General features: G+C 34.1%; 3 protein-coding genes across 3 annotated transcripts; 1 reads left to right on the forward strand and 2 right to left on the reverse strand.

The window, feature by feature from the left end:
* Window positions 1-19,348: 19,348 nt before the first annotated feature.
* Window positions 19,349-21,641, forward strand: LOC8272406 (protein RKD4). The gene is made up of 2 exons (XM_048380144.1): window positions 19,349-20,423; window positions 21,174-21,641. The coding sequence occupies exons 1-2, from the start codon at window positions 19,806-19,808 to the stop codon at window positions 21,330-21,332; spliced, it is 777 nt and encodes a 258-aa protein (XP_048236101.1). The 5' UTR covers window positions 19,349-19,805; the 3' UTR covers window positions 21,333-21,641.
* Window positions 21,642-22,544: 903 nt separating this feature from the next.
* Window positions 22,545-24,697, reverse strand: LOC8272407 (uncharacterized protein At4g00950). The gene is made up of 2 exons (XM_015717723.3): window positions 23,726-24,697; window positions 22,545-22,804 (listed from the first exon to the last, which is right to left on the reverse strand). The coding sequence occupies exons 1-2, from the start codon at window positions 24,359-24,361 to the stop codon at window positions 22,745-22,747; spliced, it is 696 nt and encodes a 231-aa protein (XP_015573209.1). The 5' UTR covers window positions 24,362-24,697; the 3' UTR covers window positions 22,545-22,744.
* A 31,979-nt stretch (window positions 24,698-56,676) lies between these two features.
* Window positions 56,677-63,375, reverse strand: LOC8272408 (GTP-binding protein ERG). The gene is made up of 8 exons (XM_002516607.4): window positions 62,589-63,375; window positions 61,625-61,714; window positions 60,589-60,734; window positions 58,883-59,041; window positions 58,735-58,801; window positions 58,115-58,222; window positions 57,859-57,998; window positions 56,677-57,103 (listed from the first exon to the last, which is right to left on the reverse strand). Exons 1-8 carry the CDS (start codon window positions 63,075-63,077, stop codon window positions 57,019-57,021), a joined length of 1,284 nt encoding a protein of 427 aa, XP_002516653.1. The 5' UTR covers window positions 63,078-63,375; the 3' UTR covers window positions 56,677-57,018.
* Between the last annotated feature and the right edge of the window lie 8,714 nt (window positions 63,376-72,089).

A 72,089-nucleotide genomic window follows, 5' to 3' on the forward strand; every position in this document is an offset into this window, starting at 1 on the left:
TTTTCTTTTGTCTTCTTTCTTTTTTCTTTTTAAAAGACTTTTTTTTATTTTATTTTTTTGGGCTTTTGGCCCATTACAAAAATATTTTGGGCTGCCATTTCTGGTTTTCAACCCAAGGGCTTTACATAGGTGTCATTTAATGGGCTTGAAAATTCCAAAACAGTCATCTTCGTTTGAGTCACCATCTAGGTCTATTGCTGCCGAGCTGGTGCTGGAAGAGGAAGATGAGGCTTTTGATTTTCCTTTGGAAGAGGCAGTTTCCGACAATTGTTTGATCAACTGTAAGAAATCCTCTTCTGTCTGAGCCGCTGCTAGCTTTGGAATTATGAAGGACTTCTGTGCCAAGAAAGTGGTTTGTTCTTTCGGAGGTGGCAAGAAGCTATTTTTTGAAAGGAAATTTTGTACCAACTTTAGTGATAATTTTTCTTGGTGGTTAAATTTATTCCACCATTTGACTTTGAACCTTCGGGTAAGGATGATTTCTCCATCTGTTGCTTGATTGAAATGGAAATACCAAGCACATACCCAGGGGAGAAAAAAGTTTGAACAAAATAGAAGTAACGAGGGAAAACGTCTTTCTATTTTGTTTGGTTTGTAGTGGGCTTTGAAAAGGTTAAACAGAGGTAGAACTTCTGGAATTATGGTCTCAGGAACATTGCCATAAAAATTCCACCATTGTTTAAACCAATAGGGGATCTTTGAAGTTTGGATTGAGCTTGTATCGAAGTAGAAAAGCCAAGAATGGCTTTGTCCTTCGTTTTGAAGAAGAAAGGTATTAAACCAAGCTTGTTGGTAATCCCAATAGTTGAAGGAAGTGTTTAGGCTTGATGGGTAGGTTCTTTGGAGGGAAGTTGGGAAGGATCTTGAAGAGTGTAAATCCATTCCCCAATCTGTAGGGTGGAGGATTCTTTGTATGGTGCATGTGGAATATGCAGGGTCTTTATGGTCTTTGTGTTTTTTGAAGTGTTTAAACTTTGCAGAACCAGTTACCTCAAGGATAGACTGGTAGTAGGATTGAGGCTTTGAAATATTCTAGGGCTTGAAATACCATCCCGGAGGGAAAATCTTTGAAATGAGTTTTAAGGGGCTTTCTGTACAGAATCCTTCCTCAATAGTCAAAATGTTTTGATAATTTTGCTTTTCTATATATTCGTTGGATTTAAAAAGTTTTGTTTGTGACAAAATTATTTCTTGAGAGTTGGGCTTTGAAATACTTTTAGAGCTCTGAGATAGGTTTTAAGGGAAAATTTCTATCTCAGATTTTGAAAAAGGGATAGAAAGTATACCTTTACCCTTGTTGGAAGAGGAGGATGACTTTGGAGATGCTTCGGGTTGAAGTTGTATCAATTGCTTTGAATATTCTTCGACCCTTTTCAGGAATTCAGGATCTTGCTGTGCAAACCATTCCTGAATTTGCAACTGTTGTTGGGCCGGATCGGCCTTGCTTTGGTCAATTTCTTCCTGGATGATTTCGGTCCAGGTTCTGATGGGCTTTGAAGAAGAAGGCAAAATTTCCTTCTTTGGACTTTGGACAGGCTTTGAACTTGCTGTCGACTTTTCTTCTTTTGCTTTTGATTTTCTTGGCATTTTCACTCCTATTTTTGAAGAAACTCTCTGGTTAGAAAGTCTGGAATTGAATTCGAATCTCCTCTTATGTATTTGATTTTAAAATCAAAAACAGAAAGAATGGCTTGCCATCTGGCAAAAATCTGTTTTGAAGCTATGTTTTGAACATCGTTTTGTAAAACTTCTTTAGCAGATTTACAATCAAACCTTAAAAGAAATTTTTGGTTTAAAAGATCGCTTTGAAATTTTGAAATGCACAAAACTATCGAAAGAATTTCTTTTTTGATAGTTGAATAGTTTTTTTGTGTATCATTCCAGTGTGCAGAAGTAAACTGGACAATACATTCTTTGTTGTTTTGAACTTGCTTAAGAATCCCACCATATCCTAGATTTGATGCATCAGTTTCAACAATTTTGAATGCAGATGGATCAGCTAGGTGTAAACATGGTATTTCAGAAACTTGCTTTTTTATGCTTTAGACAATCTTTGTATGCTCATCGGTCCATGCAGGGGGGTTTTTCTTTAACCTATCATGAAGGGGCTTTGCAAGACAGTTCAAATTTGGATAAAAATCCATAACATAATTTAAACTACCAAGGAATCTTTGTAATTGTGTTTTTTTCCAAAATTTTATTTGGAAACTTTGAAGTAAAGGTTAGACACCTTTCAATTAGGGTGATAGTTCCCCGGGAGATATAGTGTCCAAGAAATCTAATTTTTGTTTGAAATAAAGATATCTTGGATTTTGAAACCACTAAACCATTTTTCTTAACAACATAGAAAAATGTCTCCAAGTGTTTGAAATGTTGCTCTAGAGAATTTGAAAATATTAATACATTATCTATGTAGACAATGCAAAACTTTGAATAAGGATTGAAAATGTCATTCATGATTTTTTGAAATTCAGAAGGAGCATTTTTTAATCCGAAGGGCATTACATTCCATTCGTACTGGCCAAATGGAACTGTAAAAGCAGTTTTGTACCTGTCTTTTGGATGAATCTGGATTTGCCAAAATCCTGATTTCATATCAAAATTTGAAAAAATAAAAGCAGAATGAAGCTTTTGAAGAAGATCTTTTTTGTTTGGAATTGGGTATCTGATCCACTTTAGGGCTTTATTCAAAGGTTTGTAATTGATCACCGACCTAGATGTTCCTCTTTCTATCTCACTATTCTTGTTGACATAGAAAGCTGCACATGAAGAGGGGGATCTAGATTTGGTAATCAAACCTTTTTGCTCTAAATCTTTTATTTCTATTCTACAATGGCTTTCTAGGGTTTCATTCATTTGGATGGGTCTTGCTTTGGTAGGAATTTGTTTATGAGAAAAATCTTTTTCATATGGTAAGTCTACCATATGTTGTTTTCATCTCTAAAAAGCATTAGGAAGATCATAACAAACTTCATTTTCAATCTTCTTTTGCAAATCAGAGATTTTTCTTTGGACAAAATCATTTTGCATTTGATTTTGGATCCTTTTCAAACCCATATCTTGTTTTAAATGGAAAAGCTAGGTTTGTTTTCCTTTGATCAAAGCATTTATTTCAAAATTATAAATTGAGTGGGCTTTAATAAGATTGAGATTTCTCTTTTTGGGTTTTTCTATAAAAGGGAAAACAATCTTTGAATCTTTAGCTTTAAAAATAATACCAGCAGTAGTTACTTTGAAAGGAGTAATTAAATTGATAAAAGGAGTTCTCAAAATAACTGTTTGCTGAAGATCTTTTGTAAGAATAAAAACATTTCTTAAAGCAATATTATTATTTAGAATTGCAACTTCAGTTTTTCCCGCAATCCTAATCTTTGAACTATTAGCTGAAGTAAGCCTCTCTTTAGTTTCTTGATGATACCTTTTAGGAACCAGCTCATAATTGATACAATTGAGGTCTGCTCCTGTATCAAATAAAGCGATGGTTTCTATTTGGAAATCACCAGGGAAAATGAGTTTTATTTGAATCAAATATTTTCTTGAGGTAATTTCCTTTAAAACATTAATGAAGTTTTCTCGAACACTTTCAGAAACCTCAAGATTTTGAAAATCATTTTCTTCTTCAGAATCGGAATCACTATTCTGTTTGAGAATCAGGCTTTGGAGTAAAACAAAATCATTTTGTTGTTTTTCTTTCAAATCTTTAAGCTCAGTTTTGATAGCTTTGGTTTCTTTCTGAAGTTCTTGAATGGTAGGAAGATGGTTTTTTAGTTTTTTCCCTTTATCCAAGATCATAGTAAGATCATAAGTGTTCTTACTAGAAGAGGGGATAAGGGTTTCAGTTTTTAGGATTTCTTTCAAAACTTGTTTTTGGATTTGGGGATCATTAATATGCTTGGCGGCTTCAAGAAGAGCTTCTTGTTGCCTAGTGAGCATATTAATATTCTTTGAAATATCTTCAGAATCTGATTCAGAATAATTAGATGAGGTTTTGATTTCATCAATTTGAAACTCTTCCTCACTATTTGAAAATTCTGATTTAGAGGAATCAACAAGAAGAGCTGAAATTTTGCTTAAAACTTCATCTTCTAATTATAGCTCATGGAGTTTTTTGGAAAACTTGCAATATTTTGAAGTATGGCCCTTTTTGCCACACTTATAGCAAGTAATTTTGCTAAAATCTTTTTTGGAATTTTGTTTTGGAAATTTTGAAGAGGATGGCTTTTTGTAGAAATTCTCTTTATTTTTGGGAGTCCTTCTACTTTTGAAAAAACGTTTTTTCTTAAAAGATTTGGGAAAATCTTCTTTGCATTTTCCTTTGCAGGTAAGGGGAGGCTCTATGGGATTATACTCAAACTGGTTACAAAAACTACCTAGTTCTTGCCTAGTCTTCTTCATTTCCCATTTGAGTTGCCTTTGAAGTTTAAGGTCATGGCATATCTTCAATCCTTCTTTCTAGGTAAGGCTCACTAATTCACCATAAGTGTAGAAATCATAAGGGATCTGTCCGTTATGGGCTTCTCTTATGGTATTCCTAACTCTTTCACCTAGTATCTTAGGTAAACCGGCTAAGAATTTCTCTTTCCAGAAAGGTTGGCTTGAATCTTCCCTAAGCATGACTCTGGTAAGGAAGGTGTCTTTATAGGCTTGGAAATTGCTAAGCTTTTTACAGGTTAGATTGCTAAGGAGCTCAGCATTCTTATCTTTCAGAAGAGAAGGGTCTCCTATGAAGTGGAGGGAAATCGTTAGGATTAAGGTTGACACAGCATCCTCAATTAGATTTCCTAGTTCATCTAAGATGGGGGTCCCTTCTATTGTGGTTTGGATGACACCTAGGATTTGAAGCTGTTGTGCTTGTGTGAGATGGTAATCCCACCATCCTTTAAGCTGGCCAGAAAATCCAGCTATAAGGAGTTCAGCAATGGCTCTATCAGAGGTACCACTTTGGGTTTTGTAAGCATTGGCTGCCATGGTCATCTGTTGCAGGAGACCAAGGATATTGTATTCTGACATTCCATCTATATTCCATTCATAGACGGAGGAGGCATTGAATCTAGATTGGGTTAGGATATTGTTCCTATTTTCTATTCCTAGGTCTGGGGCAGTATTCCTAGGAGTATGCCAGGTCAATCTAGGGGCTTGCCATCCCAATGTGTTGATGTTGGAGGGTTTGTCAATGACACTTTCAAGCTCTGAATCATTTGATTCATCGCAATGGGCTTGATCTATAGCACTGATATTCCTACTGCTTTGAGGAGTATCTGGCACTAGATTTTTGGAAGACTCAGAAGTTGCTAATTTGCTAAGCTGTTCTCTGACTGCTCTAGCAAACTCAGTTTGCTTTTGAAATTGATCTTGGCTAGGCTTTGAGATTTGGTAGGGTTTGAAGACTGGATTTTTGAGCTTTTCCGATTGGCTTGTCTCTTTTGGATGTTCAGTGTTGTGGATTGGAGAGGTGAAGACTATAGGAGGTTTTTGGATCTGGCTTTCTATCCTAACAAGCTGCTTCCCTATTGTGTTAAGATAGGTATTCGAGAAATTGTTCTGCTGAACAATATTCTTGACATTCTTCTCTAGATCTTCTCCTACCAATTTGTAAGGTGTAGCCTCTATTTCATTCTCTCCATAAGGAATAGTTATCTTCCTAAGGGGAGGATGTTCAGACTGGATGGTTTGGTTTTCTCCGACCTTCCACTCTGGAGCCTTGTTTCTAACAGTGACAAGACTAATAAGCTTTTCTTTGAAAGGATAAAGAATACTATTTTCTTTGCAATAAATTTGAAACCAATCAAAAAATTTGATTTGGACTTTGTTTTGAATGCAAAATTGATAGTATCTTTCTTGAATACTGTCTTTTTCTTGTAAAAAATTCTTAAAAAACTAAAGTTTTTTAGAATGGTTTTTCCTTGAATAGAAATCTTCATGTAAAAGCTTTTTATCAATTTGAAAATCTTTTGAAATCATGTTGATCTCTGCTTCTAGATTTTGTGTTATTGCAGATGGTGATGGTGAAGAGGGGGTAGAGACGATCTCTATATCCTAATCTTCTTTCTTTGGTTCATTGTAGACTGGTTTGGGGATATTGCTTTGGTAATCAACATTCTGTAGTATATTGTTTGAGCTTGGTATATCAGATGTTGAAAATCTGGGTTGTGTTTGAGATGGAGTTGGTTCTTTGTAAGGAGCATAGATAATAGATGGAATTTTTGATACCCTTCCAATATCTATGGTCGATGTTGAAGAATCATCATCAGAAAATCTAGAAGAGGTTGATTTCCTGTTGAACGTGAGTTTTACTTTTCCATCTGGAAACTGGGTTATATTTTTGAGATTTGTATTTGGTTCTGTTTGCTTTGGTGATTCAGGTTGGGTTGCACCTTCAAGGATCCATTCTTCTGGAAGAGTGATGTCTTTCCATTGAATGGTTTTTGAAATTGTTGCGTTGGATTTGGAGAGATATGTTTGTAGGAATAAGGTTTCTCCTTTTGGTGAATGGAGCTTGTGTTTTGAACCAAAAGCAGAAATCATGGCTTTGTAATGTATTTTGAAAATCAATGCTATCGGAATAGATCCTTCAAGCATTTTGTAATTATGTGTCTTTATTTGAAGAACAATGCTCTTTAAATATTTTTATCATTTAATGAAATTGTGATGTTTGGAAAATAATTGAAAGAAATTGGTCCTTTATTGAGGCTCGACTCGACAGTACCTAATAAAGAATCATAAAAATTTATAAACCTAGCATCTCTAAGGACTGCTAAGATGGAAGTATCCAAACCTTCTCTGGTAAGGGGCTTTATTCCTACCTAGACAAGGCCTATATGGATATACTTATAATCTTTTTCTTTATGCTTCTGGAGGGTCTTTGGATTTAAAAGATAAATTTCTTCAAAAGGCTTTGAAATCTGAATATCTCTTTCTTCAGTTTTGATAGTAAAATCAGTTTTGAAGAGAGGAAACTTTGAATACTCATAAATTTGTTTCTTTTGAACTTTGGGTATTTCCCAATCATCAATATGCTTTGTAAAATCTTCAATAGTGATTTCTTCACTATTTACTAAACCTTTGTACCTTGAAGATTCAGAGGTAGAAGAGTTTAAGAAAGAAGAAGATCTACAGAAAAATGGTTCTAAATTCATTTTAAAATAAACCAAAATAACTTTCTAAATAAACATGAACCAAGCCACCAGTTTTACTGCCCTTACACCTGGCGGGACTTACTACTGTGCATAAATGAACAGTGCTTGTTTATCAGTGATATGATGCAGATTAAAATGAGTTTAAAATCTTCTTTATGCAGATGGTGTTACTTTCCCGGAACCCAATAGGCTCTGATACCAAGATAGAAATAAAAGATTTAGAGCAAAAAGGTTTGATTACCAAATCTAGATCCCCCTCTTTATGTGCAGCTTTCTATGTCAACAAGAATAGTGAGATAGAAAGAGGAACACCTAGGTCGGTGATCAATTACAAACCTTTGAATAAAGCCCTAAAGTGGATCAGATACCCAATTCCAAACAAAAAAGATCTTCTTCAAAAGCTTCATTCTGCTTTTATTTTTTCAAAGTTTGATATGAAATCAGGATTTTGGCAAATCCAGATTCATCCAAAAGACAGGTACAAAACTGCTTTTACAGTTCCATTTGGCCAGTACGAATGGAATGTAATGCCCTTCGGATTAAAAAATGCTCCTTCTGAATTTCAAAAAATCATGAATGACATTTTCAATCCTTATTCAAATTTTTGCATTGTCTACATTGATGATGTATTAATATTTTCAAATTCTCTAGAGCAACATTTCAAACACTTGGAGACATTTTTCTATGTTGTTAAGAAAAATGGTTTAGAGGTTTCAAAATCCAAGATATCTTTATTTCAAACAAAAATTAGATTTCTTGGACACTATATCTCCCGGGGAATTATCACCCCAATTGAAAGGTCTCTAGCCTTTACTTCAAAGTTTTCAGATAAAATTTTGGAAAAAACACAATTACAAAGATTCCTTGGTAGTTTAAATTATGTTATGGATTTTTATCCAAATTTGAATTGTCTTGCAAAGCCCCTTCATGATAGGTTAAAGAAAAACCCCCCTGCATGGACCGATGAGCATATAAAGATTGTCCAAAGCATAAAAAAGCAAGTTTCTGAAATACCATGTTTACACCTAGCTGATCCATCTGCATTCAAAATTGTTGAAACTGATGCATTAAATCTAGGATATGGTGGGATTCTTAAGCAAGTTCAAAACAACAAAGAATGTATTGTCCAGTTTACTTCTGCACACTGGAATGATACACAAAAAAACTATTCAACTATCAAAAAAGAAATTCTTTCGATAGTTTTGTGCATTTCAAAATTTCAAAGCGATCTTTTAAACCAAAATTTTTTTTTAAGGATTGATTGTAAATCTGCTAAAGAAGTTTTACAAAAAGATGTTAAAAGAAAATATATATATATATATATATATATATATATATATATATATATATATATATATATATACATGTATTGGAGAGGGCAAAAAATGTCATTTAGGTCCCCGACTTATCAAAGTCACGTTTTAATCCAAAAAGTTGATGTAAGTCCTCAAAAGACACATAGAAGTCCAGTTGGTGTCTCGAAGTGAGTTTCTTAAAAATTACAAGTTTAGTCCCTGATCCATCAAAATTACGCTTCAATCCCTGAGCTAGCCAAGTACTAGTATAGCTTCCAAAAGGCATCAAAATGAATCAAATCATACCCCAAGTCCGGGAAATTCTAACTAAAGGTACCGGAAAGTGGAAAATTACTGAATTAACCCGAAGTGGTAAACCGATTCTTGAAATGGAAAATAGCCAAAGTGAGTTTCTATAATCATAAAATCAAACGGGTGTGGTTCTCAAATCAACAGACGTAGTTCTAAAACTAATGGACGTGGTTCCTAAATAGCAGGCGAAGCCCTTAACCTAAGCAGGTGAAGCCCTCAACTTAAGCAGGCCAAGTCCTCGAAAATTTAAGCGCGCGTGGTCCCCACATCAAATCAGCAATCAAAGTTCGAGGTTACGGGCATGGCTTCTACAACTTATAAAGATATCCTTTTACCGTATCCTTGATATTATGATTTGTATCAATTTATTTAAATGCATTGCATGCTTATAAATTTTGACAAACCAGAGGTAGTTGTCAACACTCATTTTCTGGATCTAGATATCAAGGGAATTATGGAAAAACCTATGTGAAAGTTACTGCCTTTTCAGGTCTTGGGAGATGAAGGATGGGCGGATCCAAGGTTAGGGTTGAGGTTAATCCAACCAAATTTACGTTTTTGAAATCAATTTGAAGTTTATTGTCAAGAAAAATTTTGCAAGTTCAGGAACTTACTAGCAAAATTTTGTCAAACTTCTCATGTATAGAGCCAATCAGCTCTAAACAGAGCCAATCAGCTCATCGTAGAGCCAATTGGCTCTATGCAGAGCCGACTGGCTTTACATAGTGTGGATTGGGGCTTTCTCATTTCAATGTCATTTTTCTTGTTACTTTTATGTCTAGATACAAATTCTAGAAGGTATTTGACAATAATCATGGATTTTTTAATGAGATTATTCAAATTCTAAAGAATTAATATTGGATATTTGTCGATTTATTTTTGAAAACTGAAGATTATCTGTTCCTACCTCTATAAATAGAAAGAGATGTATAGGGTTGAAAAAAATAATAATCGACAACAAGAGAGAATAATAACAGAAGCCAATATTGATTTGGAAAAAGTAAAGAAAAAACTTACGTTCATTATTAAGGGTTTGGGTCATTAAGAAAGAGGGTCACTAAAGAAAGAATTGATTTTTGGAAACTCTTTGAAGACGATAGAAGTTTTCCCAATACCACATCCGGAATTAGATTTCCAACAATCTTCAACTCAACCGCTTCTTCATCTCTTGGCATTTGTAGAACCATCAATTACAGTGACAACTTGAGGGTTTCCTAATATGCAACCATCATCATCAACATCACTCTAATCTAGTTTCCTTGTTCTTTATACTTTTTCCATAGAAACATGATTAGGGTTACTTTTCTATTTTTATTTTTATGATTGATTAGATTAAATTAGGGTTTCTTATAAATCTCCATATTACTGATTTATTGAATTTTAGAATATGATAATAGAACATTAGAATTTTGAATATAATAATATGTCAGCATTAGGGTTTTGAATCTGATTAATCACATGCATAGGATTATATGATTACAATTCCCTTTTCTTTATGATTTGGTAATTAAATTAGTTTAGTAGGATTATATGGTTAATATGCCATTCTTGTTCACTGTGTTTTCAGTTTTTAGAGTTTGTATAACTTTTAGAGTTTTTAGCTCAATCGATTGTATATTTGTTATTTTTATTTTATTTCTTTCATATTTTTAATCATTTTTCACCTTCTGTGTATGTTAAAATTGCCTCTAGGACATGAGAATTACATAAAAAATCAAAGAAACTAGCCTGGATGCCCTAGAGACGATCAGCTCTATACCTATAGCCAGTCGGCTCTGCACTTCCTTGCGCTAATCTTTTGGTGTTTTGCGAGTTTTTGATGTACTTCTATCGATTTTGTGTAATGTAGTTAGGTTTTATGGTCTTTTTCTTTTGCAATTTTAGTTATAAGGTGGGTTGTAATAGCTAGATTTATCTTTCTGCTCTTTATTTTATCTATTTCTTGTATGTTAAATAATTATAACATGACTGCTTAATTAAAAATGGACATATAGACATTAGGCCTTAAAATTGGACCTAACATGAAAACTGTAGTCCATTAGGCTAATCAATGTTAGTCAAAAAAATTAAAGTAGACTTAGTGGGTTTACCATGTTTTTAGTTAGAATTGGCTATATTAGAATTAGGTTCACACAAAATTGGCCTTATCATAATATGCAGTCCATCTAGGATTAAAGGCTTGAAAAGATATAACTTGTAATTGGGCTAGATTGGAAAAGCCTTGCACATAATTATCTAGCAAGTTATATTAACAATCTTAATGTGGGTTGGGTTCAATAAAATGGGCTAGACCTAGACAGATTAAATGTGTTATTTGGTTGCCTGCATATGAACTATTGTGTTTATAAGGAATGATTTATTAAGCAATAAAATTAAAGATTAAGGATGTTGGCTTCCGGATCCATCTTTGAATTTATGGCGTAAGCTTCCTTATGGAATATGAGAATTGCCACTCAATTTGTAAAAGTGTCCCGGAAATTACTTGAGTGGCGACTTCTATCTCCGTGCTAGTCTTAGTGACTAGTTAGCGTGTTCCCGATTAGGTTGAAAAGCCTTACAGTACCGTGGTCGCTAAAGACACTTGGTTGCACGCTCGAAACGCTACCCATGGCCTTCTCCTTATAGAGCTCAAGCGAATGGAGCGGTAGAAGCAGCCAATAAGTATTTGAAGAAAATACTCCTAAAGATGGTGTGGAATCATAAGGCTTGGCCGTTTCGGTTACCTTTTGCATTTTGGGGATATCGAACAATCGAGCGAACATCGACTGGGCAAACACCATACTCTATGGTTTACGGGACTGAAGCTGTTTTGCTAGTTGAGTTGGAGTTGAAGTCTTTAAGAGTTGTATTAGAGGTTGAAATATCAGAGTATCAATGGGTTGAGCAAAAATATCAACAATTGGCTTTAGTTGATAAAAGAAGATGAAAGCCTTATACCATATGCAGTTGTATCAAAAAAGGATAGCTAGGGCATCCAATAAGAAAGTGAACCCGAGAAAGATCAGAGATGGTGATCTAGTATTGAAGCACACAAGATCTATTGTATTCTACCCTAGAGGGAAGTTTAGGCCAAACTGTGAAGGCTCGTACTTGGTAAAAAAATTCTGCTTAAAGGTGCTGCTAAGATCTCAAACCTTGGGGAGGGTACGAGTTCACTAAACTAATCAATTTAGATTGTCTTAAGAAAAGCTATGTATAAAAATAAATAACAGAAAAAATAGCATGTTGATCAGAAAACCTGGAAAGGCTTGTCAAACAAAAATCAAGGTGAAAGAGAGAAAAGTCAGCTAGAAAATTTAAAAAGATTGGTTGATGACATGAGTTATATCTTGAGAAATTAAAATGTACCCATCTGGGCTTTTACTAAATGAATAAATTGCTTAGAATTGTTATCAAACATACATATACTTGTCTACCCTTTTTACGCACTAATTGAAAGAAAAAAAAGCCAAAAATTCTAAGCAAAATAAATGAGATCTAAAAGAAGCATATTTTCTATCTTTTCCTCTTTACATCTACATCCCTAGATAAAACAGCTAGTTCTCGAGTCCTCTTGAACCGGGCAAAGCTGGGAGAAGTGAAAATCTGAAGCTGAACTTGAGCTTTGAAGTTGTTATCGGTGGTCAGATCGCCCTCCAAGTTAAAATTTTGCTCTATGTTTCACGGGGCGAAAGTCTTTCAATCTTATCTTGGAAAATCCTGTCTAAGTTGGAAGCCTTCGAATTCAGCTGGGAATTCCAAGATCCATTGCTTCTGCCTATACTGGTATGTAAAAGGTGGATATCCGTAGTCCAGGTAAGGATACGCAATCACCATACACCATGAGTGGGACATGCTTGACTCTCCACCAAGGCAAGTCTAGTGAATATGCATGTCTAGGATGCCTTTCATCCAGAAAATCTAACCATCATAACCCTATAGGATAATAAAAGATCGAGTTTGCACGTGCTTCGGCTCATACTTGTCAATATTTCTCGGGATGGTTAGTATCTGAAGCTTCTCGCATAGCCAAATCTGCAAAAAGAGAAAATAAGAAAAAAGGAAAAGAAGAAAAAAGAAGAAAAATAAGCTAAGTTGAAAACCTGAAAGGGCAGCTTAGGTAAAAATAGAGTCTACTAAGTCAAAAACCTGAAGGGTGACTTAGGCAAAAGTTAAGACAATAGCCTGCTAAGTTGAAAACCCGAAAGGGCGACTTAGGAAAAAATTAAGGCAAAATAAATAGTAAAAGAAAAAAGATTTGGCTACATACCGATAGGAGAATGAGACTGCCACCAAACCGTTGGTGGGTTTTGTATAATGTCTAATCCAATGATGGTTTCAGTCAAGATGACTGGAATTGGATATGCTCCATGCTCCACCTGGTCATTAATATCAGTAATTCTGACATCCCCCTATCCCTGGGAGAAATCATTAAAAATTGGGCATAAAGGAAAAAATCCAGCATCCGAATCCAAGAAGGTGTCCCATTTTCTTTCTTTCACAGTAAGAAATTATCAAAGTAAGGGTAATGTACTCACCAATAAAATAGGAAAGTACCTCAGCTGGGGGCATGTCTAACAATTCCACCAGTTGGCTAAGAAAAGGCAAAGGCTCATTAAGTTTTAGCAGGGTAATGGGATGAGTAGAATCCATGGAAACTCCAAGAATAGCAACGAATTCTTCAATCATGGGGCACAACTCTTGCCCATTGAATCTAAAGACATGGTACCTTGGGCACCAAAAGTTAACAGCAGAATGGAGAAACTCATAATCAAGTTTGGTGTGTTGCATGGCTTTGAAGGATGAAAGACAAAATTTTCTAAGTTTAATCTAATCATCACTTGTTAGGGTTTTGAGGAGAGTTTGCAGAGCTTTGGCACTCGTTTAAGACATATTTTTTGCCTTTTTGAAGTGTAAAATCGCTTGTGAGGAAATAAGGAGGCTCATGGGTATATATAGGCCTCAAATCAGTGTCCAATCTGGACTCTGCAACTGTAGAGTCAATCGGCACTGTGCATAGCCGATTAGCACTGGGCACAGTCGATCGGTTGTGCGTATATCTAAACTGGTTTAGCACACAACCAATCGTTGGTTTTTCAGGTGTTTTTTCGATGGTTTAGTTGATTTAAATGGTTTTTTGGCCGCTTTTTCAATTTTCATTGCATATAAGCTCATACAAATGTAATAATAAAGAGAAATAAGAAAAATAGAAGTAATTTGAAGGCCAAAATCGATGATTTTATATACCCTCAAAAAGTCAAAAGTTCTAAAAAAGTTATAAGAGTTAAAAGTACAAGTAGTAACAGAAGGGAAAGTACAAGTAATAAAAAAGATCAAAAGCTAGGGTTCTGTCCTAAATCTCCCATCCTATCGTCTGAGTCGGTGTCCATCCCCTGGGTCCACAAGGTCAATAGCTGAAATGTTAGAGTGTCAATCCAACGTTGCTGATCATTGATTTGGCATTACCGATCATCCACTTGCCCCTGCAAGCCCTCATGGTCCCTCTGATAAAAACTCGAAATGAGACTAATTAGTGCATGCATACATTTTACATTGCACAAATCATTTCTGCTCGACAGTCCTTGCCAAGGACAAAGAATTGCATCCTCACAACGCTGACCAATCGATGGACATACTCGAATTGGTCTTTCTGAACCTGTATGATTATTTGCATAATATATCACCTGACTTTTCAGGAAAAGGGGACGTGACAATATAAAAGAGAAAGTAATTAACATGTGTGTAAATGCTCGAAGTAAGTTCTATGGGGAGGCAATGCTCCATGGCAAGCCGGTGCTCTATCACACCATAAAGGGCTCCAGTGTAAGTCTATCATATACGGAGGGAATGAGACGCTCTCGGGAACCACATCAAATGTGACTGTAGGAGGTGCCTCGGAGCACTAGCGGAGGAACCCATAATGAGGGAAGGCCTGGAACATCGGGCATATAGTAGAAGTTTAGTGAATTCCTCAAGTCATTGAACAAAGTCGTACCAAATAGGTACACCAGGAAGGACCGGGCCTCTGATTTACCTCTTGAGCATTTCGAGGAAGAAAGCCCTAGTAGTGGAAAGGTATGCTCTGATATGCGATTTAGCGTGTGTTCTTGAATGCCGACATGAACCCGTAAAAATCAGTGATGAAGTGCTCCCAGACATTGAAGCAATGATCGTGGATTGTATCATCAAAGGACATGGGCGTACTAGAGAAATCAATGCCCATGAAAGCAGCAAAGGAAAGAAGGGAAAGTGTCAGCTCATCGATCAGGGTATGGAAGGTGTGAGTAGTATCCATCCACCTCTCAAGCAAGGCATATACAAAGGTGTGAACGGTCCTCCCGGTGATTGATGGGAATGTAGTTACAAACCGACGGAAGCCAGTATCTGCAATCCTAGCCTGGATAGAGCTAGGGAGCTCATCAAACCACTCACGAGCTCCATAAAACTTTTGGACAAACTGGATCGATACAACATCACCCTAAAAAGCCAAACCAGGTCAATATGCTCCCGCTTCAGCCCTACCGCAATTGGTTCCCCCGGGATCTCCATCGTATGTCCACGTGCTCTCGGCACCTGACGGCCTAACTCTCATCTCGTTAGAAGCTAGTTTGCGTCTTGAGTTCTTCTCGCCATTTCTTTTCAAAATCCACACATCAAATACTAAGAATATGCTAAAGGTTGAGAGAAAATAGTAAAAGCCAAAAGTTGAGATGTGACAAATGAAGTGACATCAGGCTTTTATATAGGCTACTGAGACCTTCCTAACCTCACGCGAGCTTAAAGGCAACCTCGCACGAGCTCAGGTCTAAACTCGCATGAGGTCAAACCTAGCCCCGCGCGAGTCCACTTATGGCCCAACCCAAATATGTTTTGACCCATTTTTTATAAGACACAATGGTCTCCCTTTCTAACTCCCTCCTGATGCCACCTTGAGGCTATTTTCCTTTTTCTTAGGTACGCTCTCCGTGGTTGCGCATTGCATCACTTTGGTCCATTTTTATCCCTCTCGCCGCAAGTAGGCAAGACTTAACCATATCTTACCAACGCAAATACCTCATTTCATAAATCTAAGGGGCAAACATGCTCACCCTCAAGAAGATGCCGATATCACACCAACGCACCCTCAAGAGATGCCGATATAGCCCCAACGCACCCTTAAGAAAATGACGGCATCGCACCGACACACCCTCAAGAAGATGTCGGTATCGCGCCGATGTACCCTTAAGAAAATGATGGTATCGCACCGATGTTCCCTCAAAAAGATGCCGATATCGCATCGACGCACCCCTAAGAAGACACTAGTATTAGCATTGATGCACCCTCAAGATGACACCGGTATCGCACCGACGCACCCTTAAGAAGATGACGATATCACACTAACGCACCTCGAAATGATGATATCACACCGACATGATATAATGACCTACGTATGGGCTTTAAAAGCTCTTACTCGCTTGCTTTGAGTGGACTCACGCTTTTCAAAGGAAGTTTTACATCAAATTATTTTTTTCTAAAAGCTTTCCTCCTCCAAAGCATGGGGCAAACTGTTATCATTGAATTTCAAAAACTAAAGTTACATAAAGCCCGATGATGAGAAGGTTTAGTTGGCTACGAATAGGGAAAACAGAAAAGAACCGTGACCCTAAGAAACCTAGGGAAATTGCCTTAGAGTGAAAAAGGAAAAGAAAAATACTAAAAGATATCGGTATCGAGCTTGACTTCGCGCGGGTCTAGGTTGACCCTGCGTGTGTTCAATTTGAACTCGCACAACTTCACTGAACCTCGTATGAGGAGAGGCGTTGACCTAGGGAGAACTGCCCCTGCATCTGTGCTGGCACACGTTCACTCTAAGCCCACGCATGTCCAAGTTAACCCCGCGTGAGCTTTATCTAGATAGATGACAAGTCAGAGGTAACGTGTCAATCATCCATTGGCTAAGAGTTTAGGCAGGATTTTTCCCTCCAATAGGGGAGAGACACATGTCCAGCCTCTATAAAAATTAACTCTTCCTACTTATTCAAAGGTTAGCAATTTGTTTTGGTGGGTGAGAAATTAAATATTGTGAGTTAAGAAAAGAAAGAACTTTTTTGAGAAAAAATAAAAGAGAACTTTTAGAGGTGGTAGTACACTAGTCTTTTTTGAAGAAAATCGCGCTTGTTTCCATTTCTCTATTCATAAAAATCCTAGATCCATCCTTGATTTCAGATCACCAAGGTAGCCGCTTGAGGGCCCAAATCTACTTTTGATTCCATTTTCTTGCATCTTTTTTTTTGTTTTTTCATCACATGCCCCATGATTTAATTAATGTCTATTCCCCATTTGTGTTTCTTGCTTTCATTTTATGTACTATGAAACTAGTTTACTTTTTACATTTTCCTGAGTATTTTGAATGCAATGAATATCTCCTAGGTTGGTTGAACTCGCGCGAGTTCACCCTGACTGGCACGAGGTCAGCTTGTTCCCCACATGCTTCTGTCATTTTGAGTATCATGGTTTGTGTTTCGCATTAATACAGTGTCATTTAATACTACTATGACCTGAGCCATTAAGCTCACGCGAGGTTAACCCTTCTCGTGCGAGGTCAGGGAGCTCGAGGTTTTTCGACGTCATTTTGCTTGAAACACTATCTTTGGTGTGTTCTAGGCCCTAAGACCCTAAGCTCGCACGAGGTCACGTGCTTCGCACGTGGGTCCAGGTTCCACATGAACCCAAACAATGGAATTTTGAGCTAAACGTCACCACACAACATCTGTAGCTTACATTAGGACTAAGGTGTGACGGGTGACCGAAAGAATGGTGGCTGAGACATAGGTGCTGAAGGTCTTTGCCCTATTTCCCTTTGCCGTGCAACCGAGATATCCTCCATGGATGGTGGACCTCTCCAGGTATAATTTTTACTGAAGATTTGCTCGAGCATGGGGTATTAATCAAAAAGATTTTTTCTCCAAGGTTGAGAAGATGGAATTATCGGTCTAGGAGGACCTAGGACTCATTGGTTGACCTGCAGAGTAATTGAGGATCCAATAGGTAGATTATTAGCTCCAACTTTAGTCCTTGGCGGAAGAACATCCCCACTTTGATTTTGACTAGATACCATTTAGCTTGATGCGGTAGGAAAAATAAAGCTTTTTGCACAAAAGATTTTCCACAGATAGCACAAATTGATAACTCAATTGACGATTGAGTTATCAATAAGATCTTTCAAAGGTTGACCCGATCTCCGGAGTACTTGCAAGAATGATTAGAAAGCGTCAAATGGGGTTTTTCGGCCACTTACTTTGATGATTAAGTCAGTAATTTGTGAAAGGATGGCTTAAGTATAATGAGTGTATAACGTAACTTGTACATGTAACTATTGAATCATAGCTCCTTATATAGACGTTGAGGGTCTTTCTGTCCAACTAGAAGTAGAACTCCTTAGATGTAAATTGGCCTAGTTATAATATGATTTGTTCTCTTAGCTGTCTGAAGAGTTATAGGTCGGGTTGGACTCCTTAATTTGAGTCTGTCCATGACACGATCTCTTAGACTTTCTATTGTAGTGGGATACAAACTTAGCCAACTCCGTCTTTCTCAAACATGACAAGTTAGTTTATAATACTCTATTATTAATAATTATCATATTCTGTAACTTATGACTACCCAATCACGACTTAGCATAAGATTCTTTTCATTCAGATATATATCAAGTTTTGTATACTTCATTCTGCAATCATCGAAAGAAAATGAGAAAAGTTTGAGAAAAAAAAATGCCTAAATCAAAATTTAGAATGAAAACAAAACACTTGAACAGAAAAGAGTTTATAAGTGAGAGAAACAAATCTATAATGTGTAAGTTCTGATTAAAAGATAAAAAGAGGCACAATTATTTACTATTACATTTTAAAATAAATATCATTTTAGATTTTTTTTTTAAAATCAAATATCACTTTAAAAAGATCTTTTTATAAATTCAAGTGTCATCTTAAAAGAAATTCAGTAGGTATCAATTACTTATTTTTTCTTTTTAATTTTTAATTTTTTAAATTATAATAAGGAAATGAATTCCAACTTAAAACCTAGCTTAAATTGAGATATATATTTTTTGTCAGATTAAATTTATGAATGTAATTTCATTATTATTTATTATAAAAATATTAATGAAGTAAAAAAGAAATACAATAGAATGAAAAATAAAAATTATATCAATTTTATGTATTTCTTAAAATCTTCACTTGTGAAGAATAATGGCTATTGCCACTTGCCCTAGAACTTAAGTGTCAATTTTATATATTTTAATAAAAAATATTTTAGTCATAATAAAATATAATTAATGTTATTCAGCACCTTCTTTAATTACTTAAAACAACAGTAATTTTAGAATGGAGGGACAATCAATTTATTCGAGATCGAGAGAGAGAGAGAGATAGAACGCCATTGCAGTTGCATGAATGAAGATGCAGCCCCCTAGTGATTACTTAGTAATTGCTAATTGGTAATTGTTCCAATAATTAATGCCCAAATTACAACATTAATTCACTTCTTTTTGTAACTCTCATTCACAGACGTGTGTGCATTCTCCAATATCCATTCATCATCTCCCGATCACTCCCTCTTCCTTCATCATTCATTCAATTTAACTCAATATATACCCTCTTAATTTGTCTCTCTCCACCCAGTATGGCATTATCCCTCTAATCCTCTCTGTTACGTCTCTATTTCTGATTTTATCAGTTTAAGTATGGATTCTAAAGCTACAGGACAACCACTAATGAACATTGCAAATAAAGAAAACCCATTTGACATTGACTGGTCCTGCACTGAAATGGAAGAAACCTTCCAAATGTAAGAACCCCGTTTCTATTTCACATCAGTTAATGTTATATTCTTGCTTTACTGTGAAATGGGTAGTGGTTTCTCGCTACTAATCAATGTAAAGATTCAATTGTTTAGTGGTACTCCATGGGTTCAAGCTCTTAAGCCCTAACCCATTAAACTTTTCTTTCTTTCTTTTTTCTTTTCCTTTTGAAGAAGAGTAAAGATTTTATCTTGTTCTTGTTTATATTACTTTTCTTCTTTGATTGGTTTTATACTGCCATGCAGAATGTCAGAGCTTCCGCCAATACAGAGCTGCATCGAGATGGATTCTTTAGCTCTGCCATGGGAGAAGGATGATTATGGGTTCGAGGGGTTTGAAGAGTTAGATATTGATTGCTCCATTCTTGATAATAGCCTTGTTTCTTGGGATGAAGATTCGATGATTGACAGAAAGCCTATAGTGAATAGTCTTAAGATTGAGTCAGGTGCAGTTCCTCATAAGGCATTGGCTCAAAGTCATGATTGTGCTTCAAATTCAAGCATGAACAAGGAAGAAAATACAGTGGTTGACAGAAACCCAGCAGTGAATAGTAGTGTTATCAATGTCAAGATCGAGTCAAGTGAAGTTTCTGATATGATATTGGCTCAAAGTCAGGATTGTGCTTCAAATTCAAGCATGGAAAGGGAGGAGGAAAAGAGGATACCAAATGGGGGAAGGAAGAGAGCATCAGTTCCTTTAGAATTCGAGGAAATTCAGAAGCATTTTGATGTTCCTATTACTAAAGCTGCCAAGGAGATGAAAGTTGGTCTGACTGTTTTGAAAAAGAGATGCAGGGAACTTAAGATCATGAGATGGCCTCATAGGAAAATCAGGAGCTTGGAGTCTCTTATCAACAATGTTAAGGTAATAAATATGTGGCAACTGGGTTTTGAATTTGCAAATTGTTCATTTTCAAGTGTATGTGTAATCATCAGGTAGTAGATTATAGGTGACAAATCCATCATGGGAAGGTTGCAATACTAGCAAAGGAACGATAAGCTTTGCACTCAGACTCTCATTTTTTAAATGACCTCACCTTACCACTGGACTAAAACATCAGTGCACCGAAGTATACTTAAACTTATAATTTAATATATTTTTTTTCTCAGTATTACAGCACTAGATTTAGTAAGATTTCCATTTAGATAGTAATAAATTTTTTAACAAGGATTATTAAATTTATCAGTTCTTAATCATAGTATAGAAAAATGGATCCATTGTGCACATTAATTCATTTGTCAAGTTATTTTCTTTATTCTTTCCTCTATCTATTTCATGTCTACTTGATAAATTTGACACACAAAAATTGTGTATTTTTAAATTAGTAGGATCGGAGAGAATTCATCAATCTTGCTTATTTTGTTTCTAGTGAAAGGTAGCTCTCTTTTTCTCAAAACCTCCATTATCATGGCTTCGGAAAACATGATACATCCATCCTGAAAATGGTAGCATTATTTCCTGCTTACTTGGCAGTCTACTTGGGACGTTCGAGTCCCACTCATAAAATTTTCCCATGTCAAACTTGTACATACATCAACTCTCATGCTAATCATACACTTCTCCGCATTTCGTGCTTTAAGGGGTTAATGGTGTAAATTGTGTTTAATAACGTAGGAGATGGGTCTGACAAAGGAGATAGTGATGCTGGAGGAACACAGAAAACTTGTTGAGAAAGTGCCAGGTATGGAGCTGACTGAAAGAACCAAGAGGCTGAGGCAGGCCTGTTTCAAAGCCAATTACAAGAAGAAAAGGTGCTTGGCAGGTTATGCTTGACATCTCTTTCTTTTAACTTCTGGTACATACACAGGTTGCAGGATATCGATCAACAGGCAATGTTAATGAGGGCTTCCATACAGATGTATATGCTTTAGGTTTTGCTAGCTTTCCTTTGAGTCAAAAAATAGATAGATAAAACTTTCTGATGAATTTCTTGCAAGTATGTATAAGTCATCATATAGACTAGAAAATCTTGCAGCCTTTGTTTACTTAATGTCAAGCCATCTTACTGTTTTTAGTATGCTGGTAGAAACAATAGAAATTTTAGCCTTGTGCAGTTTTGTCAAATCTTTTTTTGTTGATGGAGATCAAATTTGACCCAAGAAAAATAATAATAATAATGCCTCCAGCCATACTCTGCCAGTAAGATAAGTAGGTTGAACAAGTCATAACTAAAATACTTACTCTTTGTTTGGTGCACTGATTGTGTGAGGGGAGAAAAAAAGAAAAAAAGAAAAAGATATTTCATGTCTCTGCTTGAGATGTTTATTTTTTTTTAAAAAAGGAAAATAAGATAAATATTTAGACATTTTTATTTTTGACATGTGATTTTTTTTATTGAACTCAGCCAAAATAAAGTTACAATTTTACTTTCTTTATTTTTCTTAATTTTGTTCCCATTATTAAAGAAAATCTCAAATAAGTTTATTTTCGAGCTGGTTTTAATTTTAGAATAAAAATAGAAATTAAAATCTAAATAGAAAAGAATTGAAAATAGAGTTAATTTTAGTAATTGGAATAAAAATTGATAAAATTTTATTTTATTTAAATTTTATTTTCAATCTTATTATAATAATAAATTTCTAAAATATTTTTATAATTTTTATATTATAAACTATTATTTGATTATTTATATATAATGCAGTATTTTATTTATAATGTTATTAATTAATTATTATTTATTACAACATTAACAATTAATTATTTTTATATTTATTTGACGATTTATAAACCGTTTATCCCTTAAAAGAAAAAGAAAAAGAATAATTTTAACTAATTAAATAATATTATTTCAATTGTGAAATAGTTTTTAATCAATCAAACTCCAACAACTAAAATGACCAACTTCGATTCCCATTCTCACTTTCCTTTTGAAACTAACATTTACTTTTGTCAATTTTCAAGAATCAAAATCCCTTTACTATTTAAACATTCAAACAAACAACAGAAATCTGAAACTCAAGACCAATTAGTTGTATACTACACATAGACAACAAAATGACTATCAGATGAAAGTAAGTTGGCAGTCACCAAAATATTATTACATAACATCATCATTCTTCATTATTTCTATTTACAAGTTTCAAGTTTTTAAGGAGATTAGATTACACCACTTTGGCACGCGGTGATTACATGATCAAGGAGATCTCAAAAGTTGGGCTCTGGCTATATATATATATATATAGCACTCATTTTCTCTGCCTACGTCTCCATGGGACCACCTGCTTAAAGCCTTCGTAGATGTTTGTCTGCAGTTACAATATCTGTTAGTAATGCCCCATAAAATACAGAATGTAAGCACAAAAGCTATGGCAACCAAACACACTGCATACCTTTCTACCAAATGAAAAAGAAAAGAAAAGAAAGTTCCATAGTGATTGCTAATTTATCAGACAAACTCAATTTTCACACGAAATTAAATATTATTTATAGAATTAATTAATTATTATTTCTTTCATGTGAAATCAGTGCAGAATTTGATCTTTAAATTTACTATTAACATATCAAATTCCTTAAAATTATTTTTTATTCAAATTAAAACTAAACTTTTGCTTTTAACATAAATTAGTAGTGTTTAATAAAAATAATTGATTAATATTTTTTATTTATCATTGTATTTTAATGCACTTTAATCCAAGTATTAATAATAATATTAAATTATTATATAATCTCATTTTAAATTATTAATACAAAATAAATGATTCTAGATAAAAAAATTTAACTATATTTTTATTATACACTAGACTTAAATTATATTAAAAATAAATAATTTATTTTAAAATAATAAAAATAATTAAATAATAATATTTAATGTTAACACCGATTAGTTTCACGAAAGAAATACTCACAAGTACACTATTAGTAAAAAACAATTAATGAAGATCTTGTTTTTAAAAATAAAGTTTTATACTAATAATTTGTATGAAATTAATGTAAGTAAATTTTTCTTTTAATATAGTTTAATTTTAGTATCGTATAAAAATAATAACTTTTAATTATTTATTTTATTTAATAATTTAAAATTAAATTATATAATAATTTAATAATATTTCTCAAAAATATAAATGTTTTTAATATGTTGAACTTTATTTTATTTAATAATTATCTCCTCCCTCCTTTGTAAATTAAAAAAGAAAAAAAAATAGGACCATTTGATTCTTTATACTTACCCACAAATGTGATCTTGAAGAGGAAGAGAAGCTCGTGAGAAAACTAGGTTTCCTTTTAATCCTTGTGATCTTCACCTTACTACCATGATCACCATCATCAAAACCACAAGGTACAGAAAAGTCAACACTCCCATCACAAACGACCTCTTTAGTGTTACTGTCCTTTCTGAAACTCCCCCACCTGCTAGACCCTTTCTTGTTCAACTTCTGTAACCCAATAAACGACCTTCCTTTCCCAAACGACAGTGATCGAGACCGAGACAGAGACTGATGATCATCACGAGTAGTAGTAGTGCCCATATAAGGACCATCTAAAACAGTTGTAGGAGAAGGTATATTATTAACCTTACTGGCCTCAAATAACAGCCTCGGAGGCAAATCTAGGCACCTCTTTGCAGTCTTGGGCTTGGGGTGATGATTGTTGCTGTTGCTTTTGTTGTTGGTGCAGGAAGGTCTTGGCTTGCCTGGTGCTTCCTCCCACTTGAATGGAACTGATGCTGGGGCATGGATTGGTGGAGTCAATAGACCTGGTTGCTGTTGTTGTTGCTCATATGGCTTGTTTGGAAGCGAAAGTAAGGAGAGTTTAGGTGCAGGACTTGGCTCATGATCATAATCTTCATCATCGCACCCTCCCATGGCTGATTTCTATCTTTCTTTGTCTAACTTGAAGGTTTAAAAAACTCATGCAGGAGTGACTATCTCTAGAAAATAATCAAAACCAAGTTCATATTTTCGATCATATTTATGAGGTTAGGTAGGTGAGGAGGATCACAGTTTTTTACAGATGGAGAATGTAAATAGTGAGGGTCAGGTCACACAGCAAGGACGCTCCTGGCGCTTCTTCTTCACGAGGTAGTGCCCAGTTCTTTTATTTTTGTTCCTCATGGTCATACCTTTGGGCAAGGGGAGAGAGATAAGGCCCCACAGTATAGAAATTTTTGGATGGTAAAGTCACCATTAACGGTCAATTCTTTCTTGCTTTCTGTCTTCTCAAAGTCATTAAATTAGTTGTTTTAATTTTTGGTGATTAGGAAATGTGGTAGGGGAGGACAGTTATGATATGATATGATATGATTTAATCATAAATTAATTGTTTAATTAAGGTGATTAAGAAGTGCTTTGAGGGAGGATATACGCGTCTAAATGAGCTCGAATTTGAGCACGAGCTCTGTCTTAAATTGACTTGAACCAAATTACTAAGGTTATGCAAACTGCCTTCAAGCCTGATCGAGTTAGAATAATAAAATTATTATTTTTAATTTTTGGATTTATCCTTTTGTAAGTGGGAAATCTCATCTTTTCTTCTAAGGAAGACATGTGTCAGAGATAAGATTCCCACCTTATCTTTTCTGTCTTATTGTATTTTGGCCTCTCTATATAAAGAGGAGTGAAGAAGTAATGAAGCAAGCGAGTTTTCCTTCCTTTCATCTATGAGCATAATATTCTTCTCCCTCATGGCTTTCTAAATTCTTCATCTCTTCTTCTCGATCCATTGGTTATGAGCTAATTGTTTGCACGATCTGTTTTTCTATGAACCAAAAGGGCTAACTCGGCTATAAGAATCCAAAAGAGCAGAAAGACCTCTCATGACAAGGTGCCTCTATACGGTCTTAGCTTGAGGATTTCTCCTGCCTTGAGTTTACAGCATGAGGATTATAGAATGAACAGCTCTCGGATCCATTTTGGTATCAGAGCCATGGTGACAGAAGAGAGAAACCCAGCTATCATGACTTCAGAAATCACTACTCATACCTCTACTCTACAACTCTCTCCTTCTTGCAGAAAAACTATATCCAATAAAATTGACCACCTTGTGGAAATTTCTCATATTCCTGAGAATGTCCAAATCGAAAACACTCTTGTACCCATCATTAACCCATATAATATCTTCAAGAAACAGAACTTTGTTAGAAAAACCTTCAACCAAATCATCCACAAACAACCCTTATCCGTTAAAGAATATGTTCAATCTTCCTCTCTTTCACAATGTTCTCTTACCTCTACCACTCAGGAGCAGTATGTTACTCTTGAGATTCCTACTTCATAGAACAATGGAGGAAACAGGGATACACACATCTCCATCTCGGAGCTGTCAGGCTAGTCCTCTCATATCATGTCAGGATGGGTCTACCAGTTACGGCCCGTATGTCACTTTTGGATACCAGATATCTTAGATACGAGCATGCAGTAATTGGAACTATAGTCACAACACTTAACACTGGGAGTGTTGTTCTGACTTTCTTCCCCAATTTTAACCTATCTCTCAATGATCCCTATCTGTCAACTGCACTTAAGGTCCAAGTCTAGATCATTGGAGCAAATCAAGTGACCGATGCCCTCTCTGCGACCCTGCACCACCAGATTGTCTACAGATTACAGGACCATGCCTTTAATCTCCAGATCCCAGGCTTCCAAGCCTCCTCAGATGCTTTATTTATTATGGCTGACTCTGGCCAAATTCCTACAATAGTCCAAGCCCCAAGGCAGCTGGAAAGAGAAGATCTGCAGAAGTTAATCCCAACTGAATGGGTGACCAATTATGAGAAGCTCTAGGCATCTCAGCCCAAGCGTGTTTAGGCCACTGACCCTCTTTTTGTTAACCAAAAAGATGGTACTGTAAAGACGATTTTCACAAAAATGGAAAAGTCTTCTTCTGCACCTTCTATCTTCCAGGCATCAATGATACAACTTGTGTCTAGACCTAGGGAAAAGATCCCTATTCACTCTTTTCAGTCCTCTGGACATCATATCTATGCTGCCAGAATAAAGGGACACTTTATCTGGGATGTTGACCTAGGAATGTGCAGATCAGGATGCACCTGCAGAGATGATCTCGATTTTGCTGAACCATATTTTCAACATTCTAAGCAAAATTCAAGAGACATGACTCTAGAAACTCCATGTTTAGTCATGGAACCAAGGCCAGATGACCGAGATCCAGACGGTTCTTGGATTGGCATCCACAGGAAATAAAAAGAAAATCAGAGTAAAGCTCTTCTTCCTATGTATAAGGAAGCCTTAGAACTTCTTGCAAAAGAAGGAAAGACTATCCTTGACATCACCTTTGACGAAATGAAGGTGCTTTTGGCCCAAATGGGAGTTGTGTTTGGGAAAAAGCCTTCTACTACTTGCAGAGAAGAGACTCATTCTGATTTACCAGCAGTTCAACCATCTCATGCAATCCAAAGCTGTTTCATGTTCCAGCCTGAGGATTCCCCCCCCCCCTTGGGAAGTCCGAAAATAAAAGATCAGAGATCCTCCCCTCAAGGATTACTCCATCAGGATCCATAGAGCCTCTAACTCCACCAGAAGAGGTCCTAAATTGGCAGACCTCAAATTCCATAGTTCAGAATTCCTATCTGAAGAAAATAGATGGAAAATTAGATCAGGCTCTTCATTTGGCTCATAAGCTGGACCAGAAGTTGGACACCTTCTCACAAGAAGTACTCCAACTATATTCTTCTCTAACCGTCAAATATCAAGCCTTGGATAAAGAGCTTCGAGTTCCTTAACCGATTACACCAGCTTTCATCCAGAAGGAAAAAGAAAGGCAGATTGATCAAATTGAACATGACCTCAGAAAGGATCAGTCTTCTATAATCCCTTCCTTTACATCAACAGCCTCTACATCTTCTGCCATTGCTCCCTCATATTATTCTTCATTTCCTTTTCTCCCACAACCAGAACAAGAAAGAACTCTTTACCAACCCTTTGGTACCTTCTCACATCTATACCCAAAAGGCTCCATAACCCAACAAAAGAAAATATCTCCTCCTCCAGTTTCTAAAGAAAATAAATTGCCAGACCAATCACTCATTAGTCCGTATGATTCTGATTCTTCCTCAAATACCTCTGAGATGGCTGATATCACAGAAATTCTCATGAATACCTCTACTACTGAACCCAGTACAGAAGTAGTGGAGCCTGAAGATGGCACAGAGGATGCGCAGTCATACTTTGCTCCTACTGGAGCTTCATACCCAAGGCCAAAATCGACAACTGGCATGGGACCTTGGTTCTCCTTTGATGATTTGCCTCCATCAAAATGGAAGGATAAGCTTTCTGAATTTTTGGCATGGATTGATCTCCAAATGACTTTTGATGGTGCCACACTTAAAAAGGTTCTTGCTGAATTTGTTACGAGATTCACAGGAAGTTTAAGAGATTGGTTTCAGTCACAACCTGAGTATACCAGGCTCCAGTTTGTGACGCTACCAACTCCATCAAATTTGATCCGCGATTCTCCATAATCAGTTCCTTGGAAGTTATGATCTTGTTATAAGGCAACAAAAATAAGAATACTTTGATCGAAAATGTTGTTCGTTGAAAATTAAGGATCTGGAGAGACATTACTCTGCTATGTCCAAATTATATTATGTCATTAGAGGGCATGACGGTGATGATACATTGAAATATACTTTCATCACCTCAATTACCAGATGAGATACAACCAGAAGTCAACAACATGATCGTCGCAACAAAGAAACCAGTTACCTCCATTACCCCTGGAGAAATCTGGCAATTCACTCTCTCTTCCATCAAGAGATTATGTGACCAACAAGAATTGTTCAGAAGGTTATCTCAGCGAGATTTGATTGTTCAAAAGGCCTGTAACAAAAGCCACCTCAAGATTAAATGCAAGGCCTCAAATTGCGTCTGCTCCAGTCATAAAAAGAAGATCGGACGTCATTTCCAAAAATACCCGCGCAGAAATAAAGAATTCAGAGGAAGAAAGCCGCACTCAAAAGGATTCAAATATTTCCGGAAAAAGAGGAATCAAGGCCACAAATCAGACAGATGCTATATCTGCCGAAAGAAGGGACACTATGCTAAGAACTGTCCCCAGAATCCGGAAAAATCAGCAAAGATGATACAACAAGTCAGCATGTCTATGTCTCTCCCAAATTCATTTGAAGAGGATATAGAGTCATTCTTATCAGAACAAGACAATCTTACTCCAGAAAGTCTCTTTGGAATAGAGGCAGAATATTCAGACTCCACAGAATCCTCAAAAGAGTCCTCTTCAGACTCTGATGATAGTGAGATTCCAATTCTGATGATCAGTCTCCCTTCAAAAGAAGAAGAAGATATCCTGACAAATGTGATGCAGTACCCTTTCTCTCCATATCCACTTCCTGAGTTATCTCAGCTTGCTACAAAAATTCCTCCAGTTCCTTATGTTCCTATACAAGTCCTGCCTTCAAAGTATGCAAAACCTGTTTCAGTTATAGCTTTCTTTGACACTGGAGCTCAAAGAAGCATGATAAATCCCGAAGTCCTTCCATCTGAATACTGGAAGTCTCATGTTCAGTTTTTCAGAGCAGCAAATGGTCAAACTTTTAAGACTACTCTAATCATAAAGCAAAAAATCGGGATACAGTTTTTCCCTAATTGCGTGGTATGGACGCACATCATTGGCTCAGATCTCCCAAACAAAGACCTCTTAATAGGGTTTGATGTTTATCATCAAGCTCAAAGGCTTCAAATTCTTCCCAATGGAATAAAATTCAAGAGGCAATTTCGTCCTTACACAGATATGTCTAATCTGTTCACTATAGCAGATACAAAACCACCATTTTTATAATACAAAGAAAAATTCCTTCCTTTTTGTCCAGAATCCCATTCACATTTCCAACATCCTCTTCCCTTGTGGAAAAATCTCCAGTTCTATATCAGCCTCCCTTTCAAGCTCAATGAAGATATCAACCCAACAAAAGCCACTCATCTAGGAAAGTCTCCTACAGATCTAGCCCTTGCCAGATCAGAATGCTTGACTCTGTTACAACAGGGCCTCATTGAGCCCATAACCTCACAATGGGCCTGTCAAGCTTTTTATGTGGAAAAAATGTCTGAAAAGTTAAGAGGGAAAAAGAGACTTGTTATTGATTATAAGCCTTTAAACCATTTTCTGCAAGATAACAAATTTCCTCTCCCTCGAATTTCAAACCTAAAAGTCCATATTCAAAAGGCCCAGTTCTATTCAAAATTTGACCTTAAGGCTGGATTTTGGCAATTGGGTATCCATCCCTCAGAAAGATACAAAACAGCCTTTTGTATCCCAAACGCCCAATATCAATGGACAGTCATGCCTTTTGGGCTCAAAACAGCTCTTTCACAATTTCAAAAAACAATGATAGAAATCTTTGGGCCTATCTTTTACTCCTCCCTGATCTACATTGATGACATTCACTTATTCTCGGAGACAGCTGAGGAATATCATCACCTCCTGAAACAATTCCTTGCTATCATCCAAAAGTATGGCATTATGCTGTCAGAGAAAAAGAGTATTATTAGCCAACAAGAGATAGAGTTTCTTGGCATGCATTTCAAAGACGGCCAATACACGTATGGTCCACACTTGACAAAGGAGCTTGATTACTTTCCAGATGAGAATCTCTCTGTAAAGCAAATACAACAGTTTCTTGGAATACTCAACTATGTCAGGGAAGCTATACCACATCTGTCCAGTTACACATGTCATCTTTCTAAAATACTCAAAAAAGACCCTCCTCCTTGGGGAACAGAACAAACTACAACTGTCCGGAGACTAAAAGAATTGGCTCACAATCCTCCACCTCTCACCATTCCATCTACAGGAAATCTTATCCTTCAGACGGATGCATCTGATCATGAAAACAAATTATTCACAGACAATAACTTTAAGGCTTCAGGATATCATGTCATCTACATTCTTCACAGGCCTTACCTACAGCTCTCAGAAGACACTTATGCAACCCAAAACATCTGTCATTATTGGAGAACGATTAAAATGCCTTTACATCTTGCTCCTCCAATAATAACAAGGGATTTAAAGCACACTCTACAACTAAGAAATGACCTAGGAACGACTGATGTTTCTACACCACTAGTCTGCACTTACAATGGACATCTATGGACTGAACACTCCATTATTGAACATTCCACTTTTCCTATACTACCAACCCCACTAGATGATCCGAATCTGACCACTGAACAGAAGGATGCCATTATGCAAGATTCTCAACCTTTGGATGATGATGACTATGACAGTGTTTTCTGAGCTGGCAATAATAGTGGTTCGTGAGCTGGACTTAAAGACTAGCTTTCTCTAAATCAACATGTAATAAAAAGATGAGATTCCAATTTCATCTTTTTCGTCTTATTAGGTGAATTATTTTCTCCTTTTCTATATGTGATATGTAAGTGTAATATTAAGACTTATCGTCTTAATATGTAGGTGAGATGTCAGTGTATTATTAGATAGGACTTATCCTTTTGTAAGTGGGAAATCTCATCTTTTCTTCTAAGGAAGACATGTGTCAGAGATAAGATTTCCACCTTATCTTTTCTGTCTTATTGTATTTAGGCCTCTCTATATAAAGAGGAGTCAAGAAGTAATGAAGCAAGCGAGTTTTCCTTTCTTTCATCTATGAGCATAATATTCTTCTCCCTCATTGCTTTCTAAATTCTTCATCTCTTCTTCTCGATCCATTGGTTATGAGCTAATTGTTTGCACGATCTGTTCTTCTATGATCCAAAAGGGCTAACTCAGCTATAAGAATCCAAAAGAGCAGAAAGACCTCTCATGGCAAGGTGCCTCTATACGGTCTTAGCTTGAGGATTTCTCCTGCCTTGAGTTTACTGCATAAGGATTATAGAATGAACAGCTCTCAGATTCATTTTTTAATTATTAGAATTAAGTTAATTAAATAATTTAAAATGGTCAATAAACAAATAATTATCAGTATGTATATAAAACCATATATATGTATATATAAAAATTAATTTTATCATATTCAAATCATATTTAAGATAGAGTTAAATTTTCAACTATAAAAAAATATTTAAAACTTATAAAATAAGAGTATTTTAAATTCTTCAAAGATTGGAATCTTTTTGGAGGTTTAACCATCAAACTGACTTCTTAAATCCTTAATAAACTGCTAATCATACTTTTGCAAATCTAACATATCTCACACCACTGGTACTCTATATACCATCCTCTTTGTTTAGCCAATATAGATATTCATTATATAATCCTAGATATGTTGAATCCACCCTCTTTTGAAACACCCACTTTGATCTCACATTTCTGCAATATGTATATATATATATATACCAATCGTTTTCGGATTATAATTGGAATCCTCTTTTTCTAGATCCATCTCATATTAATAACTCATTTTCTACTACCTATAGTTAGTAGACAAATTTGCTTTGAAACAGATACCTAAATATCAAATATGGCTCTTAATAATCTATTTTTAAAAGCATACAATGATTCTCTCGCCATTTGAAGCTTTAATTTACCTATTAAAATATCTTGTCTCTACTCAAGATTTTAGCACCATAATTCCATATATATATATATATATATATATATATATATATATATATATAGTAGATGAAGCTTATATATATTCTAGTGAGATTGCAAGTTCAAGTCATAATCCCTATATAATATATTTTTTTAACTTAAGTTTGATAGGGCTTTCGAGCCAACTCAAGCTGAGTATATGAAGCTGAGCTCGTGACCTGTCAAGCTACTTAAGTAACTCAAATTCGGGCTTGACTCAGTTAATATTTAGTTAACCTCAATATTTCTTTAAGTCAATTCCAAGAAGTTCGCAAATTGACTTGACTCGATTATACATGTAGGTGGTGGTTTCAGGCACATATCCAGGTGTCTTTAATGAACACAACACTGCAAAGCCTTTTAACCTAATCATAAACACGCTAACTAGTCACAGAGACTAGCGCGGAGAAGGGAGTCGCCACTTGGGTAATCACCAGGATACTTTCTAATTTATGGCATAACTAGATTTCTTAAAGAAACATCGCCACATCTGGAGATGGATTCAGAAATCAACTTCCTTAATTGTGTATTTCTACATTTAATTTTATTAGTTAAAAGCATATTCCCTTTAAGTGCGACAAATAAATTCTATATATAAACATTAAAACATGGCGAAGGTCTGTTTAATTCTAGCCCAATTTTATTAGTTAAGCCCAACTCTTATCTCTATTTAGCCTAATTACTTACCTTTTATATGCCAAAGCCTGTTTTAAATACTTAATCTAGATGACCCGAATTTTATCAAATATGCAAACCCACTTAGGCCTAGCCCAATGTTATTAATTCAGTCATCTAATATATTATTGATTTCATGTTAAAGTGATTTTTAGGCCTATGTCTATGTAGATTGGTTTTAATTATCAACCATAGAAGTAATTATGCATTTATTCATTATTAAACAAAAAATTAAAAAGAAAAAAAATAACTCAAATTAAACTTCCTACAACAAGAGACTTGAAAAATAAAGCAAAAAGGGGCGAAATTGAGTCGAAAACGGGCAAAACTGTAAAAAAACGAGCAAGCCGAATGGTGAGCAACTGATTGGCTCTAGGCTTAGTCCTAGGCTAATTTACGGCTTTTTGCTTGATTTCAAGCAATTTAAGATTCCAGAAGCCTTAGAACTCGACACACATGCAAAAAGAAAACAAAAAAAACTAATCAATATGTGCAAATAAAGAAAAATAAATAAACTAATTAATATTTAGGATAAAAATAGCAGTAATAGGTTCTAAATATACAGATAAAGAATAAATGAAAAATGAAGCAGATTTAACCAAATAGTTGGCTAATTATATTAACTTAATCTAAAACTTAAACGATTGACAGTTTTCATATTCACATATCTTAATTATAGAAAATCCAATAAAAAACCCTAACATACTAATCTAACTAATTTTCATAACAACAACAAATTCAAATCCTAATCATGCAATTCTAATGAAAATAATACTAATTTAATAAAATAACATAACAAACCTATATCTAAACATGTGAACACACATTTCAAATAAGATTCAACGCATATACCATAATCAAGGGAAATCTAACAAATTCAATATAATAACAAAATAAATACTCATAAAGGAAGGGAGTAGAGTATGATGAGATGATTTGATTAAGGAACCCTCATGTTATAATGCAATCTCTCGAGTCCTAGGAGAAGGAGGAGAGGTTGGCTTGAAAATAGAGAAGGATCTAGAGTGTTTACTGTTACTCTCAAACGCAAAATATGTTGGCAAAAACTTAAAAGAGATGGCTCTTTGCAGAGAATCACCAACCCCCTGGTTTAGGGTTTTATTTTCTATTTATAGAGGAGTGGAGAATCCCACAGACCAAGATAAACTTTGCATTTATTTTTCGATAATTTCCAAAATTAAAGATAATTAAATGGCTTTATTAAAATCTTTCTCTAATTGATAAAATTATAGGCTTTCTTAATAACTTGGGATAATACAAATAAATGTATGTTTAATCAAATAATTAAGAACTTAGATAATTATTGGTAAAATCCTTCTAGGATTTCGATTTTGACAGTTATAGGTGTTTAAAATCGAAAAGACATAAAAAATGACCACAACACCAAGTTTTGAGCTAACCGGCACTATGCAAAGCCGAGCTACTGTACGTAGAGCCGACTGTCTTTGGAGTTAGCCGACTTGCAATAATTTGCGATTTAGCCTCTAAACTTGGCCATTTGACTGACTTTGACTTAAAACTTGACTATTCTAGTCAATTTAATCAAGTTTGACCATTTTAATTTCAAAAAGTAAGATTTTGGCTCAACCAAGCATAACTCTAGCCGAGACCTTGATGTTCGCAGTTCTATGAGACTCGCGAGAAATAATTATTTTCATCATCGAGTTTTTTGTAATTTCCTCGATAGAAATCTGAAAGTCATGGTGACGATAGGAAATGCAGATCTAAAGATAACTCAAACATGCGAGGACTGAATCATTTTTCCTTAAGGCTGTACTGATACTTGTGCAATGACAATTGGCTTCACTACAATCTCATGCAGACAACAACCAAATCTCTTTTCTTTTATTACTTTTATGCCTTAACTTTTTCCTAAGCTGCCATTTCAAGTTTTCAACTTGGTAGACTAATGTCTTAACTTTTGTCTAAGCTGCCCTTTCAAGTTTTCAACTTAGCAGACCTTTTTTTTTTGCCTAAGCCACCCCTTTCGAGTTTTCAATTAACGTTTTCTTTTCTTTATACTTTTCTCTATTTGCTCTTTTTTTTTCTTATTTTCTCTTTTTATAGATTTGGTAGTTTGAGTACTTGCAGATTGACTTGTGAACTTGTGAACTTATTGCCCTTGAGATTTGAACTCTTTTAAGCATCTTAGGCTTTTTCCTATTTTGATATGGAAGTTTCTAGCTCGGCCTAAATTTCTTTTTGGAATCAGATGCAATAGATCTTGCACTTTTCAAGGTTAGAGCACTAATCTTTAATCAGTTCTATCTTCAAGATCCTTGTTGTTCTCAAGGTTGTAATTAATGTAATGGAGGATGAACTCAGCCTTCTTGCTTTGTCCCTAGTGTTTTGAATAATTTTGATACCTTGAATTCAATCGTGCATATCAAATACTATTTATTTTTCTTTTCTTTTTCTTTTCTCTTATTTATTTATTCTCTCACTTTTCTCTCTTCAAAAGTTATGTTATGTGTGATAGAAATGTACCTATGATTGTAATTTGTACCCAGATTAAATAAACCAATTCAAATAGAATTAATGTTAAACATGCTCATGTAATAATCATTGTAATGCAGAATACTATTAAGATAAACATCATAAAACAAGCAAAAATCAAAGTTATATCATTGATCCTAGCTAAAAGCAAAATCATTTTTCTAAATCGACATCTGAATCATCTTAAGATGGTAGGTCTTCGATCTCTGTAGCTTGATATTTTTCTAGGTACCCTCCAGCTCTGGCATTTTTCATTTCTTCTACTTGTAAGCCATCATTGTACAATCTCACGAAGGTCTTAGAATTCATCATTTGCAGCTTTCCAGCCAAGATGGGAGAACATTTTGGACTATCATCCCAACTTGATCCTTTTCAGAAGGCTTTTTTTCATTATAACTGCTTTGTTCTTCCATCTAATCAAGAAGTCAGAAAAAGACTCATTGAGCTTTTGCTTCGTCGATTCTAAATCTCTTATAGAGACTTCTAGGTGAGCATTATACTGCTTCATAAAAACATCACAAAGCTTTTTCCAACCATACTTGATAGGCCTTTCCAACCAATGATACTAGTTCACAACTAACCCTTCTAATGAAAGTACAAACAGCTTGATGATTTGGGTCTTAGCCAAATGAATAGTACTCATGATAGTAGCATATTGCTTCAAATGCACCTTTGGATCTCCGATTCTATTGAACTTCTACATTTCAGGCATACAAAATTTGGGAGGTAACTTTCCTTTCCAGTTAGCATCAATTCATCAAAATCAAAGGTTGAATTTAAACCGTGATCTTTCATTAAGTAATTTGTCCTCACCAGTTAACATCAATTCATCAAAATCAAAGGTTGAATCTAAACCTTAATCTTTCAGCCTATCTTACATCTTGTCAAGCCTTTTAGTCAGACTCTGCAAAATCTCGGATTCCATAACGACTTTTACAGTAAGAGCAGACTCTTTCTTAGCTTATTCTAGCATGTCGTCATCTAGATTCTAGAGGTGCTCACTATGTGCTTCCATATTATAAGTAGTAGTTGCAGGGGCAGTAATAATCTTTTGGATAGTCTATTTCTCAAAAACCTCAGCCAAAGCTTGCTGGAGTTCTTATCGGATTATAATTCTTAGGTCAGCCATGATTGTAGTCTTGATATCATCAATGTCTTGCTTGTGGACCATCTTTGAAAGTAGTGGACTTCTTGGGCTCTTGTCTAGTATTGCCTCGATTGCTGGTGAAATGGGTACTTTTGATACCCTTCTTGTCTTATCCAAACTGAGGATGATAACTCTATATGGTTAGAAAACAAGGAGTTAATGTGATGCAATGAGATGCATGGTATGCATGATGTACATGTAATGCACAAGGATAAAGAAAAAAGAAGTTAGCACGCACACAGTAGTATATGGTTTATCCTTCCAACCTTATTTCTCCCACACGCGATTCTTGGTGAGTCTTTCTTCCCTAGAATTTCAGGTTTAGGCTTCTATCAACAGGGGATAGTAGGTTGGACATGCATGCCATAAGCTCTCAAAGCGGATTAAAACAAATAAGGTGATGTTTCTTAATGTAAGTATAAAAGCCTGCATATTTTAAGCTGAAAGCCTAGTTCCACATTTGGGCTAAGGCCTTTCAATACTTGGGCTTGAAACACTTACAAGGAAGAACATCTCACATAGCAAGCAACAAGATTCTTAGGGGAAATTACTACGGTCATTTACCATAAGCTGAGTCTTGGGTAAGGATAAAAGGCTCCTACAAGCAAAAAGTGTATTTCATTCGCCCATCTCCCCACTTAAGGGTCCATGCGATAAAGGAAATACACTCATTACTTGTAAGTGATGGTAGCTAGTGTCGCAATTCTATTATTCGAGTGGAACCAAAAAACCGCTAGCTAACGCCATCGGAGCTATAGGGACCAATGTGTATAGTGTGTGAAAGTGTAGTGATGCAAAATACTCCGTTAAATAATAAATTTAAAAACAAACATACACTGGAATCAGTTTCTCTTATCCCTAATGGAGTCACTACTGTGGGCAGCGGTTTCAAGCGCGCATCGAAGTGTCTTTAGCAACTACGACACTGTAAGGCTTTTCAACCTAATGGGAATACACTAACTAGTCACTGAGACTAGCATGGAGATGGAAGTTGCCACCTAAGTAATCACCGGGATGCTTTTACTAATGAGTGGCTTTTCTCAGATTTCATAAGGAAGCTTAAGCCACAAAGTCCAAAGATGGATCCGGAAGCCAACTTCCTTATTTGTGTATATTAGTCTTTAAATTTATTTTTCAACAAAATATTCCCTATAAATGCAAGCATTTTATACATATGCATGCCAAAACATCACACAATGCACCTAAGTCTAGCCTATTTTATTCAAGTCTAGCTCGTATTTAAGCCGTTAATCTAATTTTATTAACCAATTATGTATAAGACCCACTTATTCTAACCCAATTACATGTTATGCTCTTTGGACTCCAGTCTTTAAGCCTATTGGACTACTTGTTATGAGAAGACCTATTTATTGTGATCCTAACTCTAACTAAGTCTAAACTCTAACTAAGCATGTCAAAGCCCACTAATCTAATTGAATTTTAGGGTTTAGGTCAAGTTAAAGTGGATTAGCCTATTAGACTATCAAATTCGTGTTGGATCAGTTTTTTAGCCTTAAGTCTATGTGGCCCATTTTAATTAATCAATCATGTGATCATGTATTTGGTTAACATGCAATAATCAACAAAAAAATAATAAAGAGAATAAAGCAAAAAAGAAAATTCTAGCTATTACAACCCGTTTATAACTATGATTGCAAAACCAAAAAGACCTAAAACTATACAGAGGCCAAGAATACATTGAAAAACACCAAAAATATAAAAATAAAGGGATCCAGCATGAAGAGCTGATTGGCTCAGTATATAGCCAATTGGCTCTATACTGAGCCAATCGGTTCTAGAGTCCAAGGGGCAGATTCTTGTCAATTCTCCTTTGTTCATCAGTTCAATTTCACACTTCAGAGCTAATTTCCACATGCACAGGTATTAAAAAAATCCTAAATCACTAAAAACCCTAAATTTCATAAACTGAGAGAAGATTATCAAAGCAAAGAATCATTATTTATTTAAGCTTAATTACTAAATCATATTAATAGAAGACCTAAAAAAATTAGCCCTATAACATATTTGTAATTAAATCTAAAACCTTAATTGGCAAAATATCATATCTAAAAAAACCCTAGTTCTTATTATCAGATTCAAAACTCTATTAACATGCATATTTATGAGAACCTAATATAATCATGTTTATTAAAGATAAACACCCTAATCATACATCTAAGAACAAATAATATAAAAAAAATAAAAAGGATGAAAAAAATGCTTTTTATGATGCAGATGTATGGTGGAAGAAACCCTCAGGTTGTCATCGTGTATGTTGGATCTATGAGTCTTGGGCAATGAGGAAGCAGTTGAATCAAAAACTGGGTAGGAATCCAGAGCTGGATCTAACTTTGTGAAATCTTTTATGGATTAAGAAAAAGCTTCCAAAAATGATCTTTCTTAAGTGGCTTGTTTCCTAAAATGGTTCCTTCTTCAGTGGCTTGGATCTTCTAATGACTACTGCGATCGACAGTGTAATTCTTTCTGTTTTCTTTTGATTTTCTCTCTTTTTCTTCTTTCTCAGTGTTTCTTTGCTCTTAATCTCACTTACAATCGAATCTCAATTCTTGCCTACCCCCTTAAAATCCTAAACACCTCTTACTATTTATAGAGGTACGGTTTCAACGGAAACCTTAGAGAAATAGATATATCCTAGGAAATATCGATAAATATTATATTTATTTATTTAAAATTAAAGTAATTATTAATAAAATAATAAGTATCATCAAAGAAACCTTCTATAATATGTATCTGGGTGTAAAATCATCCGAAAAAATAATGTTGCGGAGTCAAAATCTCAATTGGCACTATGTAGAGCCGACTGGCTCTATGTACAGCTGATTTGGTTATACGTACAGCCGGTGTGCTCTATTTATAGTCGAAACTGCTCTACATACAGCCCATTGGCTCTACATAGAAAGAATTTATAAAAAATTGCACTTAGGTCCCTAAATTTCTAAAAACCACCATTTTAACCCTCAAACTTAATTTTTTCTGACAATTAGGTCCAAATTGATTTCAAATAGGTAATCCCAGTTGGATTAACCTCGACCCTAGCTTCGGATTCGCATGCCCTTCACCATCTGAGACCCAAGAAAGTAATAACTTTCATCACGTGGTTTTCTATTTTTCCTTTGATATCTAGATCTAGAAAATGGGTGCTGACAACTGGGCTTAAATAAAATGGGCTAGATTTAGGTGTATTATGTGTTGTTTTGGTATGTCTGTGTATAATTGATTACATTTATAGGGAATACTTTATTAAACAATAAATTTAAAGACTAATATACATAAATAAGGAAGTTGGCTTCCGGATCCATCTGTGGACTATATTGCGTAAGCTTCCTTATGGAATTTGAGAAATGCTATTGATTAGTAAAAGTGTCCGGGTGATTACCTGAGTGATAACTCCCATCTCTTTGCTAATCTTAGTGATTAGTTAGCGTGTTCCTGATTAGGTTAAAAAGTCTTACAGTGCCATAATCACTAAAGACACTTGGGTGCACTCCCGAAACCTCCGCCCACAAATAGACTTAAGGGCTTTGCCATGTTTTAGTTAGGATTGGGCTTTATTAGAATTAGGTTCACACAAAATGGATCTTATCATAACAAGTAGCTCATTAGGCCTAAAGGTTGGAAATAAAAAGCACAACTTATAATTAGGCTAGACTGAGTAGGCTATATACATAATTAATTACTAAATTAGACTAACAACTCTAATATGGGTCGGGCTTGAACAAAATAGATAGACCTACGTAAATTATTTATGTTATTTGGTATGCCTATGTATTAACTGCTTATGTTTATAGGGAATAATTTGTTAAACAATAAAATTAAAGACATACAAATAAGTAATTTGGCTTCCGGATCCATCTTTGGATTTTGTGGCGTATGCTTCCTTATGGAATCTGAGAAATGCCACTCATTAGTAAAAGTGTCTTGGTGACTACCCGGGTGGTGACTCATATCTTCGGCTAGTCTCAATGACTAGTTAGCATGTTCTCGATTAGGTTAAAAAGCCTTTGCAAAATCGCCGCCCACACATGTGTGTGGCCGACGGCTTCGGGCGCACACCCAAGTGTCCTTAGCGACTATTGCACTGCAAAGGCTTTTTAACTTAATCGGGAACACACTAACTAATCATAGAGACTGGCGCAAATAAACGGAGTTGCCACCTGGGTAAGTAGCTAGAACAGTTTCACTTCTTACATGGCATGCTAGATTCCTTAAGAAAGAATCGCCACATCCAAAGATGGGCCTAGAAACTAGCTTTCTTGATTGTGTATTCCTACCTTTAAATTTATTGATTAATAGTCTATTCCCTATAAATGCAGCAGAGTATTTTCTAGACATAAGCAATGCAACATGGCTAGCCAATTTTACTTAAGCCTAACCCAACCCTCACTTGTTACTTACTTTAATTAGCTACTCAATTACATGCATCAATGCCTACTTAGTCTAACCTAATTTTTATAAATGAAGTCCAAGTTTACCAACCATTATTTCTAAATAGGCTACTTTTTACATACAAAGTTGTTTTAGTTTCCTAAGTTTAAATGTGTCAGTTTATTAATTAAACATGCCAAAGCTCATCTAAGTTTAATTAGATTTTATGATTAAGCCCAATTTACCACCTTTTTAACCTAATGGACTACAAATTGCATGCCACAATCCAAATTTTAAAACCCTAAGTCTATATGAGTTATTTTTAATTAGCAATCAAACAAGCAAGTCTTTTTCTATTATTCACAGATTAAAGATGTTAGCCCTAAGCAGCTAATAATTTGGATTTTGATGATAACAAAACTGTATACTATATATATAGATGTCTAACACTGCAGGTTGAATTGGATCAAATTACTGGCAAAGTAGAAGAGCTCCATCAGACATCTATCGTAGCTAAGAAAAATCAGTAATGTGCTCCAAACGGAAGTCTATATAACAAGTAATCTCCATTAAGGAATGTATGTGTCTTAGATATCTTGTTAAATGAATCAAGTTGCTTTTCCAAAATATAATAAGTTTTTCACACTGTAAAATTCCAAATCTACTTTTTAATCATGAAAAGATAAACTTTGATTTTCTCAAAGTAATTCAGAAAACAAAAATGCTTATTTCTTTGATAAACATATTTTTGATAAATCTGTTGTAGATTACACATCTACTTGATATCTTTAAGGAATCTATCTATCATCTAGTATGATTCATTAATGTTCACGCACTCTCATTCCTTTCACATAAGTCCAAACGGCTAGTTTAGATTGGGTGAAGTAAAACCAATATAAAACTGTCAACTTTAGTTATCTATCATAGTGACAGACTTTTTCTAATAGCTTTCTACTGACTGCTAAGAGAAAGATACAAAAGCTGTCATATGTCTAAATTAGTAGCTATAAAGAGATTTAAAGCAAATACTGAAAAGATTTCTTTATACACCTTTAAGCATTAGCTCTAACAGCTAGTCTTTGGATTGCTCTATAAATAAGAGAGTCACCTACTAAAATCATAAGGAAAAAATAACATTTACTCTTCAAAACCCTAAAGAGCTGAAGTTGCATTTATCACTCTTCATCTACTTCATCTTTCATTCTTGAGTGATTACATTTATTTCTTTTCTAAAATTAAATTTTCTTGCATTAATCTTGCACTTGATCCATATAGAAATTATATATAATTTTATTTATTTGCTTTCCAAAGATAAACTCTCTTGTTAAGGTTATCAAGCACCGTGTATTAAAGCTTGTGATTTTTAGGGGGACAGCCTCCATTTTCAAAGTCTATGAGAGGTTCATTTGCACCTATTGAAGCAAGTGAGAGGTTAATAGAAGCCTAAAAACTTTTAAGGGATAGTTAGAGAGGGGATATCTCAAATTATATCAGGTGTCTTAGCAATAGACATTGTAAGGCTTGATCTCTAGCTATTAATAGAGTCAAAGAGTGGAGATAATCTTGAGATATCATCCTCAAGGACTAGATGTACATCTTTGTACCAAACTAGGATAAATACCTGTGTTGATTTTCATTTAAAATTTATAAAACGTCCATCTCCAAAACCCTATTAGTTGTCTATTTGTTATTAAGTTCAATATTTGTTGTTTTAAACATCGAACAGTCTTCAAATAAACATTAAACAACATTTACATCTCATCTTTCTCACTCATTCAGAGGAACAAAGTATATAAGCTATTACAGTTGAGGTATGAGTTAAAGTAGCTAGCCTACTGCTGTAGGTATCTAATAGTCAGCTTTCCAAGCTTAGTTATATATTTGTATAGTAAGCATCAAGCTCACAATAGAACTCCTATAGAGTTCTTCATACAAGTAACATATTATTTAATTTAGATTTTGAGTAGTAATTTTTTTAGAACTCCAATTCACCCCCTCTTGGATGTCTACTCTGCACTTTCATTTGGTATCAGAGCAGGTCTCTGTTATATAAAGCTTAACATCCTTGAGTAAAGATCCAAGATGGCTAACACATCTCAAACTAATGCTCCATTGTTGCCCGAAGGGCAATTTGTTATAAGGCCTCCTTTATTCAATAGGACTCACTACTCATACTAGAAAAATAGAATGATTAATTTCAGTCAGGCTACTGCTATAGTCACTTGGAATAACATCAGAACTAGACCTAGAATTTCAATCAAAAGAGTCGACACTTACTTTTGAGCTTTACTTTATATTAATTTTACCTTCAATTGAGTTTCATTTGTGTGTTCAAGCTTTTGATTTTCAGTTCTTTTATACTATAACGAACCAGAACTAGATCACATAGGATATTGTCCGTTTTGAACCCCCCTGGCCTCATAGTTTTGTCCTTTTGGTGGATTCAAGAACTTTCCAAGAGGTCACCCATCTTAAAAATTTCATGAATCAAGCACGTTTAACTTTGGGGTTCCTACAACTCCATAGCCAAACAACCAAAAGGCGCCTCATGTGATTAGTTCCAACCCTTTGCATATATGTTATCAACCATTCCCCACCCCATTTCGATGTGTAATTCGATTCATTCATTTACTCCCGTACTTTAGAGTGTTGTCATCCTAGAAGCCTGCCAGAAGCCGCTCCTTATCCAGGCATCCTATCTTTGCCCCAACATCCACTTCCCGCCATTATCAGACCGCTTCTCTAGGCCAGCCTGTCACATAAACACTTTGAGGATAATACATGTCAAGGAGTCAAATGGAATCAAAAAGCATGAGAATCAGGCAAAGGAAAGGCATATTTATCCAAAATTCTATTTGACACGGGAAGCCACATGAAAATGTAGCCTTCCCATATGAGTTGTGAAAAATGGCAGATTGCATGAAGGGTCCACACGGGAAGCCCACACAGGCATATATGCTTCCCGTGTCAAACTGACAAATGAATTTCAGCATTACGCAGATTTGGTCGCATTAGCTTCAATGCAGTTTTTCGTCATCTTATAGGTTCATAATTAAAAATTGGTATTCATCAACTTTGTATAGGACTTCCTAAGCTATAATGCTTATAAATAGCTCAACTCCATATTAGATTTCTAAGGATGAGAAAATTTGGGTCAAAGTCAAATGTTATGCAGTCCGTTTCTATTTGGGTCAGTCTCAGTGTTTGGGCCTTATCTAAAGCTACAGAGGTCTGATTGAGGTGATCAAAAATTCTAAAATGAACTACTACTCTTCAAGAGCTACAACTATGATGGAGAATGTAAGCCTCAATTCGATTTCTAAGATGCCCTAAAATAACCCGAAAAGTAAAGAATAGATGGAGACATATATTCAAGCTATGAAAAGCTAAGGACGTCACACGGCCATGTGGTGCCCGTGAAAATCATAAAAATATATTATTTAAGGGAACTTTTAGGGTAATGTTTTAGAAAGTTCGATCATATTTTCATTTCTAGAGAGAGAAATACTTAGAAACTTGATCTTTCTTTCATTTCTAGGGTTTTGATTGGTATTTCTCAAGGAAGAACATCATTTTCTTCATTGCTTGTCAAGATTGAAGATTGAAGATTTTCATTTCTAATCTTCCATGACTAGTTTGAGATCTTCTTTCCATAATCTTTATTTCTTTATTGTAATGTCTAGGAACTAATCTTCTTGCGATTTGGGTTTTCATGAACCCTATTTTATTTTCTATGGATTGGTTCAAAGTTAATGCAATTAATCTTTTTCATGAGTTGTGTTATCCCTTTGATTACTTAATTATCTATTTCAATTGATAAGTCGACGTATTGATTAAGATTTGTTTTCATAAACTAATTAGAGATAACTTTTTATGAATTGATCACATCTTAGGGATTGAGGATTGATTGGGATACTAGAGATAGATTTACAAGATTTTTTGGTTCAATAGTTCCTTAATCTTAATGCATGACCTAAGTGAGTGAGTTTGAGAAGAGATTCATATCCCTCCTCTTATGAATTAGGGGTTTAATCACTTGAGAAAGGTTTAAACCTAGTTTTATGGAATGCCAACTCAACTCTTGATTTGAATTAATTATTGTTTGTTTCATGAAATACTTAACTTATTAAGAGGATTCACTACCTTAATAGGTTTTATCCTTAATAAATTTACCAATCCTTTTATATTTGTTTTCAAGATTATTTTACTTTTAAATATAATTACACCTAAATAACATTTTGATTGTTAAACATTAGTATAAGATTGAAGTTAGTATTCATAATTAGGTCCCGAGTGGAACGATATTCTTACTTATCATTATATTACTTGATACGATCGGTGCACTTTACCGTATGCGAATAGCGTGCATCACGGTTTCTAAAGTAAAATCATAATACACAGAACTCGACCGGCAATAGATAGCTTGCAATGCGAAAGCTATAAATATTCTACATTGTGCTTTAACTCCTACTGAGTATAATCGGGTATCTGGCTGTAAGACAGCTAAGCATATATGGGATAAGTTAGAGATAACTTATGAAGGAACAAATCAAGTGAAAGAATAAAAAAAATCAACCTTCTAATATGAGATTACAAAATGTTCCAAATGACTGCAATTTAAAGTATTGCAGAAATGAATACGAGGTTAATAGATATAGTAAATCAAATAAAATGTATTGGTAAAGAAATTTCAAAACCAAAACAAGTGAAAAAGCTCTTGAGATCTTTGCCCTAATCTTAGGATTCCAAAGTGATTGTATTAATGGAGTCTAAGACCTATACCTATGATGATTTAATTGGATCCCTGATGAATCATGAAATACTACTAAATAAGCAAGATTGTGAGACATCTAATGAAGAGAAAAAGAAAGAAGGAGTAGCACTGGCAGCAACCTCCAAGAACACTAACACAGACTCTTCAGATGAAGAAATGATGGCTTTCACTAGAAAGTTGAAGAGGTTATTTAAAAGAGGAAGCCCAAGGAGCAAAAGAGTCTTTTGAAAGTCTAATACAGGCAAACTAGATTCTAGAAAGAAAGAGACTTCTAATGTCATTTGCTACAAATGCAATAAGCCTAGTCATATTAAGCTTGACTTTCCTAAACTCAAGAAGAAAATAAAACACAAACAAAAGAAGGTTTTGGTAACATGGAGTGATGATGACGGATTTGTCAAGCGATGATGAGACATCTGATAAAGAAGAGAAAGCCAATTTATGCCTCAATGCAGATGTAGATTCTAATCTTCATCAGATAGTCAGGTATCTAAATCTGATTCAGATAATTTGAAGATGTATTCAATGAACTATTTAGGGAATTTAGAATCCTCAATAGGAAATCTAATTCTCTACTAAATAAGTTCATAGAATTACATGTTTATAACTCCATCACTCTTGAACTAAATAACTCATTGCATATTAATATCATAAAAAATGAATTTCTATAAATGAAACTTAAAAGACTAAGCAGTGATTTATCCTTTTCTTTAACTTAGAATAGTTGTCTCATTTATAGAAACGAACAAACAACTAATGAGAATGAGAAGTTATGATAAATGTTGAGCTTAGACACTTCTCTCATGACTAGGTTAAAAGGTGAAAGAGAAAGCTTTATAAAATTCATGGAGAAATAGAAATTTGACATTGATCAATTAGTTAAAGGAAGGAAATATCATATCCTTCCTTAAGTCCTAGAAGTTATGAAAAGACAAAATGACATGATGAAGCTTACAAACTAAAAATAAATGGAAAATCCTTGCATAAGTTGATTACTTCTTCATCTAAGTCTACTAAGACAAACTGTGCCAAAATGATAGATATCCAAAAGTACTGTACTCATTGTCATCGTATTGGACATTTGTTCAAAACATGCTTTTGAAAATTTATGTTTTGGGTACCGAATGGTACAAATCTAAAGTCTACTGACACATTAGGACCCAACATAGATTGGGAACCTAAAACTGAATAATCATATGCAGGTATGTCCGAGTAGCATGAAGAAATAAATGACTGGTACATTTACTTTGGTTGCTCGAGACACATGACAAGGGACTCATCCAATTGGAGATGCTTCACTTATCGAAGGATGGAAGTACAATTGACTGAGTGTGAGTCAGCTATATGACAAGAATATATGAGTTATATTTGAGGCGTCTCATTATGAGGTGCAGTCTACCATTGACAATTAGACTATATTCATTGGTCCTTGTGTGGGTAACGTATATGTTTTCAATCTAAATTCTTGCAGTATCAATGATAGATGCCTAATAATTATTGAGGATAATAGTTGGTTGTGGCATAGACTTCTGGGTCATGTGAACATGCATTTTATATCAAAACTAAGTCAAAATGATCTTGTTAGAGGTCTACCTAAGCGGAAGTATGAAGAAGATCACTTGTACAATTCATGTCAAACAGGAAAACAAGCAAAATAATCCTTTAGATCGAAATCTGTAGTATCCTCATCGGGACCTCTGGAATTACTGCATTGTGACCTATTTGGTCCAATAACTCCTCAAACTTTAAATGGAAGTGAATACTCTACATTCATACATTCTGTAAAAGAGTTCAGAATGAAAAAGGATACTCTATCACATCCATTAGAAGTGATCATAGGAGGGAGTTTAAGAATGAGTTTTTTGAATCATATTGCAAAGATCATGGATATATCATAATTTATCAGCCCCAAGAACCGCACAACAGAATGGAGTAGTAGAGCGTAAGAATAGAACCTTAGCTGAAATGGCTAGAACTACGTTGCATGACATAAATCTTCCTAAATATTTCTAGCAAAGGCTATAAACATAACTTGCTACATTCAAAACAGAGTTATGACCGAACCTATCTTAAATAAGACACCTTATGAGCTATGGAAGGGAAGGAAACCAGATCTGTCATATTTTCATGCATTTGGTTATAAAATATTTCATACTAAATAATAAAAAGGATTATTTAAGAAAGTTTAATTCAAAATCATACGAAGAAATATTTCTTAGATACTCAATATCAAGCAACGCATATCGAGTATTCAATAAATGCACTTTAATTGTTGAGGAATACATGCATGTTATTTTTGATGAATCGAACCATGAAGAAGGAAGAAAATGTCAAGATAGAGAGGAAAGAAAAGATGCTAATGAGGAAGCAGATGTTGAAGAAAAGAAAGCAGGAGAGAAAGATATATGCAATGATAAGGAGACATCTGATGATGAAAATGAAAGATTTAATCCAAGTAATGCAGATATCTCCATACAATAGACGTTAGATCTCCCTAAAGATTGGAAATATTATAGAAACCATCTGAGTGACAACATATTAGACAGTCTATCACACAGAAGAATGACAAGAGAATAATACAAAGGATTACATGGAAATGTGGCTTTCATCTCACAAATAGAACCAAAATCCTATGAAGAAGCCCAAACTGATGAATATTGGATATCTGATATGCAAGAAGAGCTATATCAATTTGAATAAAATCAAGTTCATATTAGTTCCTATACCCAAAAAGCAATCCATCATTGGAACTAAGTGGGTATTCAGAAATAAACTAGACGAGCAAGGTATGTCATCAGAAATAAGGCCAAGTTAGTTTCCTAAGTGTACAACCAATAAAAAGGTATTTATTTCGATGAAACTTTTGCATTTGTTGCTAGACTTGAAGCTATTAGACTTTTGTACATTGTTGCTTGCCTTAAAGGATTAAGTTTTGCCAAATGTACATAAAAAGCACACTTTAAATGGAAATGAAAAAATCTATGTTGAACAACCACCTGCTTTTGAAAACTATGAGATGCCTAATCATGTTTTTAAACTTACTAAAGCACTGTATGGCTTAAAACAAGCCCTAAGGGTATGAAAGATTAAGTAATTTTTTACTAGAAAAAGACTTTTGTAGAGGAAAAATAGAGACCATCCTATTTGTTAAGTCAAAGTCAAATGATTTGCTCATTATCCAAATATATGTAGATGATATAGTTTTTGAATCTACTAATGATTCTCTTTGTGAGCAATTCTCGAAAGAAATGCAGGGTGAGTTTGAGATGAGCCTTATAGGCAAGCTTAACTCTTTCTTGTGACTGCAAATTAAGCAAACAGATGAAGCCGTCTTCATCTATGAAGCAAAATACACCAAGGAACTAATTAAGAAATTCAAGCTGGAAGGACTCAAGCCAATTGGATCACCTATAAATCCCTTAATCAAAGTTAAAAAGGATGAGCACGAGAAATCCATTAATATGAAGTTGTACAGAGGAATGATAAGATCCCTATTATACTTAACTGCAAGCAGACCAGACATCCACTTCAGTGTATGTCTATTTGCAAGGCTTCAAGCAGATCCTAAAGAATCACATCTAATTTGTTATGAAAATAATATTTAAATATCTAATTGGAAGTAGCAATTTAGGTCTATGGTATCCTAAATATGAATTCTTTGATCTTTTTGGATATAATGATGCTAACTATGTAGGTAGTAGAGTCGATAAAAAAGCACATCAAGCACTTGTCACTTTTTAGGTCACCGCCTGATCTTATGGTTCAACAATAAACAAACGTCTATTGCACTATCCACATCAGAGGCATAATATATCTCAACAAGAAATTGTGTAGTACAAGTTCTATGGATGAAGCAACAATTAGAAGATTATGGACTTCTGTATTAACAGATGCCTATTCGGTGTGACAACACTAATGCCATCAATCTCTCAAAGAATCCTATACAACACTCGAGAACCAAGCATGCTGAAGTAAAACATCACTTCATAAAAGATCATGCTTAGAAAGGAGACATCCAAATAGACTTCGTCCCATTAGATGAGCAACTGGGAGACATCTTAACAAAACCTCTTGGTAAATAGCAATTTTGCAAAATTAGAAGAGCACTTGGCATGGACAATCAATTCAACTAAGTTACACTTAACTTAATCTCAAAAATGATAAAATCAATTTTGCCACATGTTATATGATATATACTCAATTGATTTATCTTCAACATTTTGATATAATTTTCATTATATTAATTACTTTTCTTTATGGGTTATTTGTTGCATATTATTGAGAATTTGAAATTTTCATTTCATCTTTTATTTTTTCTTATTTTGTTTTGTTCAAAATTGATTTTGCAAATCAGTTTCAAAAATAGAAGCTTTAGTTTGAGTTATAAACACATGAAGAAAAGAAAAAGAAATTTGAACTAACGATTGAGTAAAAATAGGAGAAAAGATATGGCAAAGAAGTGTTCAAGGCTGAGGCAACTGACAAGGATATAGGGTGAGTGAGTGTACGAGAAAAGAGGAATGATTATCTAGATTAAAATTTGAAAAGGAAAAACCGTTGGATATTTAAGATCTTCATCATATATATCCAAAATTCAAAAGAAGAGGAAATCTTTACCTCATGATTTGCATCAATTCCTCTTTCAAAAACCTACATTTCAAAATATTCTCTCTCTTTCACAAACCCAAATCTCTCAATACTCATCTTCTTCGAAAAACCAAAAAATTCCTTCTTCCTCTATACTCATCTCAACTCCATGTTGTTAAATGTGATGAATACTCTGAATCCTACTAGTGGTATGCCATATAGCATATATCTCACCCTACTATTGCATTTTGGCATCCCTCTCAAAGATGGAATAGAATTAAAGTCTAGTGATGTTTTTGGAAAGTTTACTATCAACAACAACAAGTATCGAGCCAATGATGTAGTTTAGATTCTTAAAACAAAGTGGGAAACTTTTAGGGAATCATGAGAGGTAAAGAAGAGGAAGACTAGGGCAAAGAGACATCTGAGCCTGGTAGATGAAGAATCTGATAACAACAATAAGGTATCCAAAGAAGAGAGAAATGAAGAGATGATTGACTTAAATAAGGAATTTTTGGCCAGACTAGAGCAGTAGGATTTGATTTGATAAGGAATGCTCAAAAATGTCAAGGAGGAGTCTGTTAGGAATCATCAAATATCTAAAAGGAATCAACAGAGAAAAACAAGAGTCAGACATCTAGCACTAATAAGAAATTTGATAATAATGAAGAGAAATCAGATGAATCAGAAAGCAGCCATGACTTCATTGAAAAAGAGAGAGAATAAACAGAAAGAAAGAGCAAAGCTGAGGCAAATGTTTGTGTTGTAAGTTCAAGTGACCAGAACTCAGTCAGCAATTTAATGAATCTGCTCATCGCTGCTCTCACTAGTCATCTGACTGCATTGTCAAACCAACGGTACTACATGGATCTCGATCCTAGCTCAGATGCCTATCTCTTGCTAAAGGACATTCAAAAGAAGCAAAGTGAGTTGGAAAGACTATTAGTACCTTTGAGAAGAACCTAAAAGAAGAGTTTCAATAGCTTAAGTCTGTTATGGCTCAAGGATTCAAGATGAGTATGGAAAGTCAGGCATCAATGTGGAAGGAGATGTCGGACATAACTGAAGGACTTAGACGTCTTTCATCTCAAGCTGGAAAGATATATGCTAAGGAAGCCAATGCTGCTGGGAAGAAGAGAAAAGGGAAAGCGTATAAATGTGAACATGATAATATGTTTTATGCTTAGGAAAAAATCTTTATCTCTATTTTCTTTGAAATTTTGTGTTATTTAGAAAGAATGCTCATTTCCCTAACTTTGGATATTAAGTATTTGAATCCTTGTGCTTCTTATTATGAGATTACCTTAGAAGTTGGTATTTTATTTAAGAATCGAGTCCTGGCTAGTGATTCTAGATTGTGATGACATAAATTATTAACCTTTAAATTTTGATATCTATTTTTTGGAAACAGAGAGTTTGTCATCTCTTTGTTTTTTATTCTATTCAATTTGCTTGAGGATAAGCAATTGCTCAAGTGGGGGAATTTGATAAATGCTAAAAACACTTACTTTTGAGCCTTGTTTCATTTTGATTTTACCTTAAATTGAGTTTAATTTTTTTGTTAGAGTTTGTTTTCAATCCTTTTTAGGTACTTTGCAAAGCTTACATGATAAGAAGAAGTTTTGGTATTAAAATAAACGCAATCAGTCAAAGAATCACTTATTTAGAAAGAGATGGAGTGCCACACGGGCATGACATGGGAAGAACTTGCCCGTGTGGGCTTCTCGTGTGAGTTCAAAAAGTGGCAGATTGAAGGAGGCCATGACACTGGGAGCTCAACGTCCCTGTGGACTTCCCGTGTGAGTTGTGAAAATTGTCAGATTGTTTAAACCATGACACAAGAAGAGAACATGCCCGTGTGACCCAAAGGATGGCTTCAAGTGCGAGTTTAAGGTAAGGACGTCATACGGCCGTGTGGTGCCCTTGTGGAACATAAAAAGATATTGTTTAAGGAAACTTGTAGTTTCTTTTGAAGAGACTTCTGTCATATTTTTATTTCTAGAGAGAGAAACACTAAGAAACTTTATTTTCTTTACATTTTTAGGGTTTTGATTGGTTATTTCTCAAGGAAAAACATCATTTCCTCATTACTTTCCAAGATTGAAGATTGAAGATTGAAGATTTTCATCTCTACTCTTCCATGAATAGTTTGAGATCTTTTTTCCCTAATCTTTATTTCTTTATTATAATCTTTAGGAACTAATTTTCTTGCTATTTGGATTTTGATGAACCCTAATTTGTTTTGTATGGATTGATTCAAAGTTAATGCAATTAGTATTTTCTATGAGTTGTTTTGTCCCTTTAATTGCTTAATTATCTATTTCAATTGATAAGTCAATGTATTAATTGGGATTTGTTTTCATAAATTGATTAGAGATAATTTTTTATGAACTGATCACATCTTAAGGATTGAGGATTGATTGGTATACTAGAGATAGATCTACAAGATCCTTTAGTTTAATAGCTCCTTAATCTTATTACATGATCTAAGTGAGTGGGTTTGAGAAGAGATTCCCCTCCCTCCTCTTAGGAATTAAGAATTTAATAACTTGAGAAAGGTTTAAACCTAATTTGGTGGAATTAATTTTTGTTTGTTCAATGAAATACTTAACTTATTAGGGGATTCACTATCTAAATAGGCTTTGTCCTTAATAAGTTTACTAATTGTTTTAATCTTTATTTTCAAGATTGTTTTACTTTTAAATATTATTACACCTAAACAATATTTTGATTGCTAAGCATTAGTGTATGATTGAAGGTAGTACTCACAATTAGGTCCCTAGTGGAACGATACTTTTATTCATCATTATATTACTTGATACGATTGGTACACTTTATCATGTACGGATAGCGCGCATCAGTCAGCCTTTAGAGATCTTGTTGATAGCTTACTCCTTGATCGAGTTATCAATTGGTGTTGTCTGTGGGAACACTTTATGCAAAAAGCTTTATTTCCCTACCTCATCAAGCTAAATGGCATCTGGTCAGAATCAAAGTGAGGATGCTCTCCTGCCAGGGACTATAGTTAAAGCCAGTAATCTACCTGCCAGATCCTCAATTCCTCTGCAGGTCAATCAACGAATCCCAGGTCCTCTTGGACTGACCATACCATCTTCTCAACCTTGGAGAAGGAATCTTTTTTATCATTACCTCACGCTTGAGCAAATCTTCAGTGGAAATTATACATGGAGAGGTACACCACCTATGAAGGGTATCTTGGTTGAGCGGAAGAGGGAGATGGAGTAGAGACCTTCACCACATACCTTTCAACCACCATTCTTTTCGTCTCCCATCACACCTTAGAGCCGACTCCACCACCAAGTCTTCCTCAGAGTCCTCGGCAGCCAACGCCAGAGGACATTGTTGATATGTATAATCGGCAGGTGGAGGAGATGAAAAAGTATTATGAAAGTGTTCTAGCTCAAACGCTCATGAGGCAAGCTATGCCGACTAGCACTAGTTGAGCTCCAGGAACAATCAAGCACACTATTGATATTGGTCTGCCATCGACCATCCAAATTCTGAGGACAACAAATACTTGGACGAAGGATAATCAGTCTCGAAAAAGGAATAGCCGAGTTAAAGGTGGTTCTCAAACTCATGACTCTGCATGGATTGAAGAGACAATCAATAAAAGAATAAATGACACTCTGGATAAGTATCCACAGGATAATGAGAGATGAGGTCTTCTCTAAGGGTAATCCCCTATGCCTGAGTACTGGGGTGTGATGGGATTGCTGCCTTTGGATTTCTATAATGGTTTAGAGGATCCATTAGGCCATGTTAATAATTTTAACATCAAGATAGGGTTGCATAATGTATCAAATCCAATCAGGTGCAGGATTTTTCTGACAACCCTAAAGGAAAGTGCTTATAAGTAGTATCGAAGCTTAACATATGGATCAATATACAGCTTTGCTATACACGCAGAGTTGTTCAAAGCTTGATTTATCACCAGCATACCTCTAAAAGAGAGATCCAACAATCTAAAGAATTATATTCAAAGGCGAGATGAGAGCTTAAAAGACTTTATGGAAAGATTCAACAAGGCGGCTATCCAAGTAGAGAAACTCAACTAGGATACAGGCATAGATGCAATGACCGACAATACTTGCATGAACAAGTTCAAAGATTCGCTAACTATCAACTCGCCATAGTCGTATGCTGAGCTCATGGACCGAGCTCATAGCTTCATCAAGTTAGACAGAGACTATCAAGTTGGAAGAAGAACCGACTATGATAATTGGTCTAAAGGGAAGTCTGACCAGCCCAAGCAAGGGTATTATGATGACCGAAGGAGGAGTGATTCCATGAGCAATAATGAGAAAGACTTTGTGCCTCTGAATACATCAAGGACCAACATCTTGATGTGGGTTCAGAAGAATAAAGGAGATATCAGGTATCTAAACCCTATGAGAGAGCAAACCGCAGATTTCAAGAACAAAATTAAATTTTGTAAGTTCCATAATGGTCATGGGCATGATACAGAGAATCATATTCACATCAAGAGAGAGATTGATCTGCTGATTGAGATGGGGGCACCTCAAAAGATTTATTGCTGAAAAGGAGGGCCAGTCAGACAGAATAAGAGCTCCAAGGACTTCAGAGGATCAAGGGATAGAGATCAGGAGGGATCCCTAGGGAAAAGAGATCTTGAAAAGGGAAATATTTATGTAATCTTTAATGGAGCTATTTCATAACTAAGAGCTCCAAAAGAAAGAGAGGCCAAGTTATGATGGGCAAGAATGAAAAGCTCTCGGATATAGTTTTTTCATAAAAGGATGGAGAAGGAATTGAAATGCCTCATCAAGATGTCTTGGTAGTCTCGAGTTCATTAAGAACTACTAGGTAATGAGGCTATTTGTGGATCATGAAATCGCAGTTAACATCATGACTTTGCAGTGCTGTAAAGCCATCGGTGGGAGAATAATGAATCTGAAGCCATGCACCAATCCTCTGCTTGGGTTAGGTAGCCAGCCAGTACAACCTTTGCAGTTAGCCGAGTTAACGATAGAGCTCAAAGAAGAAACGAGGAAAGCGAATAGAATCAAAGGTCCGACCAAGAAGTAGCGAACCCTTCATAATAATCGATATTTCGTTTGCATACAACATATTCTTCGGACGACCTATGCTGATGGAAACAATAAGCATCAACTATCTTAAGATGTAGAATCCCGACTTCTAAGGGGTCATTACAAGTGCTTGGTAATTAGAAGATGGCAAAAGAGTGCTATCTTACTACACTTAACGGAACATGCTAAGCATTCCATGTAGAAGCTTTGATGCACCAAAATGTGGAAGTCTGGAAAAAGTAGAGCCAATGGGAGAGCTAAGAATTATTTTGGCATATTTAATTGTATTTTTAACCCCTGTACACTTTTAGGCCTTTATGGTTTTGTAATCGTAGTTGTAAGTGGGTTGTAATAGCTAGGGTTTTCTTTCTGCTTTATTTTCTTTATTATTTTTGTTGTTTATTGCATGTTAACCCAAGACATGATTACATGACTGACTAATAAAAATGGATCATATAGACTTAGGGGTAAAAACTGATCCAACATGAATTTGATAATACTAATATGCTAATCCACCTTAATTGGGCCTAAATCCTAAAATTCAATTAGACTAGTGGGCTTTTGCATGGTTAGTTAGGGTTTGTACTTAATTAGGGTTGAGATCATAATAAATGGACCTTCTGATAGCAAGTAATTCAATAGGCTTAAAGGCTAGGATCCAAAGAGCCTAACATATAATTGGACTAGTATAAGTGAGCCTTATACATAATTGGTTAGTAAGTTAGATTAATAACTTAAATATAAACTAGACTTGAATAAAATAAGCTAGACTTAGGTGTATTATGTGATGTTTCGGCATGCCTATGTATATAATACTTGCATTTATAGGGAATATTTTATTAAATAATAAATTTAAAGAATAATATACACAAATAAGGAAGTTGGCTTCCGGATCCATCTTTTGACTCTGTGATGTAAATTTTCTTATGGAATTTGAGAAACATCACTCATTAGTAAAAATATCCCGGTAATTACCTAGGTGACGACTCCCATCTCCACACTAGTCTCAGTGACTAATTAGTGTGTTTCCCATTAGATTAAAAAATCTTATAATGTCGTAGTCGCTAAAGACATTTGAGTGAGCGTCCAAAACTGTCGCCTACACTATGGTTGAGTTTCATTTGAAAAAGAAAAACATGGTTGAATTTCATTTGAGAAAAAAATGAGAGAAAAATAAAATATAAATAATAAATTTGAAAAAAAAATTAGTGTTACAAATATATTAACGAACTAATGTAAAATTTATTTAAAAATTTTATCTATTTTATTAGAACTTAATTTAACTATAATTAATTCTATATAAATTTTTTATTATGAAATTCTAAATTAACTTTCAGTTTATTCAAACTATATAAACTTTAAATTTGTAAATGAATTCTATAAATTTTTATAGATTTTTAACTACTAATTAAGAGAAAAAAAATTGACCGGGACAAAGCTGTAGAGGAGAAATGAACAAGCTGCAAAACCGCACATTACTCATTCGGAGCTCACTTGAGTAGCTTTAATAGAAGCCAAAAAACAAGATTAAAATACAAGTTACTTGCCAGAGAATCATATATCTACAATCAGAAAATGCTATAGTATGCAAATGATTTAATTCTTGACGTTTTATTCAGTTTGCCCAATAGCTCTTGCCTCATTTTTGCATTGACTGCATGTATATGTCTTGATCCGGTACAGGATGGCGAAACTTGTCTTCCGTCGGATTCCAAGGCCTGGCATATTCTTCCTGCCTGCTCAATAGACCAGCAAGTCTACCTGGAGGATCGGGTGCATTTCCCAGCCTTCCTGATCTACTCATTTAAGTCTAACCTGGAGGATCAGGTGCACTTCCCTCTTGAATATGGACCTCAGCTCTTCATTAGCTTCAATACCTATCCTTCTGCATGGAGAATAAGTAAATACATCAGAAATGAATTGCATTTTGACAGAAAAGATGTCCGACTTGATTTGTATAATTAAGCTTATGAGGAAGGAAAGGAAATATCAGCAAGCTTGAGTTATGAATAACTTTTCATCATTTGCTTATTTTCCTCACTGAAAGCCCATAGCCTGATTATATTTGTTAGCCAAATCGTAGTGAGGTCCAGGATTCCTTCTACCTTTACACCCCTTCTTTCCTCTTTATAAACAATTGTGAAGCCAAATTTATTATATTGCTACTATGCTGAGATTATCTGAAGCCTGAATGGAAGACATTATGAGGAGTGTTTATAGACCCGGATAAAACCAAAACCTTTTAAGATATTGGAGTCTTAATACTAATCCTAATTCTCTTTAGATTTGAACTACTAAAGACGTGTGATGCTTTTCTAGCAAAACTAGAAACTGCAAAATTGCCCCTGATTTAAAGTTGTAAAATACTGGATGAGCAGTAAATTTCTCAAGTAGAAATAAGCAAGATTCTACAAAAGCTAGAAAGAATTCTATAGTATCTCAAAATAAACCCTATATTGCATCTAGCCCATAATTCTAAATTTATTGATTTTTTAAAGTTTGATTTCTCAAGCTGCTTTTCATCCTAATTACTTACTACTAAATGCACATGAATACACGTGAATATAACATAAAGCAACCATTACCAAACAAAGCTAAATCAACAAAAGAGTAGTAATCACTGGGACAAAAATAACATACCCTATTTTCGAGCCATTTTTCCCCACAAGAATCTTTCGTTGACTCAGTTTGGAAGTGATGAGATGTTGTTCAATCCTAAGAGAACCATCTCGTAATTCCTTCCAATCTATCAACCTATGTTCGATATTATATGGGATTTCCTGAAACGTGCAAGTTTAAAAGTTCTTATTCGCTGGTCATCTCTCATAACATTGTTATAGTGGAAGTATGCCACATTCAAAGAATACACAATAAGAAAAAGAAAACCCATTGTTACCTGATGTATATGATCTAATAACCTTTCTCGAACAACCTCTAATGAAATGTTCTTCATAACTTCTTCCGTCATATGTACTGAATCCTCATCCCAAGGTCTTTTAACGGCCTAAGCACAAAAAGCCATTGAAGAAACAGAGTGAAATTATGTCTTATTTGAATAGAGAATTATAATGGTTTTGTAACCACTTTTGAGGTCTCCATTTCTTCATTAAAATACATAAGCATATTTATGCAACGGACTGTTTTTGTTTTTTCTAAATTTTAATTTATTTAGGCTTCTTCATATCTGATAAAATTAGGAATAATGGTAGGTAGTCCACTTGCTTAAATCATTTGTACAAAGCAAACAAAACTATATTCAAGTAATCTATCTGTTACGAAATTACTTTCATTGGAACAATATAGATGGTTGTCCACATTTTTGTTTAAGTGCGTGTGTTGTGTGTGTTGGATGGGGGCAACTGGGGAGTTTCCAAGTTTCCATGTGTATGCCCACCTCTATCAGACTTGAGATATCATCTCAGGGAAGAAAAGGAAACTAAAGAATCTTCCTACAATAACTACTCAATTATATTGATTTAGCATCCAGAATCCCCGATATTTAAAGAGAAAACTTGCCTGCTCGATCAAATATTGTGTTAGGTCTTTAACACCAGCACCCTTCAGTCCTGAGATCATGAAGCACCTAAATGATAGATGAAAAGCTTTTTCAATAGTGCATCATCAATTATCAACACAAGAAATTTTATTTATATTGAAGGCTCACCTATCATATCCAGGAAGATCTTTAAATTGCTCAGCAACCTTGAGTAAGTCTTTCTTCTTCTCAACTAGGTCAACCTTATTCATGCATAATATCCTCTTTTGTTTTGTGTTTGTTTGTGATCCCACACGTTCAATCAATCTTATCACTCTTGAATCAGGCCTAAGTACATGAATATGCATACAATTTACAACAGAATCAATTAGTGACTGACTAAAGCATACGGGAAATAAAGCTAAAAGATGCACATCTCATCACACAAATGGGATGTTTCTGTCACTTTGTTCAAGCATGAAAACCAAATTAATTGAAACAATCAGATAATCATATCTTTTTCTTTCCTTAAAACACAGGTCATAGAATACACTTCAAAATTAAAGGAAAACTCCAAACAATAGGGATAAGATAATCAGATGACAAGAAATTTTCGTCCTCAAAACAGCTGCATAATTTTGAAAGAAGTTTAGGTCACTACAACTTTTTTTGTCTCTTCATTGAAAACGAATAAAAAGACGATATATGGTCATATAGCAAAATGGAAGGTAATCCACACCGTTGATAGAATGACTTCTAGAAGAAGAATATGTGAGCCAAGAGCAGAGGGGACAGCAATGAAAGATGCAATATTTTACAGATGCAGCCTTTTGATTGTTAATTATGAGTTCAAAATAAATAACTTTCGACACTTGGAAAAAATAAAAAAACAGTTTAAACAAATTTTCCTTCAAATTTACACTACAAATGTACCCATATGAGCTGCTAAAACTTTTGCATACTCTATAATTACCTTTTCTTCTTAGAACCATAATTAAATATTTGTTACTGGAATAGATCCAAAATCTATATTAGAGAATACATCCAGTGGTTCTCAAGCAAGTTGTACATTGGGAAATAGCTTCAGAAAATGCAAGTGAACCATAGGAATAACCTAGAACCTAAGTGAACATAAGCTTTTTTGTGAAGAAAAAGAAAAATACAAGCAGCAATTTGTACTATTAAAAAAAATAATAATAAGCATAACTTAGAATATCCTAGATCAAGTACAGCACAAGTACCACTTTTCTCCATGTTACTTTAGGTCTACCCCTTTATTTCTTCAGTATATCTATTGTAATGGGGTTGGCAGGTTTACCCCTTTATTTCTTCAATATATCTATCCTATGGGGTTTTATTTCTTCACTATTTCTTCACATGGAGAAACCCTGTATAGGCCAAGTATAAATTTAATAAAAATGTATGGCAGCCAAAATACTATCTTGAAGAAAAAAAGAAGTTACAGTAGCTGATAAACTTTGAGGAGAAGTTGAATTAAAGTTCCTCAAATATGCAACACCCACCAATCAAACTTAAAGGTCTGTAATACCATAAAAGAGGTGGTAATAAGATCAACACAGAAACTGAAGAGAACTGCCACTTAATTAACTCAATTGCAGCAAACTTACTGTAACATTTGAACTCACATAATAATTTTTAAAGAAAAAATAAAGCATTCATTAAAGTCGAAGCCAATTGGTAATATAGATGGTTTAACTTTCATTCATCCCAAAAGGAAAACAGATGCCATAGCCATAAAGAAAAATGATTTATCTTTATAAAATTTTTTGTGAATTGATCACAAGCCCATAGATAGAATGCTTAGATATGTTAGGAGATTACATTTGTATGAACAGGTTAAGTCTATCCAAAATTTCATGCACTGGACTACTAACCTGGTAAGATGCCTATGGACGTCAAAAACAACCATGAGCATATCATATAAATTGACTGTACTCCAAGCATTTTCCACACGAGCCTTCACATCTTTATAAGAATATCCATTGCTCTTTAACATAAGCCCAGGGGTATCGAAAAAACACTGCATGGCACACAGGTAATCTTCAAAACATCAATATTTTACAAGTGACTTCAATAATATGTATAAACAAATAAGGAAACACCATAAATAAGTGTGTCATTCAACTGCATGTTCGCTCAAGTAGGAATAATGAATTTACAAAGAATTGCTCAGCAACGGTAATGATAAGTGCAATAATAATAGAAATGCATGCATGAATACAGGAAAAGACATCATATTTCATCATAATAAATACTATTCAGATAAAGAACATGACATGAGATATCAAAAAACACACCAAAACATTTTTTTTCTTCTTTTCCCTCTCCAAGAAATACGCCCTATTTAACTGGGCTAATTTCTCCTCATTGCTCCACTCTTCTTTTCTTATCTCCTCCTGAATTCTCATTTCTAACCTCCAAATAAGAAAACTAAGTTCTTTTTGCATTATCTCATTTCTTCTGATAAGAGTATTTCCTTTTAAAAGGAAACTAGCTGCTGATATTAGAACTTTAGTATGCTGATCTTCTCTTAATTGAAGATGAGAACTGTAACTAATCAAAATTTACATTTAACCATGCAACTATTAAGTTTGACCAATCCAGCCAGTCAAACTACAAAGTAAAAGATTTGGACGGAATATTACTTGCAAACCTATTGTCAGAATTCATCATATCAGTGCTGATGCATCACTAAGAAATTCAATGGGGACCAAAAAGAGGCAATATTAAAGCAAAAAAAAAAAAAAAAAATCCATCTCCACAAATGATATATTCATACCAATTACAGAATCAACATAAGCTGATGCTTCAGGTCATAAGGTTTTGCTCCTTCAAGTAGATCCACATATTTACTTATGTAAATTCATAGAAAAAAGAGTAGTGGATATATTACTAAACAAAGTAACATACAATTTGGGTGTCTCCTTTTGTCATCACTCCTAATACTTCATGAGTTGTTGTGTTCGTCTTCCGAGACACAGCAGAAACCTTTGTTCCAACCTTGTAATTCCAACCACAACAAAAAAAAAAAAAAAAAGGTCAGCACTAGATATCATAAAGGGCCCATCTAAGAAAGGCCAGTAAATGCTATATAAGCATGCAAAATCTTCACAAATAGAGAAATTATCTATCCTACTTGAATAGAATACTATGTGTTTTCTGCACATATTTTACTCTGAATGTCATACAGAATGGCTAGAGAGATACGATAGCTAACCACAAAGAACAATGTATAAATTGATAACAAAATTCACTGCTTAGAATCATATCCGAACTCCCATGCTCTAAAAACAGCCTACACAGGAAAGGAATGTCCAGGTCAAAGGTGAACAAGTCACCCCATAAATATGTACAGATTTAATCTTACACTTAATATAATACAAACAACAAGAGAAACAAAGTCAAGAATAATATCTGACAATCTCGCCAGATTCTGAAAACATCAACTGAATCAAATAATGTCAATGAGGGGGCACGTTTCCGGATGAGATGCAAAACTTATTGTGCTCCTGCATCAAATGCCAAACACAATACAGGACTACCAATTTCTCTGATTACATCATAACCCACCAAACTTCTAACGACTTCGAGCTAAATTAAACAAGCAGCGAAATTAAAGTAGCTAAAACTGAGATTCTTAATTTACTCTATCAAGCATGAAGCTTAACAGTATCAAGACTTTACATCTTATTATTTTCAAATAAATTTATCACTAAAAATCATCTATTTCAAAAGAAAGCAAACCCCAAAGCAACAAAACTTTGCAAGTTCCTTACAGAGCATTTCAAATATGAGAAGATCACCTATAAATCAAAGACCATAACTATTAAACAAAGAAGAAATTACAATTTGAGAACGAACGAAAGAAACAAACCATATAATTGGTCAATGCAGACTTCCCAGCATTAGGGGCACCAACAATTCCAACACAAAGTGATTTCTGGTCCTCCTCCCTAACCACCTCATCCTCATCCTGATCATCTGGCCTTTCCAGGGCAGCCCGGAGCAACGCTTTCGCTAGCACTCTACTTCTCTCATCCACCTCTTCTTCTTCTTCTTCTTGTAATCTTTTAAAGTTGGCTTTCTGGGGTTCTTGGTTAAACACTAATCTATCAGCTCTCTGTCTGTATTTCTTATCCCAAGCAGGCTCTTGAGGGGTGGTTCTACTACTGCTACTACTATTATTAGTATCGAAATTGGGGACTGTGTAGTGGCTGCTGTCAAAAACTGAGTCATTGCTTTCGTTTTCACTGTCGTTTTGTTGAGGTTGGGCTGAAAAGAAATGAGAAAGTAGAGTTTGATGCAAAGGATGGGAATTTCTGGGTTTCGACGTTAGGGTACCCAGAATTCGAAATGCTTTCATTTTTGTTAATTTGGGAACTGCTAAAACATCGATATGTTAAAGCTGATAGAGCCAGTGCACAGTAGAGCAACACAAGGAACAGTTTAAATTAACTGATTGAGACTCAAATTAACAATTTCTTGTTGTTCATTCATAAATTTAACTTAATAACGACCAAAGAATTGCTCCAAAGTGAAAAGGCAAATTTATTTAAAAAGGATGATGGATTTTGAGGGTTTTGGGTTTTAGTTAGCATACAAAGAGGCGGCTGCCGGGCGTCGGGGGAAAGAGAGAAGACGAGGGAAGGAATGAAAGATGAGGCCAAAAAGAAAATGAAAATTAATAATATCATTTTTTATGAGAAAATATATTTTCTGAATAAATTATCGTTAATACATGGTGAACTTTTTTTGTATTTAATATTTGAAAAATTAATAATTTTGTGGAGTAATCCTTATATTGTGAAATTTTTATTATCCTAATTGTAAATAAAAATTAAAGTAACTTAATAGAAAAAATAACAAAATTTTAATATTCTATAATTATTTGTAAAGTCTTAAAAAATAATAATAACTTAAAATATTTCAAATATTTTTACTTAATAACATTTCCAATATTTTAAGACACTATAAAGTAAAAATAATAAAATTATTATTAAAATTCAATAGAATTTTCAGTATATTACTTTAAAATATTGGACATATTTCAAAAATAATATTTTTATATTTTTATAAATTTTTGATATTTTAATATTTTAGTAATATATAGAACTATGTTAAAGATTGTTCCATATTTTATTAACTAATTTTAAAAATATTATTAATATGTTATTTCTAAAAGTAGATTTTATCATATAATTATAAATCTAATTAATTAATTAGTGTTATATCTACTATATAATTAAATATTATTTTAGAATATTAAAATTATTATTTAATTAAAAAGATAACTTATTAAATAATAAATTAAAGGAGTAATTATTATTTACTCATTTGTTTGTTCATATTATATTAGTCACCTCTTGATATTTAAAAAAATATTTTTTTATTTTTTATTTTATAATTTTATACTAAAAGCTTTTTTATTAGAATTTCTTTTAAACAACTGTTAACTAGATTTTATTTTATACTATTTATCCATTGATCTTTAATGTATGGCCATTATAATTTATTTATTATACTAAAACTCTATTATTTAATTTTTTATACAACAATTAATTTTACTGTCTGTATAAAAATAATTATTGGTGTTATTTAATTATTTTAATTTTTAGCACAATTAAATTTTAGTAAGATTTAAATATCTTAAAAGTACTTATATTAATTAAAATATTAAAAATTTATATTATTTAACTTTAAATTGTTAAAATAAAATAAATAATAATAGTATTATTAAATTTGTTATAGTAGAATTGTAACTTTGATAAAAAATTTGAGGATCAAATTATATTTTTTTATCAATTTAGATCCTTAATTACATTGACTATTAAAACGCAAGGGGATTTTAGTGTAATAAATAAAAGTACATGGGGTAATTCGTATATTACATAAAATTCAAGGAAGAAATAGGATAAAAATAAACCTAATTAACGATTTCTTTACAAAAATTCTAATAAAAAGGGTTTTTAGTATAAAATTGTAAAATAGAATAATAAAAAGATATATTCTTTAAATGTCAGGGATAACTAGTAATATGAAAAAATACAAAAGCAAATAATAATTACCTAAATTAAAGTATAAGAAAAGAACAAAAGTCATGTTGTTATACCTATATATCAAAATTATTGTAGCTCCATATTATATATATTGCTATATAATTAAAAACTTGAATCCTAATTAACAACTTACTAATTTAATTAAAATGTGTGGCAATAATCATTTGTTAGAGGACTATATTATTTATGAGATTTTATATTAATGATACATCTATAAGTAGTAATTCTTTTTAAAATTATTATTGATAAATAATAATCAAATTTTATTAGAATTTATTTTTTAGTAGTATAAATTTTATTTATATCTTTAGGTTTTAGAATTATTACCCCACCAACCTCTAAATTTACTAATAAAACCTATACTAATTGCTTAACACTATTGTTTATCAATATTATATACATTATCAATAATATGACCACTTAACCAATATCTTTTATCATTACAAATTGTTATGTACATATATTATAATTATATATTGCAACACTAGATAACTTGTATCTTATAGCTAATTTTTATTGATTAGCAGACTTAAATATTTTGATAGTTTTTTCAAAAATTTATTGGTTTAAGAATCAGCCTCTATTATAATGTTGTTAATTATATTTTTGAGTGTCTATAATATAGTATTAAAGTGGCTTAAGCATTAAATGAATGGACTTGGAGAATTGTAAGTTGAAATGTTGATTACACATAAAGCGCAAGGACGCTTTCATAAAGTCAAGTTGATCATCCACGTGTAAAGAGCACTTGGAAGCCTCCTAGTTAGACGTCAACACCTGGCAGTCAAAGAGTCTTCTCTTACGAAGCACGGGGGCGCTTTCTAAAGCATGAGAATGCATCTTCTTGAAGAAAAATGAAAAAAAAAACGCAGTGACTAGTACGAGATTGAGTGCAATCGCACTTTTGATCGCCCTTTAAACATCTGCGAGGACGCTTCTCAAGCATGGGGGCAGTATTTTAATGCGAAGTTAGTAACTGTTACGCCATAATTCCATACCGCCATGTCACGTGTCAAGAGTCGTTGAAGTTCTAACGTGTATTTTTCCATAAGCGTGTTTCTAACATTTCTAAGAGATTGGTATGCATATAAATATCCCTCAAAAAGGCTCATACATATGTTTATTAATTCTCTAACTATCCAATTTCTTAATTCTTTACATTTAATTCTTTCTTTATTTATGTATTGAGTTGAAGCTTTTCATTCATTTCTCTTGGAAAGAGTTGTTGTATGAGTCAAGGAACAAAAAAAAGAATTTCGATCTCAAGAGTTAAAGAAACTTAATATAATATTGAGATACACTAAGGGAAGGTTTAGTGTTAGCCTTGTAAAACACCAAATTGTTGGGTAAGCTTACAAAAATCCAAGGTTGTAATCATATTAATTATAGTGATATACTCAAGTATGATCTTGAGGAATAAACATAAGGAGGATTGTTTCCCATTATAAAGTCCTTGTATCAATCTCTTTATCCCTTTTATTTCTTTCATTCTTGTTGTGCTTAAATCTTGTATTTTGTGATTGATCGTTCCATTCCACAGTTTGAGGTCACCAATTTGATCCTTTCCTTCTTGGTTTTAAGGGACAATAAATTTTTTGGAAGGTACTAATCCTTCTTTATTCAATTAAGTTCAACTACTTATTTGCCCAATTGAATATTTAATTTGATTTTGATATTAACAAAACTTTATATCTTATTATTATTTGCCAACAAAGGGGTTGAATTAGTGAATGGGAGGGTGGTGACAAATTAAAATCTCAATGAGTTAGAAGAGTAGAGAAGATAAATACAAGATTTATAGTGGTTTGGGTATTAACAAACCCCACATCCATTCTCCAATTTCCATTTGGGTATTCCACTAACTCAATTCAGACTTAAAATGGAGTTTTTCCAAGGTCACTTCCAACTTAGTATTTTGGCTCACACTAAACCTTACAACTTGTGTTTTATAGCTAACACACAATCCTCACAAAAATTTTACCTAGGCTAATTCTCAAACCCAACCCAAATATTTTTACTAAAACTTATAAGAGCAATAAAAGCTCTTACAACAACCAACAACACTTAGCCTAATGATAAAAAGACATAAGCCTAACAGAGTTAGCTATTTAAATTCATTATTTAAATGAGATATTTTAGTTAATTTGATGGTTGGTTAGTGAATAAAGATTTAATTAGTGGGATAAATTAAATTGATTTAATGTAACTAATTATTAATTTGGTATTTTGGTAAAGAAAATGATTTTCTTTTAATAAATGTGATTGGTGAACGAACAGTAAATCAAAATCGTAATAGTTTGATTAATAATTGAAAAATTAACTCAAAGTAAGTATGATTGGTTTAATTAGATTCATTAATGGAAAATTAATTATGTGATAAATTGTTTTAAGTTAGTTATTGATAATTAATGCTTTTAGAAGACAATTAAATATTTGATTTGACTAAACTAAGTTTGGTTGCTAATTTATATTGATTAATTGAATTTATTTAGTTATATGGATAGTATTTTAAGTAACTAATAATTTAGTAATGATTATTAGAGAATGAATAGGATTATTATAGAAATAAGATTAGATTAAATATTAGACTTAGACATTTGGTAAAGATCATCAAAAAATAGAATTGTAGTTATTTCTAAATTGTTTTTATGCGTGAATTATAGGTGTTGAACCTTGAAGATTCTGAAAATATCTTGATAATTACAAATAATCATTAACAGTGTATTTAACATTTTGCCTTTGAGTGCTTTCTTACAAGTTTTAGAAAAAATATCCTCAAATTACAAGTAAAGGAAAAATATGGCATTGTCACACCTGTGAATAACTCTTCCCACCCATTAACAATGGTCATTCACGCCTGTGACTCATATTTCCCACTTATGAAGAAGTTAAATCAAAGAAAGGTAAAAAATGGATAGAAGACTCCAGGCCTTCCAATCCCAGTTGTGAACTTCAGGCTTCACGCCCGTGACATAAGCCTCACGCCTATGAAGAGTCCCTTCTTGATTTTTTAGATATAAAGGACAAAAGACTTCACGCCTTCTTTCCTAGTCTTGAAGATTAAGGTTCATACCCATGACTAAACATTCAGGATCGTGTAGCAGGGTTCCCCCATGAAAGAAAGGATAAAAGGGTTCAAGAGTTATGGTCCCAACCATGAAGATCAAACTACACGACCGTGACATCATGTTCATGCCAGTGAAGACCAAGTTTCCCAGTCTTGAAAAATAATTCATTAGTAGTACAAATCCCTAAATTTTTTAATACCAGCTTAGCGCTTAGGCTTCACGCTCATGAAAACTGCATTTATTATGCTGGTTGAATGACTACTTACACTTTCTATGAAGCCAATGACTATATTTGCCCTAGGAGTATATAAACATCATTTCTAACTGTTCTAGGGTCAACAAAGAGCATTATTTTTTAGCCTCAAAGTGCATTCACTCTCAACAACCAAAAACCCTTTCTATTCTACTTCTGTGAATAAGTTTCAAACTTTAGCTTGATTCTTGGATAGTTGAGTGATCAATTCTTGTATCCAAAGCTCAAAAGTGAATTTGAGTGAGTTGATAGAGAATTAATTGCTCTTGCAACTAAAACTGAGTGTCTTAGGTTGTGGGTTTAAGTGTTAGCCATCTAAGAAAAACACTTGGATATAAGTTGTGTGTAAGCTTGCAAAATACAAAGGTCTTAATCTACACCTAAAATAGATTGTTAGTAGACTCAAACTCTCAGTCATGATTGAAGAGAGGACCTAATATAAAAGAGTTAAACCTCTATAAATCGAGTGTATTTTTATCTCTATCTTCTAGCACTTAATATCCCATTCTTACCTTGTTCATATTTTTTATTTTAATTCACCTTCAAATCCAAAATTCATCCCCCTCTTATCTGGTTTTAGTATTTCAATAGGGTTATGCGCTCGAATAGTTATTCGGAGGAAATTAATAAATTAAGTGAAAGGTATAGTTCAGTTTGAGCCCTGCATACCAAGTGAGTGGATAAGCTTATAACGTTGTAGTTTTAAATTATATTATATGTACAATTTTATTTAAATGCTTTTATGAGAAAAATCCTTATTTATATAAATTTAATTTAAGAAAATTGAAATATTTTCTATAGAACTTGAAAACAGATAATGGTAGTTTGAATTTCTCTTATACTTGTAAATAATATTTATACAGCTGGATGAGTGGTATACACTCATTTATGTGGCATATGTACGATCATACCTTTGACGTCAGGTGTTGATTCAATAACAGAAAAGATAATATAGTGTCATTGGGACAACATTCAGTATACAAATGCCTTTAGGGAGTGTACTGCGTGGTCGCCTTTTGGGGGCATGTCTGCGCGCATATGACAGAGTTTTGCGCTTTGGGCTGCTAGGTAAAACATCTTTGCGCCCATTGCTGCCAGAATCATTGGTGTCATTTATAACTGTATATTAAATTTTTTTATTGATACTTTAATGGTTTTATTGTCAGGACTTGTTAAGATGAAAGTTAAGAATTATTAGGTTTTATTCACTGCATTTGTCTGGATGGTTAATAGATTTTAAATTATATTATAGTATGAGATATGATATTAAATTCCTTATTGTTCCACCCACTAGTGTTATGCAAGATGCCTAAGAGTTTGATCAGAATAGAAGTCATAGTAGTCGAAGCTTCATGTTGCTAGATTCCATAGTTCGGGAAATAGAAGATAGAAAATTAACTAGTTGGGCCAGTTTGGACAGGGCTGTTACAACTAGTTAGGTGAACTTTGGTTCTTTGAACCTTTAAGATATAAAGAACCTTCAAAATGAGACAATAAGGAGAGGATAAGACAATTAATAAGTGTCATTAATAAGACTGCATTACGTGTTTAGGGATGGAACAAACCATTCTGCAAACTTCATGTAGAAGTTGAAGCTCGCGAAAAGGTCTATCTAACCGCTTTCCTTTCTTGTTGGCTATGCAAGTTTGTGCTTCTTTGAAAAGATGTTGGTTTGATACGCCCAAGTACCTTCAAAATTGCAAGTTTGATGGCATCTGGTCGATGATTTTGTTTAGATGTTCCAGTTCTAGCAAACATTTTTCAAGGCTTGTGGGAAATTTCAACCACTTCTAAGTTTAGTGCTTGTCCAACTAGCTTCCCTGTTCACTATGTTTATGGATGGCTTGCCGAGAGATTTGAAACACACTTTTCTTCAAGCCATGAACAATTTCTTGTGATGACTACTTATGCTAGTAAAAGAATGATAGAATTTTTTAAAGATTCTAATGTCTGTAATATCTTTAAAACTCATTGTAACTAATTGGACCTTCCTTCACTCAAATAAGATAGTTGTCTTGGTTGATGATAAGAACTTTTCTACTACTCACCCAAAATACTTTATCAGTCTTGGTCAAGGTACTTGACTGCGTGCTATAATAATGTCTACATATACAAATCATATAAGCCCTAATAGATTTAATAGACAGTTTGGATTCTATCAAAATATCCTCAGTGATCTAAAGTAGCATCTTGTCATTTTTACTTTGCAAGATGTAATCCAACTTTGGCAATCATGCACCAAGCTTTCTACTTCAGCAAGGATTAAATTACCTTGCCAATTGATGGAACAACGTTTGCTACCAAAGGTTATGTAGATTGGTGGCCTAAAATGGCTCCAAGCCTTTCTAAAAGACTTAAAAATGATTATTGGATTGAAAATTAATAATTGTGATGCAAAATCTTCTAAGGTTGTGACTACGATTGTTAACACCTAAAGGAGCATCGGAGAAACGGACCCTAAAAGAAAATGTAAGTGGAACTATATGTGAAGATTAAGTTAAGAATGCATCTTTTCAAAGGAGAAAATATCAATTAAGTGTACAACACCTTCAAAGTGTTCTACTCATCCTTTACATTCCATGATAACATTGATAAGTCAACCCAGGCACAACCTATTACTAACTTAGTGAATATGTATTTCAGCTATCATGAAGATTTTGATCATCATTGGAAGCGACGGAAAAAAATGAAGTTATGGAGTCTTAGAGATGCGAAAGATTTCAAGTTGTTCCCAATGCTTCAAATATCCTATATGATAAATTGGTATGTCTCATCTTCTTCTTTCCTTCTCTTCTCTCGTAATCTTTTGCAGGCTTATTTTCTATTTATTATCTTTTATTTAATCTTTATGTTACATCTTCTTCACTTTTTCTCTTGTTTTGAAGCTTGAGCTCCATGAATTAGATATGGGAATTAGGGATACAATTAGTCTCAAATCAGATAGTGAAAACTTTATTTAGCGAAAGTCACCTAATAGAGTCTATGAAGCATTCTTCTAGAGTACGTGTTAATGTTATTGATGTTGTTTTGCTAAAAAAATGCCTTTTGAGAAATCAAAACAATGTAATGTAGAACCATTAAAAGAGGATCATCATTATAGCCTATTTAATGTCACCAAACTTTATGCTAGTGACATGTTCCTTTATCTCTATTGCTAAGCTGCATTTCTTTCTTGGAAAAGCTTGCAAGATAGACTTATTTGTATTCCTTTGTCCAAAATTCCTTCAATGGCTAAAGATGTATGCAAGTTTGTTGATATGCTGAAAGACTTAAACAATACTGACACTTAAATTACAAAGGCGAGTTTAGAAAGTCTTCACTAAAAGATTGAAACCTTAAATGAGGAGGAATCCAAACTCTATTATAGTATGCTAAATATACTCATGCTAAAGAATTTGAATGCTAAAAAGAAGTACCTCAAATCTTCTTTAGAAGAAATTAAAGAAATTATTCAAGAAAAGTTAGATAATGTTTCTAGAATTCGAGACGAGATTTTCAATATTGAAAGTGCTCTAGTTTATATTGCAGTCAAAGAGAGTAAATTTCAGGAACTTCTAGAGGTCAAACTTTAATGGATTTAAGAGTCTCCAGTGGTAACCTTAGATATTTCCCCAATTTTTATATTTTATATTTCTTTCCAATTGTAATAAGATGACTTTTGAGCATTCATCAAGATTTAATAAAAATTGAGATTTTATTTTTCACCTCTTACTTTTATTTATCTTGTTAATGCTTAGTGTCTTATAAACTTCTTTTGAGATGAAATTCTAATATTTATTGACTAATTTACTTTTTAATATTGTAACTTAGCTTGACATGAATCCAAGATGCCTATATACTCTCCTGCAAAAGATCAAGTCAAATGTAGTTCAAATACTACAAACATTACATAACTCTTTAATATGACCAAACTTGGCATGAATCAAAGCTATCTTTGTACTTTCTTATGAAAGATCAAGTCAAACATAGTTCATATTACCATTCTTTTCCTCTTCTCT

Source organism: Ricinus communis, chromosome 1 (assembly GCF_019578655.1).
Source record: "Ricinus communis isolate WT05 ecotype wild-type chromosome 1, ASM1957865v1, whole genome shotgun sequence".
Taxonomy (NCBI): domain Eukaryota; kingdom Viridiplantae; phylum Streptophyta; class Magnoliopsida; order Malpighiales; family Euphorbiaceae; genus Ricinus; species Ricinus communis.

What these genes read in the sequence shown, in the direction of transcription:
- LOC8272406 (XM_048380144.1), top strand. Translation starts at nt 19,806, where the DNA reads ATGTCAGAGCTTCCGCCAATACAGAGCTGCATCGAGATGGATTCTTTA. An exon ending in CTCTTATCAACAATGTTAAG is followed by an intron (nt 20,424 to 21,173) that starts GTAATAAATATG and finishes TTAATAACGTAG; the next exon opens with GAGATGGGTCTGACAAAGGA.
- LOC8272407 (XM_015717723.3), bottom strand. Translation starts at nt 24,361, where the DNA reads ATGGGAGGGTGCGATGATGAAGATTATGATCATGAGCCAAGTCCTGCA. An exon ending in CTTCAAGATCACATTTGTGG is followed by an intron (nt 22,805 to 23,725) that starts GTAAGTATAAAG and finishes TTGTAACTGCAG; the next exon opens with ACAAACATCTACGAAGGCTT.
- LOC8272408 (XM_002516607.4), bottom strand. Translation starts at nt 63,077, where the DNA reads ATGAAAGCATTTCGAATTCTGGGTACCCTAACGTCGAAACCCAGAAAT. An exon ending in CACAATATTTGATCGAGCAG is followed by an intron (nt 58,223 to 58,734) that starts GCAAGTTTTCTC and finishes TTTTGTGCTTAG; the next exon opens with GCCGTTAAAAGACCTTGGGA. An exon ending in AAAAATGGCTCGAAAATAGG is followed by an intron (nt 57,104 to 57,858) that starts GTATGTTATTTT and finishes TTCTCCATGCAG; the next exon opens with AAGGATAGGTATTGAAGCTA.